General features: G+C 42.1%; 5 protein-coding genes across 6 annotated transcripts; 2 read left to right on the top strand and 3 right to left on the bottom strand.

The window, feature by feature from the left end:
• Positions 1-368: 368 nt before the first annotated feature.
• spring1 (SREBF pathway regulator in golgi 1) lies at positions 369-3,584 on the bottom strand. Its single transcript, XM_079161628.1, has 5 exons — positions 2,936-3,584; positions 2,188-2,344; positions 1,939-2,090; positions 1,550-1,663; positions 369-904 (listed from the first exon to the last, which is right to left on the bottom strand). Exons 1-5 carry the CDS (start codon positions 3,029-3,031, stop codon positions 821-823), a joined length of 603 nt encoding a protein of 200 aa, XP_079017754.1. The 5' UTR covers positions 3,032-3,584; the 3' UTR covers positions 369-820.
• Positions 3,585-3,965: 381 nt separating this feature from the next.
• On the top strand, positions 3,966-18,330 carry rnft2 (ring finger protein, transmembrane 2; the record flags this gene model as incomplete). The annotated part of the gene is made up of 9 exons (XM_079161706.1): positions 3,966-4,012; positions 4,329-4,843; positions 4,936-5,012; positions 6,399-6,499; positions 6,851-7,004; positions 10,509-10,658; positions 17,481-17,546; positions 17,683-17,784; positions 18,139-18,330. 9 exons carry the CDS (start codon positions 3,966-3,968, stop codon positions 18,271-18,273), a joined length of 1,347 nt encoding a protein of 448 aa, XP_079017832.1. The 3' UTR covers positions 18,274-18,330.
• Positions 12,040-14,605, bottom strand: LOC306696908 (kelch-like protein 10; the record flags this gene model as incomplete). Its single annotated transcript, XM_079160634.1, has 5 exons — positions 12,040-12,396; positions 12,554-12,703; positions 12,905-13,522; positions 13,995-14,478; positions 14,601-14,605. The coding sequence occupies 5 exons, from the start codon at positions 14,603-14,605 to the stop codon at positions 12,040-12,042; spliced, it is 1,614 nt and encodes a 537-aa protein (XP_079016760.1).
• Positions 18,331-22,596: 4,266 nt separating the features above from the next.
• On the top strand, positions 22,597-41,932 carry fbxw8 (F-box and WD repeat domain containing 8). Its single transcript, XM_079161729.1, has 11 exons — positions 22,597-23,159; positions 23,249-23,353; positions 23,865-24,029; positions 24,302-24,390; positions 27,705-27,862; positions 28,007-28,203; positions 29,072-29,290; positions 35,752-35,879; positions 39,908-40,081; positions 40,629-40,745; positions 41,758-41,932. The coding sequence occupies exons 1-11, from the start codon at positions 22,671-22,673 to the stop codon at positions 41,921-41,923; spliced, it is 2,007 nt and encodes a 668-aa protein (XP_079017855.1). The 5' UTR covers positions 22,597-22,670; the 3' UTR covers positions 41,924-41,932.
• Positions 41,933-43,091: 1,159 nt separating this feature from the next.
• On the bottom strand, positions 43,092-49,620 carry tesca (tescalcin a). 2 transcript variants are annotated; one of them, XM_079161730.1, is made up of 8 exons: positions 49,480-49,620; positions 47,891-47,960; positions 47,355-47,435; positions 45,932-46,071; positions 44,065-44,126; positions 43,453-43,560; positions 43,320-43,367; positions 43,092-43,220 (listed from the first exon to the last, which is right to left on the bottom strand). In XM_079161730.1, exons 1-8 carry the CDS (start codon positions 49,538-49,540, stop codon positions 43,128-43,130), a joined length of 663 nt encoding a protein of 220 aa, XP_079017856.1. In that variant the 5' UTR covers positions 49,541-49,620; the 3' UTR covers positions 43,092-43,127. The 2 variants fall into 2 exon arrangements, with proteins under 2 accessions (XP_079017856.1, XP_079017857.1); XM_079161731.1 differs by having other exon boundaries at positions 43,113-43,242.
• Positions 49,621-55,033: the final 5,413 nt, after the last annotated feature.

Raw genomic sequence — 55,033 nt, 5'->3', positions numbered from 1 at the left:
TCACTGTATTGAAATTTGTGGACAGATGGACAGAGCACACGGCGAGGCAGATAAGTCTGTCAAAGTCCCATCAAAGCAATGCAAGAGGACAAAAACACTGTAACAAAGATTAATGTGGGCCCTGTCCTCCTCAAATTAAGCGATCAATTAATATTCAAGTAGAAGTTCCAATGTTTCGACAATGTATCAACAAATATAAAAATAAGTAATGTTCAGCATGCTTATATCACCCTTATTTTGTATAAACTACACATATTATCCAGAGTTGAACTGCTCTTTACACCTGTAACAAAACCATTCATAAACATTTCAAAGGTATGATCAAACATTTTAACTCTCACCATTTATAAAATAGAAACCCATTTCATTTCACAGTCACTTTTATTAAATAGTTTCATATGCATGCACTACACACTGAAGTAATGACACATTCTTTGCTGTATTTAATATATAAAAAAACAAACTGAAACAGCTGTTACCTTCTTCTAAAAATGAAGCCTATTTTATGACATGAACCGGTTTGAGGCGAGTCCTGATGGATGAGCTGCCTGCTACGTAGACCTGATGATCATCACGGATGAATGTATGGAGCGTTCTATGCACTTATGAAGTGTAAATAATCACATACAGCTTTTGTCCATTTTCAGGTTGGTCTTGGACGTCTCCATCTCTTTGCCTCTATAACGCAAAATTGTCCGAGACAGCAGTTCCTTTGCAGAGAGTCTCCTCTCCAAGCACCTTGAGGGGTCCGAACGGGGACGCTTGTATTGACCCGCTGCTGTTACAACGCTTCCTAAACCCGAGATGGAAGTCAAAATGCTCACACAGGAAGCAGCTCTGGAGGACTCTCTCCGTAGCAGTACTTTGCTTGAGGGTTTCGGTAGGTGTTCTCATGTTGAACACTCTGCACGAGGAGGAAAAAGAATAAACATGTTAATATATTCAAGTAACTTCTGCTGCTGAATGAACCGATTCAATAGATTAAAATTGAGCGTGAAACTTTTGTCTCCTAAAACAAACAAGCATTTTAATTTGTACCCGTGGTAATAAAATGTAAACATTCACTCAGCTCCAGAAACCATAAAATGCAGATTTTAGGAATTTGTCTGATGCTCTTATTGACGGCAACTAACAACTTAAAAAAGATACATTCTAAAATGTGTAAACATTTAATATTAGGGAGAGCAAAGATCAAAGCCAGGGCAGAATGAATGTGAAGAAATATAATAATATTCATGAAGAGAACAGACAAAATGTGTTGTTGCCATTTTTTTATGTGTAGGAAATTGATGAGACAATAGTATTAAGTCATAGTGAAACATTCATCTTCTGTCTAACTTTGACTGTCCAAAGAATAGACGGATGAATATTAGATGAGGGAAATATTGACTTAATTGTCAAGTCATAGGTCTTGTATTTTTTTTTACCAATCATGCTTAGTTTCAAAATGACACAAGCGTTTCAGACTGACTCTGTAGTATTCATGAAGACAGGATTGTGTTCTGTCAAGAGTTTGAACGTTTTCATTTTCGCTTATCTCGTCACTTACTTGAGAAGAGGTCCGACACTTGGCCAGGCACAGCTCAAAATGATCCTCCACAGCGGTGAAGAGGTTCTGGAAACCTTCCGCTGCACGATTCAGGAAGCGCTCAAGGAGAAGTTGCTGAGGAAGAGTTCACAGATAAGAGAAGAGTGAGCGTCTGTAAAGCACACAAGCACAGATTCCAATCTGCTCAACCTGCTCTTCCTTCCCCTCGCGGTCACTGCTGTGTTTAAAAGGCAAACTCAATATTCAACTTTAAAAGATATAGCATTTGAATTCTTGCATTTCAGGATTGTTCATTAATATAAAATGCATTCATGCAGCATGTAGACACATTACTTTCTGGATGACAGTAGCGCCCCACGGCCCTGAACATCCTTGATGTGACAGATTACCTTATCGGGCTGGAGGCAGCAAGACACGCAATACTCATAGATGCTACAGCAGCCGTTGGCCAGGCAGCTTTTACAAATGTACTGTCTGGAGCTGGGAGCGTTGACGTTACAGCAGCCGTTAACCAGCAAGTCGTTTCTCTCGCAGACGTAACCTGTAAAACATTAACACGGAGGAGAACATGCATTGATTAAGAGGAGCTGCCGTGTTATCGTCACTGTATGGTGGTGAGTGACGGCTGCACCGCTCACCAAGTTCGTCTGTGAGCAGCGTCTTGCCCTGGATGGAGTTCCTGCACTGAGTGATCTGCCGGCTGCTGTTGCCCAGGTTGAAACGCACTTTCCAGGGGATGCGATGGTCTGAATCTCTAACCTCTAAGAGCGTGCGGTCCCGTATGGTCCGCTCCTCCTGCACAATTCACACAGGGGAAGGCCATGAAATGCCGTCAAAGAAAGAAACTCCACAAAGTTCAGAAGAGGGTCAGACAATATGATGAGGTATAGAGATCAGGAATCTAAAAGTGTCGAAATAAAATGATCGGCAATATAATCTATTAATCTTCTAAGTAATCTTTTCAGCAAACATGCAGAGAATTCACTAGTTTAATTGTTTTCAACTTTCTGCAGTTTTTTAGTTATCTGTATGAGTGAACTGAATATATTTGGGTTTTAGATTATTGATCGGACAAAACAAAGTAACTTGTTGTAAATTGTGACAGAATGGTTCAGTAGATAAACCGTCCACGTGTTGAATTGTACTCAAGACACTCAACGCCAAATAGACTGATTTTGCAGTACCATTTATTTGAAGCTATCGCATGCATTAAAGACATCGAGGGCAACATTTTGAGTTAATGAGCAGCACTGCTTTAGGGCAATATTGGGTTTGCAGGAATTGTGCATCAAAAAGAGACATCCCCATTCAGGTTACTTCTTAGATTTTGTATTAATGTACTGCTGCAGAAGACACTACCATTTAGTGCAGTGTGAGTTTGTGTACCTGTTTGAGCGTGCTGGTGAGAAAGTAGATGAGAGACAGTCCGAAGACAACTCCCAGCACCCAGCGCTTCCTCAGTAACCGCCGTAGCACCATCATAGCATGACTTTCCAGTGTCGGTCCAACACATCAAACCTCCAGAGGGGGGTGGGGGGTGGGGGTATCAATTCCCTGACTGACGTTATTTGTCAGGGCTGTGTAACGACGTGATGATGACTCGCACAAAGAAACTGTAAAAAACGGCTGTGCAAACTGACGTTAACTAGCTTTAACTGACAGCAACTGTGATAAATAAACGTTACCGTTAGCATTACCAACAAGACAATAGCTAACCCATGTTGCAGGTTTGAGATGCTGACGGATGACAGATGGCTGTGAATGTGAATAAAGCTCAAAAACAGTTAACTGGTGTGCACGTAAGCTAGTTAACTGTGCTTCATCATAAAAGCCTGCTTTGTTAGCCTGCTAGCTAGCTGTCGTTAGCATTAGCTTTCTCTTTTAGATAAGCCACACAATGATGACAATAAACAATATATTATGACGCAGCCTATTCTTTTAAAGGACACAGCTGTGTATCGTCCGACGTTACGTCTAACGAGCAGCAACTGTGTTTATCCAGCGACGTCTTGTCATCCACCATCTGCAAAACAAATTGTCCAACACGGATGTGGTGTGGTGGGAAGGAGGACGCTGATTGGTCGATACGAGGACGTCGATGACGCCATACAGGAAGCCTTTAGGGCAGCACTGTCGGAGCATCTTCTCTGCTGCAGCATCAACAACCTAGCTAAACCCGACACTAAAGCTAAACCTGACACTAAATATGCCAAGAACTGCGGGACAATTCACAGAACTTACTCAGGTAAAGTCGTCTGCAGTGTTGTTCAGCTCACTGCCTAACGAGTAAAAACGCACACAAAAGGCAGAATAGCTGAGGAAACGTGCTGCTAGCACCGGCCTCTCTCTCTGTCAGTCAGAATCTGTTGATTTGCATTTTTGCAGGGCTGGACCATGTGGTGGTGAGCGGTATGCCATGCAGAGGAGACACAGCAGCAACACGGATGGCATGCCCTCGGAAAGGTGAGAAGAATAGCTCTCAGAAGCATCACAAGCCCTTTGTTTGTGCCATATGTATGTGGATCCCCCCATGTCTACATGCATACAGCTTGTCTTTCATTGTCTAGTGATACCATAGATGTCTACCATCTCCCTGCAGTAATCAATTGTTTGTCTGTGCTTGGGCCAAACCAATGTTTAATTGCAAGATTTCAAAGCCAGATCCATAAAGAACTTGACTCTTCTGCACAACCTCAGAGAGGAATTTTACTAGACAGGATATGTAAAATGAAGCATAGCCATTGTCTAGGCTTAAGATATTTTTTGTATCCCCACTCAGGAGCCGAAGCCAAACTCTGGGATCAGAGAGCAGCCTAGATGAGGGTGGTGTGTTCGACTGCCTGAAGCCCGACTCGCCCGCTTCACCCCAGCAGATCTTCTCCGGCCTGGTGGGCGTCCCCTCCGGCTCTGTCTCCTCTGCCCAATTCCAGGCAGCCGGCTTAGTCCTGGGCTCTCCCCCTGAAGTTTTTATCCAGATGACTGCATCGTCCAGAGAAGAAGGAGGCCCCCACCGCACGGAGGGCGGACCCTTTCTCCCTCGGCCGCCCCCGCACCACCATCACCACCACCACCACTTCCACCACCAGCCCCTGCAGCACAGGACCTCCTCTCTGCTCCAGCAGGCCGCTACGGCGGGCGGCTCAGAGAGGCACAGCTCCAGGGAGGAGGCCCAGGAAGACCCGTCCACCCCGGCCCCAGCCCTGTCTGAGCTGAAGGCAGTAGTCACATGGCTGCAGAGAGGCTTCCCCTTCATCCTCATTCTGCTGGCTAAAGTCTGCTTCCAGCATAAGCTAGGTAGTGCTGCTAACAGTGTCTGATAGTACACTACTTGCATCAAAGAGTCATAAGGTGTGGTTTAGTGATGATGTTGCACTTCTCTCCTGCAGGTATTGCTGTGTGTGTGGGCATGGCCAGCACATTCGCCTATGCCAATTCCACGTTTAGGCACCAAGTGTCATTACGGGTAAAAAAAACAAACTACAGTACTTTAACTGCTACACTGATACAGGTTTCAAAGACAATGACAACATCTCATCTTTTCAAATGTTAGCCTAAATACTGATACATACATAGTCTTAGATCAAAGTCAGGCTAAGCACATACTGTTATTAAAGGATAAGGCTGGTGTTATTACATATGTTTATGCCGCTGCGCCAGCAACAATGTTGTCGGGTTCGCCCGTCTATTCTCGTGATATCTTAAGAACGCAGAAAAGGACTTTCTTCCAATTTGGCACAAAAGTCCACTTCCACTTGTCGTAGAATATTTTTATGTTAATCGGGAGAAGAGAGTGATATTCGCAAATCAAAATAATCCAAGTCTCAATCATTCAAAGTTGTCCTTTTCCATTTATTCTCTTGCAAGAGGGAGAATACTCAACACAGCTCCTCACTCAGGGTGTGCTGGAAGCATTGTTCCACATCAGTTCACATCCTCACACATTATATACACTACAACAGAAACAGTCTCCGCCTTTAGACAGGTCAAAAGGTGTCTTACGCTGGTTGATCAGCTCCCATTTTCCATTGATCTCATTGTCATTCTCATTTACATTAACCCAAACATCCCCAGGACAGAAACAAACCCTCAGTGTGACCCTTTGATCATCTTCCTGTGTCTGTCTCTACAGTCCTCTAAAGTAAACAGTAACTCTCAGTTCCTGATCTGATCATAAATCATGCCGACACAGAGCTATCTGTTCCTACCCCATGTTTGGACAGAGCTCAATGTCTAACTCTGCTTTTCTAATGTTTCTAAACCATTTCATGATACAAATATATTTTTTACCATTACACACTCAAGGGTGAACTGATTAGAATTTGGTGGTCAAAGGTGAAGATCAGTCGTCTGTCTAATTCTCGTGAAAGCGATATCTCAGGAACACCTTGAGGGTTCATTTTTGTCTTTTTTTAAATGGCTCGTAGGTGTAGTTTCCCTTTTAGTAAAGGCAGAATATCCTTCTAAAACATTGCACTTTGTTTTTTTATCAAACATTACTCAAACAGGAGTTTTTGATAGTGCACTTGTTGGGGACTATTTTCAGCCATGGATGAATACAGATTGGGTGCTCTAGTGAGTATTTACAGCAGCGGGATGGTGTACATTGGATTGACTCAGTGCGTAAACTAAGTTACAAAAAATGCAACCAAAAACTGAAAAGTGAAAGGGAAAAATGAAACGCCCCAGAGCGTTCTTAGCAAATACACGAGAGCGCGTACACACAAGCTCACTGTTAGACGGACTGATAACGCACCACAATGTAATAAGAATGTGTGACATTATTGCAAGTGTTGATTTGCAATTTTAGATGTAAAGAAGTGTATTGTGTGTTTCTCTTCTATGTCGCCAGGCGGAACGTTCTGTGTTTGTTGCTCTCTGGATCATGTCGTTCCTTGCAGGGAATATAGTGTATCTCTACTACACGTTTAGCCAAGAGGAGCTGCAGAACAGGTAGTGTACACGCAGGTATTTAACAGTAGCTTTGTGTTTGTTTGTTTTTTACGCCTGCCATCTTATGTTTTAGATTTTTTATTTTTTTTATATGTTTTAGGTTTTCCCATTCTTCTTGTGTTGTGTAAGCCATTTCATTTTGACTTCCATCTCCTTTAGGGAACGTTCCTGTTCTTGTCTGGTCTTGTCCTGTGAGTATTTTGTGTTTATTTCATTTTTTAGTTTCGAGAGCGTTCTCTTGAGTTATGGTAAACATTTGCCTCTCTGTTGCTTGTCATTCCTCCATCCTGTGTGAAACCACCAGACCTCCCATTAACAACTCCTCTACATGTTGTTTTCTTTTTCTTCTAGCCTCATATTTTCCAGGCCCAACCTCAACAGCTTTGACTTCTTCGACCTGATCTGGGCTGTGGGCATCACCGACTTTGTCCTTAAGTACTTCACCATCGGCCTGAAATGCTTTGTCCTCTTCTTGCCCAAGATTCTGCTGGCCTTCAAATCCAGGGTAAGAAATCCACATTGATTCCTCTGACCCTTACAGAGAATGTGACTTATTTTTACCTTCCTTTATTGTATTAAGTGCTGAAGTTACTTTTATGCGTTATTGATTTATAAATCAAATCATCAAGCAAAAAAGTAAAACAAATGATCTGGTTCCAGCCCCTCTAATGTGAGGCTTTGAGATTTATTAACTAATTAAGCTTTTTTTGCCCCAACCACTTTATGGCAAACCTTTTGTACATTTGATCAGTTGACGGCAAACAAAGGCCCAAATGAAGAATTAGGCTTACTTTTAACCTTAAGGTTTTTAATTCTTTGACTTCTTGTAGCTGCTTCACAGTAAAAGCTGTAACACTATAAGAGCATGTAGGAGTGTATTTGTCCTTTTAAAAACACATTACTGAGCGTATAGACTGACCAAGCAAACCTTGTATGACACACTTAAAAGGCATCTAATCTGAGTGTGAATGTATAGACTGCCATATTCACATTTAGTTTATCCATAACACGGTACAAACAATGATTGAGTGATAGGAAGTTCACTGACAAAGTTGAGGAACTTGGTAGACAAAATAAAAAAAAAAAAAAAAAAAGAAATCAGCTAAACTATGATGCAATACTCCGCTGAGTGAAGAAAGTGCTAAAGGGTCACAGTGTGAAACCGCTCTGTATTCATAAGGCCTGTGCAATGTGGCTGTCTGTGTGCGTGGTTAGTCTGGCCTGAGGCAACGGACTATGACTGCACACACACACACACACACACACACAGAGAGACTGTGATTTCCATACAGGTGCAGCTCATATTCCGTGTGTGTGTGTTGGATAGGGGGGAGGAGGGGAGTATTAGGATTACATTTTCCACTGATAAACAGACCTACAGGCCTATCGGAACCACGGCAGCCAGCAACTGAGCTCATTTGCCCTCGAGGGGATTGCACGGGTGAGGTCATCCCTCCCTGGAGCTGGACCATTACCTGTACCCTACACACACACACACACACACACACAGATATACTACACACACACGTACATCATTTTACAGCTTTAAGGGACACATGTTGAGGATCTTAGGGAATCCCAGATTGTATCATCACTAGGGACTGTGACGGCCGAACAGTCCCGTCTGTTCTGACCTCCATAAAGTCACATAATCAGCCCGTCTGCTTCGTTACTGCAGAACCAACACGGATGCACTAATGATCCTACATAATCACCAGCGTCAGCGCAGGTGATGATAGGCACGCAAACAGAAGTTCCATGACGAGCAATTAATTGTGTGTTGCTGTGAGTGTTTTCCTTCCTGTTTACGAGGTGTCTCTGAGTCTCCTGCTTCCTAAATGTGGTGGTCGTAACATCGATCTGTGGTTTATGTTTTGCTCTGTTGGTGCTGCTCCACTTGTCTGCTCTGTTTGCCTCGAGCAAGATTTAATGTTGAAGACTTTCTGCGGCTGTTCAACAGGAGTCACAAGTTAAGTAGGGCGAGTAGCTATTTTTTTTTTTTAAACTGATGAATTATGTTAATATTATTATTGATAATTAATTTAATTCATTGTTCATACAGGTCTTAAAGTAAAATATGACCATTACTCCAAAGGTTCAAGGTGACATCTTAAAGCCCAAATATCTAATTGTTTAAAAACAATATAAAACGCAGAGAACAGAGAAGCAGCAATGTGTGGCATTTTTGCTTGATAACCTACTGAATTGATTCATTTATAATTAAAAGTCAAATTTCATTCTAACATTATCAAATTGTATTGGTTTGTTTGGAATAAATAGAGGAATAACTTCGTGCTGTTGGCTTCTCTGATCAACAGTCGGTGGCTGTTAAGCAGCAACACGCGTAGCAGTGTGAAAGCAAAGACGGCAAAGAAAAAGAAGATTATAACCACGTTTTAAGCCCCACCCACTTACCCGCAGAGTTAATAGATAACAATGTAATAATAACGGCCTCGTAGATTAGAAAGTAAAGTTTTAAGTCTGTTTCTGTGTGTAGTTTTGGAGTGCATAAAGAGATCAGACAATGTAATATAACCAGAAAGGAGGAAACTACTCGAACACGGCCTGCAGTGGAGCTTACTCAAACTCCTTGGCTTCTGTCCAAACTTAAGATTTGACAGTTTTTGCGTGGGCGTGACGGGCACTGTGGGATACGAGGCTGAGGGGACAATAAGGAAGATGAATTAGCCACTAGCCGAGGCCTTCCTCCCCGACCAACCTGGCTGCTTGTGGCTCTTTACCCACAGTCATCAATCTTTGTCAGCGAACATCCAGGAAGTCATTATGCAAGCTGTGATGCCACAGGGGCCATTAGGGAATCAAGTTTGCCTCCATTTTGGTCCCCTCTGTTTTTAACCCTCCCCAATTCACTTAATGCACTTTGTAGCAGTCAGAAGTTCAATTTGTTCTTCGTGATTATTTAGGGAAGGGGTTCCTTTTTTTAAAGGCAGCTAGCAAGCCCCCGTAGGGCTGGGTTTAATGTGGGCATTGGGTAGCAGGTGGAAAGAGCCGCTGCCAGTTTCCCTTGCAGTGTGGGGAAATTGCCTGTACTGCTGTGAAACTGCGGCGCTCTGGACAGCAGCCATGTTTGGGCTGGAGGCATGCTGTTTTTAAGCTTTTAATACCGCACTGCTCTTGACTAGATAGAAGAGTGCCTCCAAGCTGTTCAGCTCTTTTCCGCTTTTTGGACAGTAAAAGAGTGGATCAAAGGAAGAATACATATTGTCTCCATTTTAGTATTTTTTCATTTAGTCAAACTTTGGTTTAAGCCTTAAAAAGGTCGCCTTTGTTTTTGATGTTTTGTCTTCGAAGGCACTGCCAGTTTATTAAAACGAAAAATATTAGGTGGGCACATTCCCAGTCACTGCCATCTACTGGACCATCGTCCGTATATAAGAAGTGGACCTCATCGCCGTGATGTCACCTATTGGTTTGTGGACTACGGGTTTGAAGCCTCGCCATCTTGGTTTTTGGCCGTCGCTATTTTGTTGTTTTGCAACCAGAAGTGACATGAGAGGTTGGAGCAACAATCGAACTCTGAATAAGACAGTTTTAGGTGACCTAAAAAAAAATAACAATTTACCTTTTTTGTGAACTAAAAACACACTGGAAAAGTTTAAAGTTCTAAGACGAAAACACAAACAACTCCCAGACCAGACAACGCCCTGCTTTGTCTATTTACTCTAAATGGGACCATCATTTACTCAATAGACATCATGCTGTATTGATGAATTCTTGAAACTAGCGATTGAGACCATAAACTCATGTTTTCAATGTTTACTGAGGTAATAAATCAAGTGAGAAGTAGACTCATTTTCTCACAGACTTCTATACAACCAGACTTCTATTAGCACGCGTCGGCCCTCCAATGCAAGTTTAATGCACTTCCACATTGGCTTTACTTTTCAGACCCGGAGGTTTCTGCCTGATATGGACACAATGTTGGATAGAAGCACCAAGAGAGGCCTCCTCTACTATTGTACTTTCTAATTTGTGTGTGTTTATCTAGGGTAAATTCTACCTGCTGATAGAGGAGCTGAGCCAGCTGTTTCGGGCCCTGGTGCCCATCCAGCTGTGGTACAAGTACATCATGGGAGAAGACCCGTCCAACAGCTACTTCCTGGGAGCCACACTCATCATCATCTACAGCCTCTGCAAGGTAATCTGTGCCCGGTAGCAAAGCCTCGAGCAAAGATCAATATAGTGTTCCAATTTATATAAATTAAATATAGACAACACAATTCAATTCCTGCATCAGAATTAATTAATTTAGACCAGGGGTCCCCAAACTACGGATCCGGCCCGCGGGCCGGATACGGCCCGCCTCCACATTTGGTCCGGCCCCCTGAACAATACCAGAGACGCATTATGATTTTTTTCAGTCTGCACAATTAATCGAATTTTAATCGCGATCACGATTTTGGCTGCCACGATTAAATGAGCATGATCGTCTGCGATATTGACGTTTAAAATACGTGCTCTGTGTCGTGGAAAATAATCTTTTTAACCTCCCGGTGAGAAATAATCGAGATGAGAAAACTCTTAAAATATAAAAACATATTTATTTAACAGACACTAATGATAATTCAGCTGAATGGATAGAGCTCTTTCCCCACAGATGGTTCGGAGGTCTAACAACAAGGAATAGACAAAAACAGAGTATATGCACGTTATCTCGTCTCCTCCCTTCACCCCCCCTTCACAGATGTCGTCCTCCTGTCTGCCGCTGCACAGACCAAGGCCAGTTCCCAGCCTTTTCGTGGGAAGAGGGTTAGGTGGTGAAATAACACTACAGCAAGTCAGAAATGCTAAAATACCGATGAACTCATTTATCGTTAGGTTTTAAATGAGCCTGGTTGGTTTCATCTACATATATGCAGGTTTAAGCGATACAAGTTATACCTAAAAGAACGATATGATAAATTTCCACAACACTCTGCTACATATCAAATCAAACGCTTCCTGAATCAGCCAACCACCAGGGGGCGAACGAGATGAGAGCTGTCATGCGCGCACCCTGTAGAAGAGTAGAAGAAGTAAAAGAGCAGAGAGACGGGAGCTTGAAGGACGAGTACTTGTGCTTAATTTATTTCCACGCCGGCATGTCATGTCTGTCACTACATGGTCGCGCGTTTTCAAGTCCCCTGCTCTCTGTATCGCGCACGGCGGTGTTCCGCCCCGATCAGCGCGCACAATGCAACAGTCGCTCACCACCCCCCCCCCCCTATAATCGTGCGGCGGCCCTAGGTCAAACGATATGTTCAGTGATGTGGCCCTCACAGGAAAAAGTTTGGGGACCCCTGTATTAAGGCGTTATTGTTGCAGTGGTGCACTCTGGATCAACCCGTGTGTGTGTCTGCAGATGGGACACAGCACCCCCCTCACAGAACATAAAACTTAGAAGTTGCACAAACTGAAAAGTTAAAAGAAAATCTCTGGAGGAACAGCAGTTCAATGCACAAGAAATATTTATTTCCTGATTTTATGTTTTACGTCTTGCCGGGTGGATGATGGCACACGGCACTGTTCAGGAGTCTTCCTCAGTCTTCAGTGTCCACAGATTCGTCGTCCTCCATGAAAATCGACATGATGTGACGGGGGAAAACATACTCGGCTATGTTGCGGACCCCTGACAGCACACAGCAGCTCACGGCATTGCGGCAAATATCCAGGGAACAAGCCTCCGTCCACTCGTCAGTCGTTGCGTCGTAGTACTCGACGTTAGTGCATCTGGTGACGCCGTTGAAGCCGCCAACAACATAGAGCCGGTCATTGAGCACTTCGACACCGAAGCTGCTGCGGGGAGTCAACATATGGGACACTTGTTGCCAGGAGTTGCTCTCAGGGTTGTAGACCTCTGCGCTGGACAGACGGACGGAGCCATCAAAGCCACCAAACTTTTGGGAGGAAAAGTGAAAACGAAGGGTGAGACGTTTGAAATGAGATTCAACCAAATTCTTCGCCAAAAGAGAACGCTCATCTGAGTCTAAAACCAACCGCTGACCAAATCTCTACATACGTCACACAGTTAGCGTGTCAGTGTTTCATACTTACTGCGTAGACATGGTCTGCATATGCAACGATGCCAATTCCACTGCGCTGGCAGGTCATTTGGCTGATCATTGTCCACTGGTTGTTCTCTGGGCTGTAAAATTCAGCCGTTTGCAGGCAGTTGGTCCCATTGAAACCGCCACAAATGTAAACCTGGGGAGAATCGGAGGACCTTTAGTCTGACACTACTCTCTGGCCAGTTACTTCCACACAGCCTCAAACAGAAACACTAATTGTGTAACTTGAACTTGAACTTATAATTTGATTATTTTTACAACATCGCAGTCTCGTTTCAAATTGTTCCCGTCACCATCGTACTGTTACTCTTGAATTGCTCTAGTTCACTTCACCCACCTTGTTGTGGAGCGTCGTGCTGCTGGCTTTGCTCCTTTGCTCGTGCATCGACGCGATGAGGCTCCACTGGTTGGTCTCGGGCCTGTAGCGCTCTGCGGTGCTGAGTCGTGAGTGCCCGTCATAACCTCCCAGGGCATAGATGCACTCGCCCAGCACAGCGACGCTCACGTAGCATCGGCGGTGGTACATGGGTGCCGCCTCGTGCCAGGTACGCGTGCTCACTTTGAACCTGCGCACGCTGTTGAAATGCTCGACCCTGTTGAAGCCGCCGATGCAGTAGATGTTCCCGTTGAGGACGGCGGTGCCGTGGTAGGCGCGAGGTCCCTCGAGTTGGTCTGTCACCTCGATCCAGCGGTCGACGCTGACGTCGTACGACTCGATGCTGTTTGTTGGATTGACGCGGCTCCAGCCCCCAATGGCCAACAGGACGGCGTTAGGCAGGCGAGAGCGTGCAAGAGGGTTGCAGAGATGCAACACAGAGGGTCTGAACCTTGTGTAGATACTTAGGGTTTCGATGGCTATCCCGGTCAAGCGCAGGCACTCCGCGTTGTTTTTCACCAGCTCATTGGACATCACATTGAACCTCATGTAGTCCTTACTCGTCAACACCATTCTTACCTACACAGAGAAAAACAGGACACAATCTTTCAATTGAACTCAATGGACTGTACTCAAGTTTATTTCAGTTTGGGCCGGTGACAAAGCTGTCAATCGAACGCTGATGCGGACTTAACAACTGGTGCGGTTTGAATTTGTTGTGGGAAGCCCGACATTGTCCCTTTAAACAAAAAGGTAAAGAGCAGCATGACTTGCTGTCTGTCTTTGGAATCTCATTTTCCCATGTTGGTCCATGTAGTGTTGATGATACAGGATGTCAGTCGCCCCCCCAAAAAAACTACCTGGCAGTCCATGTGACTTCTGTCTGAACACAAACTTAATGAAAGCACCCTAAACTAGACTTGGTCTTGGTTCTGACTTTAATTCCACGAAGGTGGTTTAATTGATCGTCGCTGCAATTTAGGATAACACCATCAGCCAAATGCTGAAGATGCAAGTCTAAACTAAATCTGGTGACAGAAGGTTAACATACCTTAGACAAGAGCACTGCGATGTGTGCTTCTCGCTCTTCAGGTTCGTGGTCGATCCAGCGAAGGATGGCCTCGAACGCCACGCTCTCTTTGCTCACATTGAGGTCGTCTATACCGAGGATGTCGGTGAGTTGCTGCACAGAGAGCTGCGGGAACTCTTCGGACGAAACCACCTCCTCAAAGTGATCAAGGATGAAGTGGTAGGCCTTGAGCCGCAGCGCGGGGGAGAAGCAGGTGTCGGTGACCTGAAAGATGCCGATGCAGTTGTTTGGGCAGAGCTGCTTGCCCAGGAAGTCGCAGCAAGCTTTTACCACGCCCATGACGTTGAACTGATCGGCTGCCATCAGCAGCTCCTGCACGTTTTCCTCCGTCACGGAGACCAAGCCGGTGTACGCAAACTCAATGATGAGCTGCATCATGTCCGGAGACAGGCCGGGTATGTGGAAGACCTTTTTGTCTGGAGGTGACCAGCGACACCAGAGAGCGCTGCGGGTCAGAATGAACACACAGCAGAGGATTGGAAACAGACTTCAGATTTTCATTCTCATCGTCTCATTGATAACAATGATAACGTTTTTAAGTAAGCATTCACAAAATCAACATATTACACCATTTTGCATTCAAGGGAAATTGTACAATACGTAAACCGCCGGACATCATTCAGAGTGTAACTAGCAGGAACAATGTCACTGTCAAACAAATGTCACAAATATGTAATATTACATTTTGTACGCTATTTTTGTATTCTTTCTGTGATCTCTCTGGAGCTGTTTCACCACCATCTACAATTCATCGAATTAACCATGTCAAGTGTGTGCAATTACTTTTTTTTTGTTGCATTAAATTAATTTAGTCACTTTTCTGAACACACTAACTACTCAATGCTACTAATCAATACGAATCTGCTTAAAAGCACATTACTTTGGACCTGAGACTATTGTAGCTGATACATTATATCTTCTTCTCTATGTTAAACTTGTTTTTATCACTAATGATCCATGAACGTATGTAATTCATCACATATCAGGATTAGTCTCTCAGACTTTAGATCATTAACTATTACTTTCTGCTCATTTGATGGATATACATTCACAAGTCCCCCCCCCCATATATATATATCAGATCGCTAACTCACACGAAGTACAGGCTGCATCTACACAGGATGACCCTATGGATTTCAAATGTTACGTCCTCGACTTTGATGACTGCGTCGCAAAGTTTTCTCTCCAGACGGAGATAATTAAACACTGAGCTTGACATATGTGAAAATTCGTCCCAGTCGCCCATCTTGATTTTCTGAGTATGAGAGTTTTATGGTCGATGACTTGTCTCAAGGTGTCTCAACAGGTCTTTTGAGTCAAGAGAGAGAAAGTGAACACACATCATGATGGGGTGCTAGAATTCTAGGTCCAGGATTCCATTCTAGAATGGAATCCTATGACATCACTGATGAACTGACATCCTCCAATTCAACCTTTAGACCATACGATTGACATACAAGCATAAAGTTATGCAGTATTTATTGCTGTAACTTAGTTTTCTTTTTGCGTTTTACATATAGCCTACATCAATCTGACAGTGGTGTTTCACCAAAATGGCAAAACCATTATAAATGTTGCTATGTTTTGCATATAATCCACACCGTAAACAGTGTTTTTTAGCTTTTGACAGAAGCCATTTTACTGTATGGTGCACATTATGTTTTCTGGTAGTTTTACTACAGATGTCCAACAGTAAAATAAGCAACTCAGTCATTTTACTGTTAGTTTACTCCTTGGTCACTTTGTTAGGTACTATATAATCTTAGACGTTCAAGGGCTGACAACAGATGGAGGACGAACTCCTGCGAAGAAAAGGGCTCAGCATAGAAAAATAGAAGCAAGTGAAGCTGCCTAAAATATGAATATTGCTTCTTAAATACTAAAACCCCTTTAGCGTTTTCTAGAGCTTACATTGTTCTTTACACCTCACAATAGGAAATGATATTATTATTATTATTATTATTATTATTATTATTATAGAGTAACTAAAATCATGATAATATTGTTACTCTTAGAGAATTACTGGAGACTGTGTGATGGTACTGTGTTATAGTGATGGTGGTGGAAGACAAGAGGTCATAAAGGATGCAACAAACGTTACAATTTTATTGATTAATAGGCTGATTCATTTCCAGATAATGTAGATTATTTTCTCGATTAAATTTCCGCGTTTTGTTAAAAAGTTCCCAGTTTCTAAAGTCGAAGGTGATGCCTTTAAATGTCTCTTTTTTTCTTTCTTTAAATCATTTTCCTTTTATATAAAACAGAGAAAAGCAGGAAATCTCAAGCCTGAAAGCAGCCTTTTCTGCCATTTTTGCATGAAAAATTACTTTTTTTTAACTCAGGTCAAAGTCTTGTTTTGGGAGTATGACTATCTTCAGCGAGTTATTCTTCCCCCGGATTGGAGAGATATTTGGGCCTGGATTTTAAAACTGAAACAGAAACCCAAGTTCACAGCAAGGCCAGTCACTGAGCAGTGGCATAAGGGAACTTAAAATGACTTCCGGAGAAAGAGATTTTTAGAGCCATGCGGCAGCTTCCAGTCTGTCACGACATCGCAATGGGAAGCTGAAATAGTGAAACTATTTGTTAGATGAATGAAACGCCAAATGACGGCATGATGAATTGTTTGAGCTTGTCACCGTCATGTGTTCCGTAAAGTGTGTTGACAATTCTAGTCGAGACTTCTTTTAATACACCAGTGACTCAGCGGATGTAGCTGTTGGTGATGTGCTTGCTCGGCTGAACTGGGTGGACAGTTTCCTGGGTGTGTGTGTGTGTGTGTGTGTGTGTGCGTGCTGAGGTGCAGCACTCCGGTGTTTTCCAAGATCAGGCAATGTGAGCAGTGTGAGAGTTTGCCGATGTGCATCAGTGGTTGATTCACCGTCGGCATGCTGTTTGTGTCACACGGGATAACGGTAAGATAAAGTTTAGAGAAAATGTTGAAATGCATAACCAGTAGAAGCAGAGTATCTCTTTATGTTGAATAAAATGATAGAGATTAGAGATGTTACTTTGCTGAGTTGCTCTGGAGAAAGTGCTAACTCGTTGCTGTTAATCAATCGAGCAAACTGTTTTTTTACAGCACCTTTCATACAGGTCAGTGCAGTTCAAAGTGCTTCACAGATGACCGACGAGTTAAAACTGAACAAGTGTGGCTGCCGACACCAACAGAAAAGACGAAAGCAATTCAGCAACTAAACAATTTGAGACGATTGGACCTGAGACAATAAAATGATCAACATGTAGTAAAATAGAATTAAAAGCTATGATAATAGTAAAACGGTGTGAAATAGAAATTAGATCAATAAAACAATAACAATTATTCAACTTCAATACAATGCAATAAGTGAATAATATGATTATAAATATGAGGGCTTCTGGGCAGTTGCAATTGTTGTTTTTTTTATAAAAAACTGATTGTGCTTCTTCTTTATTGTTTTGCAGTCCTTTGACATCTGTGGACGAGTGTCTGCCATCCGCAAGGCCTTGGTCATGCTCTGCAGCTCCCAGGTCAGATTCAAGCTATTTTTTTATTCTTTTCATATATCAGTGAACACACAAGAGACATGCTCAACTTTGTGTTTTTGCATTGAGATTTAAATAAATCCAGGAGAGTTTAAATTTCCCTCTTTTCTGTGTCATCCAGAGTTATGGAGTGAGGGCAGGCGGTCAGCAGTGCAGCGAGGCGGGCGATGTCTGTGCCATTTGTCAGGCGGATTTCAGAGACCCCATCGCCCTTCTCTGTCAGGTAAGGACTCTGTGAAGTAGTCAGAGACTGCTGAACCGCTGACCACAGCCAGCATCACCCATGGGTGTGGTTGGGTGTGGACAGAAGTGTACTAAGTTGCAGCTGGAAAAATTCAGTGTCAGTGGAGAAAGGTGAGAAGTTAATCCACCACAAGTTCATAAAAACAAGTACTTTCAGCTGGTTTTAAGTTGCTCTTTAAAGAAAACGACCATTTTAACAGTGGTTCCCTTTGTAAATAACAACATGCAGGGCTGTAATGAGATGTATTTATTTAGAGACATACGTTAGCTGTGCATGTTCCTCGTCTCTTTTGCGAAAATAAGAAATGTGCGCGTGCATTCTGTTCCTCTGCAGCACGTGTTCTGCGAGGAGTGCCTGTGCTTGTGGTTCGACCGGGAGAGAACGTGTCCGCTGTGTCGCTCCACCGTCATTGAGACCCTGCGATGCTGGAAGGACGGCACCACCTCGGCTCACTTCCAGATCTACTGAGCTCCGACGATGCATCACGTGCCCCCCGGGAAGACGGGATTGTGCTGTATTGCGAGTTAGACAATGGTGTGTCATCTTTCGCTGTTTATCTTCGTGTGGTAACTCTTTAAATCAGGGTAAGCAGAGTAACACGCAATATGTAGGGGAACTTTAATTTTAGAAGCATTTATAAAGACCTGGGGTCTCATTTATAAAACACTGCGCAGGATCCCCACTCCCCACTAAATGTTTGCGTACGTTCAAAGGAGGAAATGCACACTTGTTCCCTCCTGGAGTGATTGTACGAGAGCTGTCACTGGTTTTCCAGACTTTGCTGAAATACCCAATCCTTATGTGAAGGTGAGGTGACTGGAGAAGGCAGAGTGTGTGACTCCAGTGAGCTCTGATACCTGCATCAGATAGCTGTTTTCAGTTTGTCTGTATACAGTATGCTGTATCTGTCCCTATGGAAGAAACCATCAATTAATCACTCAAGTCGTTTTCACTGCAGCGGTTGTAAACACAAAAACGTTATGAAAACTAAGATCGTACTTGGTGATATATGCAGATTATTGAAAACTGTTGACGCTCTGTTTTGCAAAGTAACGTGCGATATGAAGTGAAATCGCTATACGTGTAATGATGCCTCTCATGTTTAATATCTACAGTCCGGCTTCAAATCACCACCTCACCATCTGCGTCTGCAGCTTCCCTGTGTCTCCAAAATGTTTGTGGGTCAGAGTTTCCGTACAGGTGCACACATTCGCCCGTCAAGTTTGTTTTTGTAGATCACAACTTCTGCGTGGGAAGTGAAGTTCACCTCTTTCAGGCCCCTTTTTGTGCGTACGCACCGGTTATAAATGAGACTCCAGAACATAAAGATTTGTTGATCACATTCTTTTCAGTGCAGACAAGTTGAGCACATTGGTGGTAGAGGCCACGTGCACACACCTTAAAATGAACTTAAATCTTGGACTAGTGTCAGTTTTACAACTGTGCCATTGTTGTCACATTTTTGTGTGCATGTAGACTAAGCCAATATTGTCAAAGCATTTTATTTTACACTCGACACACGATAAAAGAATGTCCCTTTGATTTAGTGTGGTGGTAATGTAAATAGTCACACTCTATTTGTGGTACATTTTGCACATTTCTTTTGTATATTTTATGATTTTTATAATTAACATTTTTATTTGGTATTTAGCTTGACATTTTTGCGATATTTATTTTGAAAGACCCTTTGAACACATCAAAATGTCTCAGACCGATCGTAAGAAGAAAATCAGTAGGTCTGTAAGTAAAAGGTTCTTGGTAAGCGGTAAGGTTATTTAGATATTGAGTAATGAACGTCTAGTGGTGTGTGTCAGCAAGGCACCGTAGTCAGCATTTTATATTCTTATTAAGTGTGGTGCAGACGCTGAAGTCAGTGGGATTTCACTTTGCATTTCTTTTTAATCGAGTGGGAGCTCATGTCTGATAAGCTTCCATGTTACAATCTTTTCATTGTTATTCTATATGAATATTGTTGATATGAATCACTTCCATTAGAATAGTCATTCTTGGGTTGCATAATAAACACTATTACTTTAATGCAAGTGTGGTTTTCAGTTTGAAATTAAAGCACTTTGAGCTCATTTTGCATCTCTTGTCTCATTGTAAAGACACCTGCAGAGAATTTATTTCAGAAAGATTTTTATTACTTTACCTAAAATCCATATGAAATATTTAATAAAGTATAAATAGCACAGACTTGTATAAAAGACAGTTTCAGTAATTCTGCTCACATTACACGTAATATATCAGAGAAAAAGCTTATTTCCAGAAATCACAGACAGCATTGACAGCATAACTTCCGATGCGCAGGTCCAGTATCTGACGAAAAGCCGCTTAACACTGCCCCCAACAGATAACGCTAAAGCACAGGAGAATGTGTAAACATCATCTAAACACTGTAAAAAACATCCATCCTCTCAGAATTCACGTGTTTACACTTACAGTATAGCTTATGTAAAAAGGTACAGTGCATTATGAAGCTCACAAACTGGTCTATTTCAGTGCATTTCTTTTTTTTTTCACGACTGCTGCACTAATTGTATGTAGCCTTATACATTTAAAGGTAAAATCAAGTCTAACCCTTCTGCCTTGAATGCACTCACGTGGTGGGAGGTGGAAATTCAAAGGAGTCCTATACGTAAGCTTTTCCCTCCACTCTACCAGGGGAGGATTACATCACCGTTTTTGTAACTGGGATGAGAGACGCAAAGGGGGGAGGACGTGCAGCCGGCTGGCTGCAGGGCTGCTGGTTCAGTGGGTTAGCTCGTTATGAAACTCTCAGTGCATCTGCATCGGGCCTGAGGAAGTCTTCATGACATATAGAGTTTAGTCAGACTCAAAGTTACGACCCTGAAACGCTCATTTAAATCCTCCTCCTCCTCCTCCTCCTCCTCCTCCTCCTCTTCCTCTGTCGGACTCGCTGCACACTTTCCAACCTGGACCGCATCCTCCGACTCAAGTGCATCCCTCGATTTTAGTGCAAATGATGTGAGCCCTCTCCTCGTGCATGGTCCTAAAGGCACCATCTGTGGAACATATATCAACTTAATTAGCATAAACATACATAAAATACACGTTTTTAAGTGTAAGACAGTCGTTGTAGAATCTACCTCACTAAGTCTTTATTTACATCTTTAAAGCCAGGAAGATGCGATACCTTTTACCAACAGAAATCTGGCCAGCCAGTAAAAACATTTACTATTCACCTTCAAACGAATTATTTAAATGCAAATTAAAGCCATTCAGAATTAGTTCGCCTGCGCGTTGTGTGCATAATAAGCCTGCACATTTGGTTGGCGTTACATTTAACATACAATTGAATTACGTGATTATTGTAAAATGTAAACAATCAAAAGTACATGTTTTGTTGTCAAAACATTAGTAAATAACTAAATAAATTGTGGAAATTGTGTTTCACGTTATAGATTAAGTTTGATGATGTTTGTCTTGTTTCCCCCTGATAACTATGCCGTTTACCGTGGAAACATTTCGAAACTAAAACATAAATAAATAAATTTTTGTTCATTGGATCCAATAATCTGAAAGACTGATATACTTAAAGAAGTAGACGTTTTCTCAACCTACAGACGAAGAGAACACTTCTGTCTAAAGCAGCACACCTGTAGTCTGCAATGTACTTTGTATTAAGCAGACAAGTGTTAAAAGACATTTTTAACACAACTCTTGTTGCGTATATTTCGACATACATTCACTTTTTTACAGAAAATATAACGGATTTTTATTCATACCTAAGCTGTTTTTTCCATGAGGTCATAGGTTTGTTTTTATAAATGATACGTACACAATGGACCTTACAATATAGGTTTACCAGTCCAACAACTGTAACGATGTAAGCTCGAGGTTTGTGATCGTAGTTTTCTCAAATCAAACACGCAGGTGACGTGACTCTGTTTACGCACCTGTTGCTGGTGTAGTGGTGCCCTACAGGTGTCGCCTCGCGACGACCAGCACGAGCACGGTCAAGTGTATTGCACTGCACAGGAAGCTCTTCAGGTGGCCTCGCCCGGTCACCACCACCACCGTCCCTCTGCCCCCGCAGCCGAAGCCGCTCTCCGTCTCCCCGGCCGTCCAGCTTTTCTCCAGCTGGTCCCCGATCCTCCGCAGGCGCGACGCGAGCAACTGAGCCACCGAGCACGGAGAGGGTCGGCGGCCACTGCAGGTGGAGTCACCGGGCAGGAGCAATGGCTGGTCAATCGGTAGCCAGCACATCTTTGTCTGAGAGCACAACCAGTCTTTTCTCTTGAAGTCTTGAAGATATATGACACCCCTTCTCTTCTCTCATCAAACCTTAACTGTGTTTGCGTCCCCCCCCCCTTTCTCTCCCTTTCTCTCTCTCCCCCCTCTCTCTACTGTATTATTCATTACAGTGTCACATGGTGTGGGGTTTACATCATCTTTTCCCAAAAGAGAGATGCAAGGGTTAACTCTTAAATCTCCCTTGTCTGGTTTGATCTGAGGAGTCTTTTGTTGTAGGGTGTTCTGGGACATTGTGTTCTCTTTTGTTATATTTTAACTGTAAAAGATGTAGTTTGTATTATTTGACCATCCCACTGGCATGGGATGTGAAATACTTGCATTTATATTCAGAACAATTGACAGTAAAAACACACATCACACTTGAGAATTGCCGCCTGTATAATAAAACTGAGGAATTAAAAACAAGCGGAACTAATGTACAGCAGCGCGTTGTTCCTCTTCGGACTGTTAATGGTGAAGGGCATGTGCCTGTTTATGCTTCTGAACCGAGCTATCCGTCCCTTTCCTGGTCTGTGTAGCTAACAAATGCCTACTACACCGCTTCATAACACTTTAAAGTTATATTTTGTCAAGAATGATTGAGAAACATGGCCGAAGACGAGCTTGCTGCGTTCAGGGAGTGTTGGAAAGAAGAATTAACGAGTAGTAAAGACGAGCAACCACTTGTTTGTGCTCCTACCCCTTCGTTGGATGTTCCTGGTCAGTCGGGCCAGAGAGACTTGAAAAATAAGTATTTTGAAAATCTCAACGAGGCCCGTAGTCCTTCAAATCAAGAAGAGGGTGGCTGCACCGAGGATGGAGCGTGTGTTGGTGTTGGTGTTGGTGGAGGAAGAGGGGGGAAAGCTGCAGCAGAGCCAGAGGATGAGCCTGAATATGTGTCCATTGCACGTAGTTTGCTGGATGGGAGGACCGGTCCACTGCTGGACCGGATTCAGGAGGAGAGAACCAGGAGAAAGAGGCAGTATCAGAACATGACCAACGTGTGCAGGGCATCCCTGCAGCAGCAGCAGCAGCAGCAGCAGAAGAGAAAGATGAAGAAAGACGAGGAGCTGTTGGATCAACTCATTCAAGATCTGGTATGAGGAGGAGGAGGAGGAGGATGATGATGATGGTTGACCAAGTAAATACAGACTGATAACGTCTGTTTTAATTCTTTCTTTTGCAGAATGAAGTCAATGACATTCCCTTCTTTGACATTGAGTTGCCGTACGAGTTAGCCCTGAAGATATTCCAAAACCTCAACTGTACCGAGCTGGGCCGATGTGCACAGGTAAGCTGCCGTGGTTAAATCTTTGGCAAGAACTTTGCATTGCAAACAACAGAGAAGACTGAGCTTTATTCTCCTTATTTAAATGGTATCTTTCTATGTGCTGTCACTCCTTTTTTCATTACAATTCTTCAATTTCTTTCCTCCCATTTTACACATAATAGAGGGTTACCTACACAGAATATCACGAGGTCCTATGTCATAAAGCGTAGACTATAATCTGTCTACCTTTTCACATTTTCATGCAGCTCGCTGATCTCAGTTCTTCACTGTGGAGTCCTTAAATCACAGTTACACTTCCCCCCAACATGCAGAATCACTGAGGGCAGCATTACTCCCTTATGCGACTTTAACCGGTATAGATTAATGAATTACACGTTGTGTGGCTGACCTGAATCCACTTGGCAGTCAGCCGGGCTCGTTAAGCACAAGTAAATTAAGTGATGTGATGCAAGCTCGTAGTGCATGCCGACTCAATCCACCCGTTTCACTGTCCCGATCCCCCCCCCCCCAGGTGAGCAGGGCGTGGAGAGTCCTTGCAGAGGACGGCGTTCTGTGGTTCAGGATGTGCACTGCGGAGGGCTACCTTCAGGATGCCAGCGTGTCTGACTCCCCCTGCTGGAAGAGCACGCTGCGAGACTGCAGGAACTCGGCCAGAGCTGTGCGCTCCAACTGGAAGGTGAAGCAGAATCACCTGCTCCTCCACTGGAGTTTGTCTGGTGAAATCGGTGCACAATTGACCGTACATCACCAGTAGACCGTGGACTGTACGTCTCCAGTTTTAACCGTGATTAGAATTTAGACTGTAATACAATACACACCATTCAAAATTGGATTGTAACATCATGGCAATGATGGCAAAGATCTCTTTTTTCTAGACAGGGCTTTAAATGTCAGTATTTGTTCTGTGGATGTAACCGTGTTTTCAGCAGAGTCGTGTTTTCTGTCCAGAACCGAGTGGGATCCATCAGCCAGCTGCAGTTCGAGCTGGGGAAGGTGCTCTGTGACGTCAGCTGCTGTGACAACTTTGTCCTGGCTGGGTGAGTTTCAAGGACACCCGATATTCACGAACATCAGCTGTAACTTTGAATCCATCTACTTTCTCTGACACTCTTTATCTTCTCATATAATTGTCAGTATAAATCTTCTCATTTATGGTGGTTTGATTCAGAATATGTCACATTTAGACACGAGGCGCTGATTGAATGATGACCAAACGTTTTACGTTGGGTAGGTCGTTCTTGGGAGTGATGCATTTGACATTTTCTAGCAGTAGTTAAAGTGACATTGTTGAAATATAAAAGGAAGAACTGGGTAGTTGATGTGAGCAGCAATAGCAAGCCAGCAACACATGGCTTTACCTGAAGAAAGTCAGAGCACATCAACACAAAATCAAGAGACAAAGTCTCAGAATTGGGCAAACAAGATCTTTGATTTGGTTTACTGACGGAAACACGTTTGTTCCTTTTCAAAACTCACTGCTCTGCAGCCTCCTGTTGTCGGCTGCAGAGCAGTGAGGAGCTTAGAGCGTTCCCTATTGGCTCAGGAGTGTAATGAGTCGGTGAGATCATGGCTTGTTATGATGCATTACAGCGTTTTTAAACAAAGATGGAAAATAAACCAGAGTGTACAAAACTCTTCTTACATTTATTCCTCCTGGGGAGAAAAATATGCAAAAACTCTGTTTGCAAGTTTCAACCTTTTTAAACTGACTTTTTGATGAAGGTTTTTTTTGCAAATAGTCTAAAATAAATAATCTTGTGCATAAGAACAATAACAATCAATGCATGCTTTTACAAGCAGATCTTCATTCACATGAAGTAAAAAGAAGAATAAAGAATGTCGGGTAAGGAATGAACAGTTTTCAACAGTTTAAATCCACAGAAGAAACCATAAAGTGACAGTTCAACCTTCCACCACATCCCCAACAATGACCCACTGGAAGTTATTATTGATTGCATTTAGTTGATCCAGTTTTCAGATCATTGATGCGTGTTGTCACATATTTATATACTCTTCTTACTGGCTCTACTAATGGCAGTAGTTGGTTTCGTGTAAAGCAAACGTGGCCTGAAATCACTGTGCTGAGACAGTGACAGATTGTGTGGCCCAGAGGAGCGTGATGGACTGCCCGCACGGAGATGTGCAGCGTCTCCGGGGAGCGGTGTGATTAGATTCCCCTCAGTCCTCCCGGGTCCCATCGGAGAACACGCTTTTGTTTGCATCTCTCCGGGTTAGCAGATGTAGGACACGGCGTACCAAAACAGTCCCATGAAGTTAAGCTCTTTGCAAAAATGTGGACGTACCCGTAAGTCCTTCGTCTTGTACCTCGGCTATTAACAAATTTACAACATCAATACTTTTCCCATTATTGGTACCTAAAGGATCATTTATCGAAGTGAAAGTACCTAAATTAGTTTAACTAGAAACAAATCAATAGCAGTTAAGAGTAATCACCAGTGATTCAATTGCATCCGCAAAATCTTATTGGGGAAACCTGGTGGGATGAGATTTAGGCACTTAAAAGGCAATATGTCTCGTTAACCCGGCAACTCCTGGAGTCACGCGGCGACACGGAGGCCGAACCCGGGGAGGCTCCTGCATGAAAGACGCGTGCACTAAAGTTTCCGCCGCATTAAAAGTTTTGACGGAGTGCTTGGATGAGATTCAGCATCATCATCCTGTTGCTAGTCGCCGTTGAGGTGATGTACCAATTAAGTCAAAGTGTGTATCCCTATTGTTTGCTTCCTGCCAAACCTCGCGATGCCAGCCGCACACACACACACACACACACACACACACACACACACACACACACACACACACACACACACGTACACCCTCTGCCACACTTGCTGTCACTGTGTCACACGCTCTGGCTGCGAGGCGGATACTTGCTCAGACATGATGGTATCTGTGGAGGTGGTAACGCTGGCAGTTTGTCGTCCCCCACAGTGAGAACTCATTGACTTGAAGAGCGAAGGGAAAGGGGGGGGGGGGGGGGACAAATAGGATACGGGGTTGTGTGACTTTACTTGTGCTTACTTGTAGTATTCAACATTTGTGAATCATTAGCACAAGTTATGAGACATTTGTATAAATGATGCAAACGTAACAATCACAGAGTAGAAACCTCTGTGGACCTCCACACTGCAGACTGTGAGCCTCTGGTTGGATTAGTAAGAATCCTGATGGTTTAGCTTCAGGCACACAAAAGGACTTCTCTGTAGACGGAACTGCTCGTACAAATATAAATAGAGAATGTTTCTGAACTATAGTGCTGCTACTAACCATCATTTTCATCATAGATTTATCTGCGGGTTATTTTCTAAATTCAGAAAATTTCAGAAAATAGCAAAAGAAAAGGATTTCTTCAAATGTCTTTATTTGCCCGACCAACCAGAGAAAAGCAACAAATCCTCCACACTGGAGAACCCGGAACAATAAAAGTTGTAATTTTACCTGAAGTATGAATCAAACAATCAGTTATGATTATCATCAATCAACTACTCGGTTTCTTAATAGTTTCAGCTCTAAAGCACCAACCCGTTGTTTTTTGACCGTCTCATCCATTGCTGAAACAATGAATTAATCAGTTTGTGGATTAACAGAAAATGATTAGACAACTGCCAACAATCAGTCGGTTGTTGTTGGGATTTATCATGCAAAAAGAAAACACACACTTGCTGGTTGCAGCTTCTCTAATATGAGAATTTGACAAATACAAATCTAACCAAATACATCTGACGGTGGGGCGATGCGTTCCCTTTTCATGCTCGCTACGTCTTCATCGACAATGTTTTAGGAGATTATGATGGGCTTTTTAAAATCTATCAAGCAATTAAGCAGCACTAATATAAAAAGCAGCACTGATTAATATATAGATATAAATAGTCAAATTTGTGCTTCAAATCTTTTTGTAAGGGAATGATGAAGGTCATACATTTAAAGTTTTATGACTGCATATAAAAACCTACAGACTTAATTCCAGTGAATGCACCGCTTCACTTCCCGCTGCAGAGCGTCCCCCACAAACAACCCTAATAAGGGTCGAAATGTTCTGCCTCGTTCCGCCCAAACAACACCCCTGTAATCCTGGAAAGGTCATGTAACAAAGACTTTAGAAAACAAACTAACAACAAGTCCGAGTGAGTAAAGGAGGAAGGCGTGAGAGGGGAAATGATTCAGTGGTGAGAGGGTGACGTCAGGTATTCTCGCCGAGACAAACTTGTCAGCCCGTGATGGAGAAATGGCCAATAGTTCTTCCGCTCTGTTCATCAGCCTTTTTGTGCAGAGCTAAATATTTGAATAATGTACGCTCAGCGTGACCCGATGTGCTTGTTTGTGTCTGCAGGTACACGTCTGGTGATGTGAGGCTGTGGGACACGCTGCACTGGGACTCCACGGCCTCTTACCTGAAGATTAACAGCCTGTCGGCTAACACTAACCCGAGGCCTCCTGTAAGCCACGTCCAGGTCAACAGAGCAGTGGCTGCAGCTGCTTATGAAGACGGTGTGTGTGTGTAGTGTTAGCCTATTGGTGATAAGAAGACGTCACATCAGAAATCTATTTATTATATCTTCAGAATAAGTTCTAAATGATCAGACTCAGTTATTAAGGTACTTCGGGACTGTGTTTCGCCGTCTTTGGGTACAGGCTGTGTGGACCTGTGGAGCACAGAGACCGGTGGAGAGCCCGTCCATCACTACCAGAGCCCCGGGGGGATCCAGGCCCTGGCCCTGAGTCCCGACAGTCCCATCCTGGGCTCCGCCGCTGGGCCGGACGTTCGGCTGGTCGGCGCCGACGATCGCGGCTACTGGAGAACGCTCTGCCAGGCTCAGCTACCCAAGACTGTAAGAGAGGCCGTTTGATTCCTCACATGTATGAAAGGCTCCATGTGTTAATGTGTTAATTAACAGGCTGTGCCTCACACATTTCCCCCTTGTTTCCTCCGATTTCATGTGAAGTATGGGCGGAAGCATTTAGAGGGTGATTTTCATATTTTTCAACCTTTTCAACCCCTTATTTTCCATGTTTTTGTGTCTAAGTGGCTAACGGGGACAACACTTTTTTTTAATTAGTCCGGTATTGAAGGAGAGCAGACTTAGACACAAAAACAAAAACATGGGGAAATAGGCTCCAGGTTGAAAATGTTACCGAAGTTACCCTGAAGCAGCGCATTTCAGTTCCTGGCAAGAAATTGTGAAAGTGCTGAAATGATGAGTCAATTAATAGTTGTTTGTTAAGCACAATGCAGAACATTTCGTGGGTTCCAGCTTCTCAAACATGAGGACTTTCTGCTTTTCTCAGATAGGGTTGTACATTGAATGTCTTTGGCTTTTGAACTGAACAAAACATTTAAAGATATCACCTTGGGTTGTGGAGAATAAGGGAGTTTTGTTGAATAAATAAATGGGAAAATAAAATTTCATTTTATAAACTATAAGCAATTAATTGATTATAAAAACATGTTCAGTTCCAAATTGTTGTGTAAATGGTAGAATATATGACTTCATGAGAAGCTGAAAACATGTTTATAGAAATTCTTGGAGGAATAAAAATAAGTTATTTCATAAAAATACAAAGAAAATCCTTTTGAACTAAGTTTCGGAGATAATTCGTTTGGACATCAGGCAAAGCCACAACTGCGTAGGAGAGTGAAACCCTGTACTTCTGTCTGCTGTATGTGTAACGTGCGCCTCCATCTCGTCTGCATGGCAGGTAGAGAGCCTGGTTCTGGTGCCAGGCAGAGGGCAGCAGTGCCCGCTGGCGGCTCTGGCAGCTGGAGACGCCGTGCACCTGTTGGACCCCCGGGAGGAGGAGCCACGGACGCTCCACTCAGTCTACGGTCACCCTGTTACCTGTCTGGATGCCGCTGACTCGCACGTCGCATTTGGAGTGAAGCGCACGGGCTGGGCCATGCACGACGGGGGAAACAAGGTGGGCTCAGTCACTCTGCACCATTATTGTTAAATATTGACCGTTTTTTTAGTTGGTGCAGTGAGTCAGAGTTAAGGATGTATATTCCAATTACATTAATAGATGATGGTACAACATTTTAACCGGAAATATATGTTGCATACAAGAAGAGTCTAAATTGATTGTGTAGAAAGTATTTCACATCTCAGTATTAGTCCTAAAAATACTACCACTACTAATACATTTGATTTTGAAGCCCCTTTCATGTAAACCAAGGACACAACAGTACAGCAATACAAGTAAATACCAACGTAAATAGAAAAAGCTTGACTTAAAAGACGAGTTATAAGTCTGCGTTAATGACCCCGTCTGCTCCCCATGTCGCTTCATTTGCACCTCAAGGTTCATAAACTCTCAATTTAGACATTTTGGTAGAAAGATGGTCGAGTTCTGGCTTCACAAATCCACCAATATGTGAAGTGAAGCAGCTCCTGGATCACAAATGAATGCCTTGGAAGGCGGGACTAGTTCAAACCAAAGTGAGCTACTTTATACTGTGATGATTATCGAGTCCATTGTGAACAGCACTCTGGTGTTTGTGTGTTAATGGCATTGATGGAACTGTATCAAGGTCTCTTTTATGCTTTCTGGAATTAAAAAGTCCCAGGAAGACAAATAACCCTAAACCCAACCTTGAATGAATGGAGCCGTGCAGCTGGATGTTAGCTGTATTATAAAAAAAATAAAAAATGAATTCTACCCAGACCTTGCTAATTGGCATGAAAGGTTTCCACAAGAGTTAACAAGGTCACCTGTGCTCTCAACAGGTGCTTAATGAAAAAAAAAATGGTTAATAGTTTGGTTTGCTCAAATGGAATGATGCATGCTTTCTTTAAAAAAAATATATAATTCATGCAGAGCAGAGAGGGCAGATGTTTTGGCATCAGGCCATCATGAGTTGAATCACTGGCTTATAGATGCATCTTCCCTGCCCTCATGATTTAAACTCCTTTTAGAGAAAATATTCCTCCTGCCTTTTGGATATGGAGCACACTATTTTAGGTACGTTAAGTCTGGTTTACATTTTAGATGCAATGCAAACAAAGATGGTCTTGGTCTCTTGACGGCGTGATCACTATTACTCTGTGTCCCCTCAGACATGAATGCCATGTACCTGTGGGGGATTGCTTTATAATAGACATAGCTTGCGTAAATAGCGACATGCTCTCATTGGTCCCTGCTCCTAATTACTATAACCTTTAAGGGCACTTTGATAAACTTTGGTTCCCCAAGCTGCATCTGTTTGCTTCTAATAATACTGTGTTACTAAGGACCCCGCACTCCTAATTGACTCTTGAGCCTTTACAAAGAAAGCTCAAAGAGCCCTGAGACGAAACGATTCTGTTGGGATGAGGAGGCGAGCTCTGCGGGAGCCGCCGTGCTTTAAAGCTCGCTTCATCAAGATATTTGTTGTCATAACGGATCAAACAAAGGATAAAGAAAGCTGCTGCATCCCAAGATGATGTTTTTCATTAAAAAAAAGGCAGATGTTAGTCTGACGAAGCTTTAGAACAGCAAGTACCAGCCGAGCACTCTCTGCACGTGTGTGTGTGTGTGTGTGTGTGTGTGTGTGTGTGTGTGTGTGTGTGTGTGCGTATGTGTGTGTGTGTGTGTGTGCGTGCAGCAATCTGTTTGTTCGTAGATGGGTTTTTGGCAAAGCTTCTCCACTGACATCACCCCTGTTAGAAGACGATACAGTGATAGGCAGCGCTAAAGCACCACATAGTGGAGCAAGCAGAGAGTAGCAGTGAGGGAGAAGTCAGCCTCATCTCACCATGACGAAAAACAAAGTCTCGCTGCAGAGGCAGAAATCTGCTGTTTATCTTATCGTTCTCCATTTAATGAACTAGAAAGACACTCGTAGTTCAGGTACGCAGAATGAGAAAAATACATTTCTCATTACAAGAAAGATTTCTTTTAGTGAGTACATTTCATTAGTATTTTCTGAAACTATGTGTTTGTACCGCCTATATTGGATTTACTAGATTTAATTTAGCTCTGAAATGAATTTTTGGATTAATCAGTTAAAATGGCAAAAGACAACGACTGGCAACTATTTTCATAATCGATTAATTAAAGTGGAAATTCAAAGCACTCTCTAAGAAGTGGCTGTTTTTCTTTTATATCATTTTAAACAGCTTTCGGATCGATGGTTGAACCTTTTACTGACATTTTATAGACAACATGCATCAATTATTGTAAAAAATAGTTGGCAGGTGGATCAATAATGGGGTCCCTAAATCTGTATTCCAAATTTCCCAATTTCTTTTCTCTTATGAGTTAAGAATTTAGTGGCAGTTTTTCCTCCTTTTGAAACCTCATCTTTAAACTGTTGTTGATGTCGCCCAATAAAACCCAATTAAACCTTTTTACGTTCATTTTCATTTTCATATGCAAATAAATTTGGACCAATCTCATCGAACTGAAATCATCATTTTTATCTCCAGCTTTGAAATTTCCCAAGTTAAGGATAAAACGCAGCAGTTCCTTTCCTTGTACACTTTGCATTTTAGATTTGATTCATTTCATTTACGGTACAGAAGCACGAAAGCAAAGTCTTTCAAACTTTATTGTTTCCTCTGTGATTTTACCCCAAACTTCCATCTAATTTATGCCACTTCATGACTAGCATACGTCTCTTACTAATTAAAATATATCACAAATGTAATTAACCTGTTTGTCACTCTCATCACGCTTCCTAACAGCAATTTCACACCGCGGAGAAGACAAAGCATGAATTGGCTGCGAACCGTCGGCGATGTGGCCTTTCGTAACAAAACATATGCTTCATTAAAATCTGTCAATATGACTTCCTAGAAAGTCATCTCACACCTCTGTGTCTCACAGAAGAGTGAAACATTTTCATTTACAGCATTGTGACTTACATGAACTCAACCATACTGTCGTGTTTTTGTTCTACTTGATTCGGGCTCAGTGGTGATCGCCGAGTTTGTTTTTGTCAAAAATCTGCCAGCTTGAAGTACAAACGCTGCTTTGTGTCGCTGATTCAGAAGATTCTTTATCATATTTTGGCTTGCGTTATCGTTTAGTTTGTGGCTTTGTCTTCTAGCCCTCCCCATCTTTTGTTGGCGTATGTCAGTAGGCGTGTGTGTGTGTGTGTGTGTGTGTGTGTGTGTGTGTGTGTGTGGTCGGAGCCAGTCTCCAGATCCTCATTACTACTCGCCACCTTCTTGCCAGTGGACCGGGGGGCACCCAGGCATCCACCCAGCCCGTGGCTGGGCTGTCGACTCAGGCTGGCATCTCTGCTGGCAAACTATCCGTCCGCTGCAGTGGATGCACCACACGGCACAAGTGCTGTCAGAAAACCTGTCATCCTCCCATTGCCTGAAGTTCACAAGGCCGGTTGGATGAACAGGGAGGCTGAATGAACGGTTTGATGTGGGATGGGGCTCGTAGATAGTATGCGTAGAGATACGAAGGATGGATAGAGGTATTGTCCCAAATCAGGAGCAAGACATCAGACCGTCAGGATCACTTACTCGGTAAAGCACCCAACAGCTTGCTTCCTAGAAAAAAGCACAGCAGAGGTTGGGGGGGGTTGACGATGGTAATATCGAGGTAAGGTGTAGCAGTTGGAAGCAAAGATTAACATCAGCCGTTTTGTGTAATCTGGTACTTGTGGATGCTGCATAGTGGCCCAGTGGATGCTACCGTGTCAGGGACCGGAGACCACAAGGGAATATGCTATCTAGTGAGCACCTTCTATGTGAGGGTGGGGGAACCAACCACTATGCTTGGCAACTGAGAGGTAACAAATGGTTACATTTTGCACCAAATCTATGCAACACATGATATCAACCCCGATAAATGATGAGACACAAGTGAGCAGGGGAATGGCCATCATGTACTTCCATCCTAATGTTCTAAGCCCATTTATCCACATTTGATTAATTCATTTATTAGTTTTACATTTTTAATTCATCATAAGAGCAACTGGACACACAGTGCTGAGCTCAAATGAATCTTCAGGTTCCCAGCTTTCAGATGATGTTCACGACTTCTATGTGGCTAATACTGTTGGACTGATGTGAAGAGGCCTTGTCTCCTCCTAAAGGAAAGTGTCTACACGGGTCTCTGACACATGGATGGTGCTGTTTCAGGATGTTACAATTCCAGTATGTGCTTTCAGTTGTCTTGTGGATGACACTAAGGTGTTTACTTTCTTTTTTGATCCATTTTGCCTTTGTTGAATTAGTTTGGGCAGAAGTCAACAACTTTATAACCTTTCCCACTAGCTCCTTTATGTCCGGGGAGAAATCAAACACGGCGGTACACAAACTTCTCTACAACTTTGGAAATGCACAAAATAATAATGCAACTGTTGTGTACTTTAAGCCAGTTTTAAAATGCTGCTCTGCCTTGTTGGGTGATGCACTCCCAACATTACTTCAAACCACAAACCTGCCATGATCACACATCTGGTCCAATGCGCTAATCTCTGTTTGTCCACATGGTGTCTAAACCCAATGTAGCTCTGAATCCATATTTGTTTCAGACGTGGGTGTTTGTGTGTGACATGGAGGGGGAGTCGTGGGCCACGGAAAGCCAACAGTCTGCGGATTTCAGTCCAATCTTCCACCTCAGCTGGGTGTTCCACTTGTTTGTTTCTCCCACTACTTGATGGAGCATTGGTGAAATCAGCCGGTGGTAAATCTTTGGTTGGCGTGAAAAACGTCCGACGCTTGGCCCTCCGTGGCACATGGCTCTCTATTCCTGCTGTTTGATATTCCACTTGAAAGGTTTTTCTCCAAAGTGAAACAGCGATTGCCGAATGTTTTAATCTTTTTGAAAGCAAAGGGAGTAATTACATTAACGTCCAGTTACAAGCCGCCATTAGAGTTTTCTTTGTCTGCAAGCCTCACTGGTGCTCCAGCAAGTGCATTAACCTAACAGCTCCTCTGTAGTCCTGCTCATGATTAATATTCCTCTAAACAGCCCCCTTTATAATCACAAAGCGGCCCGTTTGCCTCCCTCTGCGACATTTCTTCATTTTAGTGAGCGAGGTGGACAGATATTTAATAAACGATATCGTCCAGAAGCTGTAAAGATTCATCGAGAACAGCAGGCTGAACTTGATTTCTGTGTGTGTGTGTGTGTGTGTGTGTGTGTGTGTGTGTGTGTGTGTGTGTGTGTGTCCCCTCCCCCCCTCTCCTCCGCTGTCCAAATCCTATCAAGCTGTCATTTCAAAGTCCGGTGTGATTTGGGCTTTGCCCCGGGGTGGTGCACAATTAAAGCTCTGCTTGGCTCAAATAAGGGACACACACAAACTGCTGGCACCTCCTCGAGGCTTACATCATGCCTCTTCTTTTTTTTTTTTTACCTTCAGTCAAACTCCTTTATCTTCGTCGCTGTCTCTCCATCTCGCTCTCTTCCTGTCTACCTTCTCCCTCCCTCCCTCCCTCCCTCCCTCCCTCCCTCCCTCGATTTAATTTCTTAATCGTTTTAATTATTCAAAGACATTTTTGCCTGGCGGTTATCCTGTTTGTTCCGTCTCATTTGGATGAGAAAACACCAGCCACTAATTGACCAATTAGGCCAGCTCCAGATGACATCATTGTAGTTTGTATGAAGAAAGTTTGTTGCAGCCATTGAGCCCGAGGCAATGGAGGGCATCTCTGTCAGTAATTGAAGAATGCCCATAGGTTGATTTATTTAAAACTTAAGTGCTGCTTTGCTTTTAATTAACTTGCAAAGCTTCACTTTGGTTAGTCGTGTTTGTCTTTTTTATGATATACGAAATCCAATATTGTCAATCATATTTCAGTGTGTAGTTTTAAATTGTGCAATTTGCAGAGAATTAGTGGAGCAATTTTAAAATCACCAACAGTGAACTTAAATTAGCTTCATGCTAATTGCTTAATTGGGAGTTTTAATGAAAGGTAATAACTTTTATTTGAGTGTGTTAAAGAAGAACACAAATCTCTTTTATGAATTGTAATGAAACGGTGACTATAAGGGTAAAAGAGCAGACTTTAATGTGAGCGGTCCAAGAATTGTCGCCCTTTTTCACACAATCTTGGGGGCAAAATGTCATGAAGTAGTCAAATGAAATCATCGTTTTTAATATTTGGTTGTGCAAATCCTTTTCAATGTCTGTCTGCATGAAGTCTACGGCCCATAGACATCAACACTATATTCTATGGTGATGATGCAGCCATGCTTAGTTCTTTGTTCAACTTAAGTTTAGGGCTTTTTGTTCTGCTGCATTGTCTAATAGTGCTGACTCTGTATAAATAGCGGCCATGAAGTCCTACACGGTTCACCAGATATCGATGTAAACACCCTGAACTCCTACTCATTATGTTGTACTCGCTTAAACATTTGGTGTTTGTGCATTTGGAGGTTGACTGAATTTCAGATTTCAAAATGGTTGATGTTTTTGTGTGTTCTTGCTTGTTCAGATCCACGTCTACAGCCTGGAGACGGGCAAACCTGTGGCGTGCGTCGGCGACTCGCTGGGAGACTTCACTTGCATCAACCTGAGAGACGGCCCTCCTCACCTGCTGGTGTGCGGAAACAAGGACAGGAGGTAGGACACTGAGACAAAAAAAAACAACACACACACACACATTGTCAGACAGATGGAGAATCTCTCAATGCTGACACTCTGCGATTTATTCAAACATCACAAATGGATGAAACTGAGCCAAGAACTTAAGCTGAACGGAGTGTCTGTTAAGTAGTTTTCTCACAGTGGGCTGAGGCTTCAGTCCTTGCAGTGGAGAACAGGTGTTAAGAAAGTGTGTGAGAAGACATGGCTCTTTTCAATTTATGCATTAGTCACGTTTCTCAGTCTCTCTTGACGAACAAAGCGTCGCGGGTGTTGACATACCTAGATGTGAGACGTTTTGTTCTCTGTGTTGAATAGAGATGTCCGTCTCTCTGTCTGTCTCCTCCATTACCTGGGATACTATACGAGAAAAAAAACAAAATCTGGCCTTCTTGATCCCATCCGACGACAACACACACACATCCATGCATGTGTTCACACACACACACACACACTTGCCTCCTCGCTAACCTGGCTCGCCAGATGAGGAAAGACACATAAAAGAGCCATTCATCTATTCTGCACTTGTTAGCGGGCGCTGCGGTGCATGAGCTGGCAGGAAAAGAAAAATCCCTGGCGCGTCTTCGTCCAAAGCTGCCCCTGCTGTTTCTATTCAGAACCAAATCCATCTGGCTGTAAAGTAGTTGGCTTCCAGCGAAAGACAGACCACATCATATTGTTTAGGATCTGTCTTCTTACTAGTTATGACTCCTAGAAAAAACTAAATGCTCCGTTAAAGATGTTTTTGTCAAGTGCCAAAAGGAAATGCTCAGCATTGGGTTTTTTTATTGAGGAATTGAAATAGTTGTTTTCTCGCCAGAGCATTGTTAGAGTCCTCTCCGCTTTTACTTTTGTTCTTTGCTTTCTGATGTGTAGAGATTCACACACGAGTTTGGCTCTTCCACTTTGGCCCCAGCTGATGCGGCGCACAGTCGAAGACAAATGGGGGAGACAGTCGGCGATCTTGGCCGTCTGACAGGGTGGCTGAAGGCCAAAGCCTAATGCAGCCCTTCTTTTTGTCCAAATGAGTTTCATCCCTCTGTTTTTTTTGTGGGATCCGGGAAGCAAATGAGGGGTCTTGATAAGGGCTGTTTGGAAGAAGGCCACATCTGTGCACACAGGGAAAGATGTGGACTAAGAGCAAAATTGGATGCAGTTAGAGGAAGGGAAGAAGTAGTGAGTGTCATACCTGTGGCTATTGGTCACTTATCACCATGCATGACTGCACTTCTTGAGTCAAGCCTTTTGAAGCCTAGGATTTGACTTCAAGTTGTCTCTTTAAATCTATTCAAACTGGTTTTTAGTCCCACTAACAACATGGTTCCAGGGATGGCAGGGTCCGCCACTTTGGTCCAGAATGTATTCTCTCAAAAATGATGGGATGCATATAATTTTGTACAGACTTTCTTGGTTCTCAGAGGCTGAGTCCTCCTCTCTTTGGTGATCAAAGTTTTCCTTATCCAGTGGAAAACTGCAACATATACTAAATGATTTGGCAAAAACTATTGTAGAGACATTCATGTTTTCTAGACAAATAGTCCGAATGACTTTGGTCGATCTTAAGTGGCTTGTAGGATTGATTTAAGAGAACTCGCCGCATCCACCAATTTTCTCGTATTTTGGATTTTCTATAACACAATTAACAACTGGATACCGTTGCAGTCATCCATCGCCTTGCTGTGGCGAGACGTATTTCATATTGAACCATTTTTTCTTTATTTCAGTGATTATTTCCCCCCCATTCCTTGGCTTTAGCAGGCTCTTTAATTCCGCTGCTTCTTGTGACCGCGCCCTCATGTATGAACGGGTGGCATTCATCATGCTCACGCTGGTCACTACCACAGTTACATGACGTTAGAAAGCGTTAGCAAAATCTGACGTGGAACACTCGGACAAGCCCACCGAACCAAAAATCTCTTTGTATGAGGTCCATTGTCTCCACAACTATTGGATGGATCCACATGAAATGTTGTACTAACATTAAAAACACCCTTCTAAATTGATCAATACCTGACAAACGGATGACATTCCCATCAGTCTCTGCTGTTGTTATAATTAGCAAATATTAGCATGCTAACACGCTACGCTAAGAGCGTGGTAAACATTATACCTCCTCAACGGCAACATGTTAACATGGTCTTTAGCTCAAATTTGGTTTACACATGCCTCATTCTTGAAAGGATCTTGAGCTGGTCTTGGAATAGGTTGGTCTTAACCCACAGGTTGTAACTGCAAAGTCTTTAGAGCAGAAAGCAAACCAGACCACTTGGGATCACCAAATCACAGGTTTGCGTCACACACTATCCTCAGCGAATAATGATTAATGTCTCGTCCAGTCTGCAGGAAACTAACCGGAGTTATCCGAACCTTTCCAACACTGAGCTGCTCCTGATTAATGAAGAGGAGTCTGGCCACTGACAGCTCACTGAAGACAGAGCCCTCCTCCAGCATTAGATTTATGGCTCCCTGCGGCCTGCCAGTAACGCTCAGTCCTCATTGTTTAAATGTGTGCTTCCATCACGTAATGCCACTAAACAGGCAAAACCAACTGCAGACAACAAGACTGCTGTGCCAATTTAGCCATTTAACTCTGATTCTTGGGGAAAAAAAAGAAATAGTGGAAGTGGAAATGTAATCTGTTTGAGTCCCTTAAGTGAATTTCATTATGGTAATGAAGTCTTGGAAGAAGGTTGAGCCTGGATGGAGTCATGTCCTGGATGCTTTCAGCTGCAATAAAGCCACAATGACGACAGATGGAGCTGAAGGTCCCCTGAGCTTTTGATGCTCATGAAACCCAGACAGCCAATAATCCCTGCTGTTTCCTTTTTTATATAATAGATACGAACATAAATAATTGTATTATAATAATAATAATAATAGTAATAATTCTAACCGTGATAATCATCATCGTAGTAGTCATAATATCATGACGACCACATAACACTTTTCTGAAAGTAGAATTTATAAAGTGCTTTGTAGAAAGGACTGACAAGCCATTATCTAAATCAGGATATTTATTAAAATACATATATACGTGTGAAGACATTTAACACAGAATAAATAACAAATTAGAAGAAAATAATTCAATCATTGAACAAATGACTAAAACAAAGTCAAAAGCATTACAAGTCTACAAAACTGCATTTAAAACAATGATTTTAAGAGGAAAATCAACACAAAGGTTGTCTGCTTTTGGCCACATTTAACAGTTTTTTTTAAATGTGATCAGCAACATCCTCAAATCAGTTCTTTATTTGTGTTTCACCACACTGCATATATTCTTGCTTGTTGACCTGTATTTTGTACCTGCTGTTATTTTACACACCCTCTATTCATGGTTCTTTTTGTTTATTCATGTTTTGTTCACTATTCTCTAGTGCAGGGGTGTCAAACACCCGGCCCGCCACGTCATTTTATGTGGCCCGCTAATCCGCCAGCAAAAAAAAAAAAAATGTAAAAGTCGGACTTGATACAATTTACAAATATCCTCTGCTCTCTGTATCGCGCACGGCGGAGCTCCTCCCCGATCCGCGCACGCACACCTCCACCAGCGTATGTGGCAGCAGCAGCAGCAGCAGCAGCAGCAGCATCATGCTTGCTTTGGCACATGTGCTTCAGCATCTATTTGTCCTCGGTCTCTTGACTGAATGTTTGAAAGTTCCTTCAAAAGTGAGAATAGTGTCCCTTTGTCTGTAAATGAATGCACTCTTTGACACACTGTGCTCTTTCTCTCTTGTGCAGTCTTGGATTCCTACGCCTCTTTAAGCAGGAAGTGAAATCCCAAATTACCACGCTTCACTGTGTGACTGATGACTGATACTATTGTACTCACTTCACTTCTTATTCTTTCATAGGACTCACAGCGTTAGAGATATTCCTACGTGGTGTTACGTTTATAAAGTATTGACCCATAAACAACAATGTTTCTCATTGACCTATATGGCAAAGAAATGAGCAACACAATTCTCGATAAATAAATAAATGTGTTCGTCTCCGCTGTGATTCAGGGTGAGGGTGTTTGACCTGCGAGCCGGCTCCTCCGTGGCGTCCCTGTACGCCCACCACCTGGGCGTCACCTCGGTGCAGGCGGACGACTGGAAGGTTGTTAGCGGCGGAGGCGAGGGACTGGTGTGTGTGTGGGAGATGAGGACGGGAGCGAAGCTGTGGGAGATGCACAACAGGTGGGATTGTGTTTCTTCTGAGCCACAGAGATCCAAACTCTCAAGCTACACTGATCAAATCCACAGTCTTCAAAGAAGTCACATTTTTTTATGTTACCGAGCTTCTCTGTTTGTTTCTAACGCATCGCGGTTGTGGTGTGTGCCTTTTGAGATTAGAGTTAATTAAGACATTTACAAAACCCATTAACCCAGTGGCTGCACATATTTAGTTTGTTCTCATTGATGTGTCTTATTGATCTCCAAATTATGTTAAGTGCCACAAATAAGATAATTGTCCCAGCAGAATGACATGTCGCAGCACGGACAAATTCTTCATAGCTTGTATTAACAAATGTAAATCGCATGCTTTTATTTTGAAACCAATTTTGTACCACATCCACATGGTCCAAATGAAGGGAACTGTCAATGTATGCAGCTGATTAGGAAACATTCATTTTGTGTCAAATGTGAGGAACACAATCAGAATTTGTACAAAAAGACTTAACATGCACAAGTGAAAAACAGTTTGTATATTTCGTACTGAAGGTGTTTTCTGTCTTGGCTGCAGGCATCCTGTAAGGCACGTCCGCTTCAACACCAGCACCCTGGTAACGGCCAACATCCCCGATGACAAGTCGCCAAGGGGGGCCTGCATCACAGACGACGACCTCACAGCTCACCGCAGGTCACCGATCTCCCTCCCACACTCTTCTTCTTCTTCTTCTGCTTCTTTTAAATCCTGGTTCTCTTCTCGACATCCACCTCCCATTCCCCACGAGCTTACAGTCAGAAATACGCAGTGAATTGACTGCTTTTGTTTTGTGTGTCTTAGCTTTTGTAGAAGCAAATGAGTGTATCTCCCAAAATGTGGCACTATTCCTTTAAATGGCAATATATTACCCTTGTCAAAGTAATTACAGCGCACTTTGTTATTACAAATGGGAATGGCTGGAAGCTTGTTTCATGCTAGTTTGCTTTCTCAAAATTAAATGGTGACCACATCTCCCCGACTACCTGCTGCTCCTCTCAGTTGGAGTTTTTTATTGAAGCAGCTACAAAGCAGCATGCAACGAACTGATTAAAGTCAGGCTTTTAAGTGACACCACCACTAATGATAAAGCTGCATCTTCCACAGATATGTCAGTGGTTTAAAACTAGACTGATCTCCTCTGTGCTTAATACCCTACTCAAGTGAAATGAGTGATATCGCTTGTTACGAAAAATTCACTCGAGCCGTGGTAACAATCATTAAACAGGACATTTATTCTTTACAAAGAAGGAGACAGATCTGATTCACATACAGTATACGTGGATCAAGGCTGCTCGGAGATCTGTCTCCGAGCCTCGTATATTTATACTAAGTAAACAACTGTGTCCCAGGAAATGCGTCACGAAATCATAACACACACGAATTGCCTTCATACAGCATATTCTAAGTATCTGGACACTTTAACAATTCGTTCTAGTACAAAGGTCACTTTTATAATCGGAAGACGCCATGAAGTATTGACAACTTTATATACCATTACAAGCAGTGCTGAGTGTTCTTTTGGATAGACTAAACAGCTGTGGCGCTTAATGTCAGAGGAAGTTCACACAACGAGGATCACATAAGGACACCAGACTTTGTAAGCACACATTATAATTAGTCATTTAGATTTTGACTTGAACATCTCTGTTGTGTGTTTATCCTTCAGACACAGGGGAGTCATCTGCCATTACGACTTCTCTGAGGATGCGTTGTCACAGGATCACATCCTGCCCATCTGCAGGTCCGACTACATCGAGTCCTCCGGCTACAACTACAACATCGGCCTGGCGGTGCCTTACGACAAGCTGCCTGGTTCCTATCCATCCCACTGACACGCAGCTCTACGGACTGACACGCAGCTCTACGGACTGACACGCAGCTCTACGGACTGACACGCAGCTCTACGGACTGACACGCAGCTCTAGGGACTGACACGCAGCTCTATGGACTGACACGCAGCTCTAGAGACTGACACGCAGCTCTAGGGACTGACACGCAGCTCTACGGACTGACACGTAGCTCTAGAGACTGACACGCAGCTCTAGAGACCTGACACGCAGCTCTACGGACTGACACGCAGCTCTACAGACTGACACTTGGCTCTACAGACTGACACTTGGCTCAGTGAGTGACTGAACGGACAATAGAAACTTTTACCTTTAATCAGTTTGATTCTCCAAGCGGGATCCTTTTATTTAATTACCTTCCATGCTTCTTAGGAATTTTATATTTCAATATACTATCTGTTACTGTGTATTTGTGACGGTGTGTCTAGATGTTACACAGGATCACAGTCCTATAAAACCATTGCTTTAATGGTTTTTTTATTGCATAGTTTTCTTGATTTGATTCAGTGCTGCTGTGAAACATTACAGCAATAAAAAATGTCGTATTCTTACCTCATGTTTCTTCTGAGTACATTTTTTATAAATTTCTCTAAAAACAAACGTACACATGCATTTGTGTTATCAAAATCTCTTACATTTATTTTGTTCATTAATACAACTCGGTACAAAGTCTGTAATCATTAATCTCAGGGAAAGGGTTAGATTAACTCAAAGAAAAGCAGTGGATTTTCCCAGCAGCGGTTGGTTCCACAGCATCTCAGCGGAATAGATCAACTGAACCTGTAGCTGTTCTGGAGCTGCAGACGAACGGTGTGTGTCTGAACAGCATGTCTGACTTCATCTAACACGTGAACCTTTAGACTGAACGAGAACGCATCCTTCACATTGCATGCTGGGTACATAAAGGAGTTACGTAGAGATGGAAAACAAATCTTTTTGAAATATGTGATACTTGTAGGATCACAATGATTAAAAAACTGAATTCTTCAGGCTTAAAAGTGAACTATAGGAGATAATGTCCTCTGACTCCAAAATACTTCTACCTTCCTTTTCATTCGTATAAAAATGTATTCATAGTATGGTACTTGGTCTGGAATTATTTCCCGCAATCCAAAAATATATTCGTGCACATCAAGTGTTTGGCTTCATCCCATTTAAGGACTGGAAAGACTCGAGCAACATGAGCATTTCAAGAGGTGGATTTCCCACAACCCATCGTTGTGGTGTCTACGTCTAAAAAGCGAATGTGCATCCTCGTCTCCATTTCAAGTCCTTTCAAAATCTGTGGGCAGATAACAAAAATGCTGTCATAAGTAAGTGACAGCAAGAGAAAAAGGAATCAAATTCTTTTTGATGATTAAAAAATTGTGTAAGTGCAAACCTCTTCAAAATGCTCAAACGTGATTCCTTCATAGAACTCGTCTGGGGCCTGAAATGAGAAATGTGTTACTTGCAGCAGATGTGCGTCTGTGAGAGTTTAGTTGTGAGAGTTTAGTCGTGGAGCGCTCCGTTACCATGTGGGGAACATTTATGCTCGCCACTTCCAACATGGCAGCATCCGCTATCGCCTTGGCAGCTTCCTGCCCGATGGCTTCACCTTTTGACAAAAGTTCTTCCACCACCTGCAACGAGAAGAACGTCGTTCGTCTTTAAAACCTTCAGAGGTGGACACTTTCAAATGACAGTAAGAGGTATTCTGACATGTTTGTGCCATATTACACTATCACTTTTATGACTTACATGTTTTATGACATTCTTTCTGACATGATATAGAATGACTTTTTTGGTCCGGACATTTTCATAGCATATAATATTGCATTTTTATGCTATGTTATTCTATTCTATGACTTTTTCATGATGCTTTTTATTACAATATTTGAGTTATTGACACATTCTATGACATTACATACTATACTTTAACTTTTTTAAGCGTACTATACTTGTTATGCCTCTTTTCGACAGGCTATAGTGTCGTCCAAAGAGTCATTGTATAGCCGCTATACAATGACTCTACTATAATTGAATTTTGAATCACTTCTTTTCACAGACAACATTATGTTCAAGTATAAAAAGGCACATAATCATTCCAGCCTTTCATTGAGATATATGTGATTACGTTATCTTACCTTCCTGTACTCCACCAGAGTGATGGTGCCATCATTGTCTGTGTCATGCATGTTGAATAGGACTGGGATGGAACAGAACAATTTTGAGGTTAGTCTGATTTCTAAGGAACTAGAAATCTAAGAAAATCTAAGAGGAGAGGATCTTACTAATAGACCTGAGGAAGTTGTGATTAGAGGAATGTTCAAGATGTAGAGACACGGCGCAGAATAACAAATCCGGTTACATTCAGGCCACATGAGAATCACCACTGAATGTAAAGAAACACACCGAGGCAACAAATCCCCTTTCAAATGCCACTACTTTCAATAACAGTGACATTTACAAGATTCAGCCCCTTGAAAACCCCCAAAACCTCCATTTATTCTACGAGGAACTTGTGAGAGTACAGCCCAAACGTACTATCTTTTTCCCCCTTTTGTCTTGAGCAGTGCAAAACAACACAGACGGATTAGAAAACAAGGAAATACCAGAGTTGACACATGTTTGGCAGTGGAAGTGGGGGAAGTTTTTGAATCCTTGACTTAATTAAGTAAAAGTACCAATACAACAAAGTAAACTTAATCCACTGCAAGTAAAAGTACTGTGTTCAAGTTTTGATTCAAGTGATGTTACTTATTTGGGCCTTAAATAGTTTTTGGTGACAACTCATAAGCTGAAATGTGACAAAACGCTACTAATTTGAACTCATGTACAGTACGTGAGTAAATGTTTTGAATCATTTTACATAACTGTTTTTGTTGTGTAACACTTGACCTCCATGCCAAATGTCAGCCTCCTAGGCCAAAAACTGTGGCTTCTTTTAAACTCAAAATGTCATTGTTATTTTTGGTCGTAATATTTTTTAACAACAAATAAAAAGAGAAATTTAGCAAGAGAGAATTCTTCCCTCAGAAGACTACAAACCAATGGCGCTACAGATATTTTGCACTGTGAGACAGGGCCATGGCTGCTATTAGTCGGCTAAGTAGATGTTATGCATTGCAAGATTTACCTGCTTGGACGACCCAGGGCACAAATTGGCACTAATCCCCCTAATCTGTCCCTCCTGCCACCTGCATTTAGCACTGTCCACTCTGCACATTTTATATGCATCCTGTGTCCTTAATGCACCCATCAAGTACAGCACAACACTCATCTATTATCATATGAGTTAGGTCAGGTAGTCCCAACCGCATGAATCAGGAATGACTTGAAACAAAGTGAGTCTAACTTGTTTGAATAGCATCTAAAGCGTAAGAGTCGGCTGAGGACATACCCAAATGATATCTTACCTGGAACACCTGACAATGGCCTCATTCTGTCTGTACATTTGTTTTAATTTGAATAAACAAATTTGTTCAGGAATGTGTACAATCTCGGTTTAGCAATCTATGGTTGAGGGGAAGAAGACAAACCTCAAATGTAAATGTCTTCATCCTGGAATGAATCTACATAAACCGAGTATAATCTAATGGCTTGATGATATCTGAGGCTAATTTGGGGTCCTGACTTGGTGACTACAAATGATCCCATTCTACTTGTGACAGGTGGGATTGTGAAGCTGCTGTTCTGGCCCTGTTCCCAACCGAGCCGAGAATACCTACACGCCTCTCCAATGAGATAGCCGACATGCAGTGAGAGATCCGGTGCTCACACATGCATCGCCACACTCTTCGAGGCATATCAGTGGTGATAGGAATAACATCACATCACCGATGTGTTGTCTACACTGGATGGCGCCTTTTTCCTGGTATTTTGTAATTGAGGCACACGACATAAGGGAGACACGGGAGACGAAAGCTTTTGTCGTAGACTAACGGCTGAGAATCTTACCCAACAGGTACATCTGATTGTATCTAATACTGTTATTAAAGTGAAGTGTCTTACAGCGAAGCTTCTCTTTCCTCATAGCTTCCTTCTCCTCCACCGTCGTCTTCAAGGTTGGAGGGCGGAAGTGGGACATGACCATGAGGAACTGCTCGAAGCCAATCTCCTCGCAGGAGCCCACCGCTACCTGATGCTGGTTCCTGGGTCACACATCGAGGTTTAGGAATTATGAAACAAAATTCAAGCAACGTGGCTCCAACAACAATTTTCTCAAGTGGCCTAACTGTAATTAGACCATATGCAGATTGCAAGTGTTCTGTTTTTGAAAGATCTTGACATTTGCCCTGAAAATATGACATTTTGATCATTTGATTATATGGGGTCGATGATGCCCAAAGAATCTCATTTTCTCAAATGATTTAGTCAGGTGTTAGTGCATTTATGTTCCCATTGTGCACATGACTTGTGTTCAATTTTGTGTACAAAAGTCATGTGAACTGACAGTTTGTTTATTGGACAGTTCATATTGTGGTTTGCCGTGTTAGGCTTTCCAAACGTGAAGAAGTGCTGGTTTTACAATGTCAACAACTGTCTCTTTGCAACCATAAATCACGCAGTCAGATGTTGTATCCTTTAATTAATTTGTGGATTACACATTTCTAGAGAAGGGAGACTGAAACCCACATTATCAGCCATCTCAGTACAAGAGGCATTTTGTGCTGCTAATGTTTGAACGGCATTGTTTTCATTTGACTCAACAAACAGATGAAAGCACTAAACTCTCAAGAGGTTGACATCCCTGTGGTTAACGCACCTTAAAACTCACAAATTGAAATGATCCATCCATCAGTTAGCTCACCAACTAGCCTGTAGCTACTATGCTAACTAATGCTACTCAAAACCTTTCATAGTAAAGGTGACCCACTACACTTATTTAATTTCAGAAGACACAGATACCTTATGTCTTTAACAGAATAGAATCCCTCTTGTGTCTGTAAGGTAAATATGAAGCTAACCTAACAAAATGTAAGTAGAGTTATGGTTAGCTAGCTAGCTAGCTGTTTCCCCTCGTTTTCAGTCTTAACGCTAACCTACTTCCTACTCAATGTACAAGCATGAGAGTGGTATCGGCCTTCTCATCTAACTCTCGGCAAGAAAGGTAATGAGAATATGTTCCATAATGTGAAAGTACTCTCTCAAATTAGGTTTTAATTTAGAAACATTAGGAATTATTATTCACCACATAACAAAATCATAAAACAACACAGCATTTACAGATTGTGTTTATGCAGTTGTTGTCAGGAAGAAACTTCCATCAGGCTAATATCTTATATTTAATATTTACCATACAAGTTGGTTGAGAAATGTCATCTTTTACAAGTAATAATAATGAAGACTGGTAGGTCTACTTTTCACAAAATCCCGATAGTGCCAATATCAGTTGGTGGACAGAGAGGGTGTGGTGTAATATGACTGCACTCACCTTTTATCAAAGAAAGCTCCAATAATTTGCTCTCTGATTGGGTTGTTGGCGAGGGCTGGTATGCTCTCCAAGTTTTCTCTACTGCAGTGCGACAATAGAAAATCCATTAACATAAAACGGACAGTACCAGCATGCTGCAATAACCCTGGATGTTATTTATGGGAAGTAAAATGAAAGCAAATTGTAAATAAATACCTGCTATGTACAACACGTGTTACCGCTTTCCTTTTAAAGGGAAGGAACTTGTGATCTGTAACTACCAGCATGCCACTTTGGCTGTTTGTGTGTGTGTGTGAGTGTGTGTGTGTGTGTGTGTGTGTGAGTGTGTGTCAGCTGTGTCCTTTATGCATCGACATGTTGCTCGTTTGTGTCGGTGCCAGTGATGCCAGAAATGCCCACAATTCATAACTCCAGTCACCTTGCAGGGAGTATTTCCTCTTTAGTGGTGATGCAAAATGCTGAATGGTTTCCATTCAAACCACGTGTAGCTTACCAGCAGAGCTTTGTCACATGTTGGATTTATTTTTTTAAACTACCTTATTGTCTCTTCATTTCCACTCAGCTGCTGGAATCTTTTGGAAAGGTTTTTGATCTGTTCCAGTGAAACTGCAAAGAAACAAACACCAACAACATGAGAGTATGCCAATGATACACCCATAATTACTCCACACCCAACAGAAGGCCTCGCAAACTACATCAATTGTTTTTTAGCGACGTCCAACGTAATAATAAACAGAAGATCGCGGTTGTTGTTCAATGTTTTCTTGATTTTCATTTAATTGTAATATACTGGATTATGATTAAACAGTGAGATTTGTTTGTATTAATCTAATCAAGTACTCTCTGAGACTCTCTCTGCTATCGGTTTATTGGAAAAGCAAACAAGCATACAACAATCGTGTTGTACTGCGATTGTCTTTTTATGCCATTTCAAAGGGTTCCTTTAATCATTAGCTCACTAGTGAGCACACACTGAAAGGTTCACACATCATAATCTGGCTCCTCCTGCACATGGGTTTGGCATTTTCAATTGTTTCGGTAAAAACATTGTGTTTATTTTGACCTTTTTTCCAGTAGTTCTAAGAGGGTGTTTTCAGTAGCAACTGCAGCTGCTGAGTGTGGGGTGAAGAATATGCAGAGACAAACAACAGCCTCATGCAGAAACAAGTTTGTATGTCGGAGTGGGCGGCGTCTCTATTACATGTGCAGGATCAACACAAAATTAACGACAATAATACCATGGAGCAATTATTAGAGCGTAAAAGACAACAACAATAGAATAGTTGGTCTGTGCTCTACCACCAGGACGTGTGAGTGCAATGAAACATTTCATCAGAGCGTCAAGAAGAGACATAACCATAAAAAAAGAAAACACTGAGTCCAGAATGAGATGGGGTCCAAGACCCACCTTGAGGAAATGAAGGCAATAAAATAGTTCAAAGTCTCACCCATAGTAGAATCAATAAAGTTGGCCTCAGCTTGGGATAAAAACCTTATCCCTGCTGCTCAAACTCTGCATGCCACTGCATGCAAAAAGCTTCACATCAGAATCCTGTCCTTTCTAAAAATAGATCTACACACTTCTGCTGTTTCTGTCTGCTTGTTGTTTCATTTCTTTCATGGCCTCACATACAGTATGGGAGGAAGTGAGAGAGGTTTATGACAGTAAATACGTTCTGTTGAAAGTGCGTTTATTGCAGTTGGACCAACTCATGGCCCCCACGAATTATTTCAACACAAATGAATGGAGCTACAAAAATAGTAATCTCATATAATGGATTGTCTATTAAATATATAAGCAAGCATATAGCAATTTAATAAAAAACTACTGGTGTTACCAGCTTTAAATCAATGTGAAGCTGAATTACATGTATTTGTTTAACGGGTGGCGTTTACATGATAAGGTGTTACCTCGTTTGCTGATGCCAGCAGCATTTTACTCTGTAAATATCACAGGTTGCAATGGCAAAGGTTTCCATTTGTCCCTTCATCTGTATTATCTTTTATTTCATTGTGTCACTTCCACCAGACTTTTACACCTCAAAACTGAACGATAATACACCAGCTTCGTACACTGAATCAGCACTTCTCAATAGTCTTAATACAGAAGAGTTGTACTACTTACACCCTGTTTTATCCACCAGGTCCTGGTACTTGTGCTCGGGGTGCGCCTGCGAAGCTCCCATCGCGCCTGATCCACCGGTGTGGTGAGTCCGTGCGCAAAATCTGGTTCGACTGGCTCAACTTTTCTGCGCTGCTGCTGCTGTATCACGCTGTAGACTGCTGCTGCTGCTGCTGGCGTCAGGGAAACAACTGGTATCCTCAAGGTCCTAAATCCACGCAGCCAGAGCATAAAGTAGGGGGAAAAAAAACAATTGCCAGTACTTCTCTTATTCTGAATTTCTAAAGCTAAGAGGAGATATAATACCCTGGAACGAATTGCTGTGAATTTATTGTGGATTTTCAACGGTATCTTACAGTATTTCATAACAACTGTCACATCAATGTTCATCCTTCGCATATAAATTAACAGTGAATGCCGTAAATTAACAGTTAATGCCATAAATTAACAATAACAGCAGACTAACAGAAGAGGTGGATACATACTTCTCTATACAAGTTCAGTGAACCTCAATCCATCTACATCGTACTATTGTAGGTTAACGTGTCTGTAATGATGATATATATGTTTTATTATTCAAACTGCTTATTGCCTAAAAGTCACTTTTGAGTGACAAGACATGACCAACTGCTCCTGAATGTGACTTTGGACACAACAGCTTCAGTTCATCCTTCTGAGCAACATAAAGTTAAGCTTATCACCCGAAAGTCTCCATTATTGTTTTGTCTTCATGATTATTGAACTGTTTACATCTCAGATAATGTTTCACTTGGTCTGTTTCGTTACATTAGGTTGCTGATATTTGAGCTAGCTCTGTGAAGTTAGCTAGCTCGAGCTCAAGTAGCCTTAGCAAGGTTAGCTATCCATCAGGTGAACAGCAACGTTGAGCTTTAAACCGAGACTGAAGCACAGATGGGGTTGAAACATTTAGCTCAATTTATTTGCCAGAAAGAAAAAAATAAGAGTTTGTTTTTACTGGGAGATAACTTGTTATTATTAATATGAGAATGGTGTACACTCATAATTTCAAACACATGATAAAAGTGTAAGAAGCGGTGTTTTGAGGAAAAACGACCGACATCCAGTGTTTTGAGTGATGCTAGTTAGCGTAAGGTAGCTAACAGTAAGAGTGACAGTGGTTTCTATAAAGTCTTTGCCGCTGGGCTGAATGATAGCAACGACAATATGAGATTTATTGTAAATGTCAGTTGGTATCTGTAGCATTTTGTCGTCGTGTTCTGTCTGCCTGCCCAGGGACTACACTTATATATACATCTGACAAAACTTCGCCTCGTGTTTATTTTGGTACATGTCCTGACATAAATGGCGCAGTGCACGAGTGCACATTACATTACATCGCCGCGGGTCTGAGTAAACTACCAGCACTGCAAGATGAACACATTCTGTAATATTTGAAGCTAATAGTCGTGATTTCAGATCCATGTATCACTGGGTGAGATGATTCCTACACTTTTCATGTAAGACACAGAGCTCAGGAATTCAGGTTCATGTGAAATATCCACACTGAAACACGTCGCTTTGACTCAAGAGGGAGAGGAACAGGATTTATTTGGGCAGTGGTTCCCAACTTGGGGTCAAAGATCACGAAGCTGCGCCAGTGTTAGTCTGTTCTGAGGTGAATTTGTTTCAATTGAGGGTGTTGTTTGTGAATTTGCTGCTTTTTTGGGTGATGATATCAGAGAATAGGGGGGGGGGGGGGGGGGGGGGGGGTCTCAGCTTTTCTTAGATACAGGTAGGGGTGCTTCAAGGGGAAAACACACTGCATTTGGGATCTGTATTATACTATTACTTCATTTTTTTACAGTGGATGTACACATAATGTATTTTTTTTAATACTTTGGATACTATCAAAAAAGTGCGTTTGGAACCTCAAAAACAACAAAAAATTGCAATTTTATAATCATTTATTTATTATTTTTATATATTTCCCTGAATATATCGTAATCTCTGTTTAAGTTTGTTTATATATATATTTTTGACCTGGTGAACTTTCACCTACTTATTAACTGGTTCTAAGTTCTGGAACTGTGATATAACTGTGAATACTGAATGATGTCATTCTGACACATTCTACACTACTAGAATACACATATTGCTGCGAACATTTGTCATCCCTACACTGACCTTAATTAAAAGGTAATTTTAAAGTTAAAACCTGATTTAAAAGTACTGTCGCCGATTTCAACCAAGAGTTTTTGGACGACAGTCAGAAAGTTAGTACGCTTTTCAATGACAATACACAACACTTGAATACTTCGCCCACGAGTTCCTCAGCTGTGTTCTGGACAACCTGACGTCTCTGTCCCCGACCTGCAGACGACAGCAGTCAACATGAGCTACAGTTACTCCTGCCCGGTCAATGCTCACACCGCCTTCCAGATGTTGAGCACCAGGACCTGCAAAGGGTATGAAATGCACAACCACAGACGGTTTTATGCTTTGGGTGTAGAGATGTACAGGTGTGGCAGGAAACCTAAGTGTGAAACCCTTTAACTTAATATCTCTGTGTCATTCTTTTTTAACACTCACGCAATCAAGTGAGTTGCTAGATTAGGAGCCTGACGTGGCATTTTACCTTTACTCACATCTTTTCTTTTTCAGTTACATTTTAAATATTGTTTTCAGTCTGTAAATAACTACACAAAACAATGATCAAATAATAAGAAAACACAACAACAACAACAACCATATATACTGGACCACACATTAGAATAAACATCTGTGTTTTTCTTTATCATCAGTGTGGAGTTTGAGGAAGAAGCTGCCGTCATGACCTGCTACATGAACGCCACACTTCAAGCCCTCCTGGCGCAGAGACCTTTCGTTGAGGAGATCCACGGGCAGCAGATGATGTGGCGTTCACACCCCTCAGCTGACCTGTTCAGGTACAGCACCTCCGCACACACAGAGATGGGCAGTATTTCTAATACTTGTCTTTGAAATACGTATTTCAATTACTTTTGAGTATTTAGTAATTTGTATTTGATAGGGCCGATTAAAAGTCGAACGTAATTTGTAACAAAATACTTAATTTTGTATTTAAAATACTCAAAATACTTTCTCCACGAATCAAAAAACAGTTCACGAGTTCAGTCTTCAGATCTTCAAGTTCAACGGATTGTCTGCCGAGGTAAATATTGTATCTGAGTGTGACAGATGTCAACTAGCTTGATGTATAATTCATGTCTGGGTCTGGCTACATAGCCTATTGTATATACATGGTGATGGTTATAATATCAAGCTAGCCATCGATGCCAACATGCTAATGACGCTAGCATGCGGTCTAGGCTAGTGCATAGCCAGTGTTTAGCAAGTTAACTTATCAGTCGAGTAGCTAGCTATAGGAAGAGGGAGATTGGGAGCTTGTATGTCATATGTGATGAATATGTTCTTGTTGATACAAAGCCAAAGTTTATGGGCTGTTAAGTCCCATTAATAAAAATATATATATACATAATCAAGTTGTTGTCTTTTAATAGCTTTGCTTAGTTACACTGACATTCTGTGACTGTTCTTCCCGTTTGTGGGGTTCACCAGAGCTTTGTGTACATTATATAAACCTGAATGCTCTGCTATACCACATTGTGAGAAAACGGAAAATCCAGAAAAAAAATATTTCCTATATTTTAAATACAAAATACATGTATTTTGTTACATTTTCTGGCACCAGTATTTTGTTGTAATACATTTATTTGGGGGCATTTTGTATTTTGTATCAAAATACATTTTGATGTATTTTTGCCCATCTCTGCATACTTCCCCTGCAGCGCACACCTGACGGAGCCACGCAGCTGCGATGCGCTGGCAGAAAGTGACGAGTCAGTTACGAGTTACTGGAAAGAAAGTATTTGTTTAGAGATTATATGAGTCAAGATGCTTTTTTAACAGCGGACAAAGACATTTGCTCTTGTTACGAGTCTACAGAGGCTTTCCCCGTGGTGGTGGAGGTAAACCTGTGACCTTAAAACGGAAATCGCCCTTATCCGTCCTCTATTTCTGTCTCCACTGGAGATCAATAAAAGGACGGTCGCGTAAAAGGGGATTTAACGGTTCATGAAATATGAGCTCAGGCTTATTTGCATTTACCCATTAAAAAAGAAGGCTCTAAACGTAACCAGTTCCTCTATTATCGTCGGGACATCGCATGAAGTGTTTTTGGCGTTATTGAGTGTTTTGGCGGCACCCAGCGGTGAAAAGCGGGAACGACCACCGTCATTATAAAATGGAAATAAAGATAAAGGCAAAATGAAAATCATATGTTTACGTTTTTATTTATTAATATTTGAATGTCTGGGGATTACCTTTGAATAACCACCTTTATCCATTTATTCATTGTTCAGTTAGTTATATGCTATCTATCTTTGTTATACCTTAAACCTTTTGTTTACCTTTACAAAGCTCCTTAAAAACGTCCCTTTTCACCAGAAAGTCACATATATACACACAGGGGTGGAATGTAACTAAGTAAACTAACTCAAGTACAGATTTGAGGTACTTGTACTTTGTTTGAGTGTAGATTATACTGTCCAGCAGTATAATAGGCTAACTACATCAATACAACTATACTTACACATCAGTGATGATAATCTAGTAATACAGTATATCATTGTGTACTACTTACAGGGTGCATTTTCCTGCATTGTGTACTTTTATTTGAGATATTGTAAAAACGTTTCCCTAATAACTGTACTGCATGTTTCTTTGTAATTCATATTTATAATTTCCAACTCATGCAGTGCACTTGTTTCTTATTTAAGCTGCACACCACGTATTCTTTGCACAACATGTTTGGCTCCCTCACTCATTGTCCTTCGCTGAAATATCATAAAGTATTTTTACCACACAAAAGCGTAGCTCGAGCGCACATAATTGAACATTTCATGTGACGTGTTTGTTTTGTTCTGAACCGGCTGGAGATTTATGTCAAAACATGTCTGCTTTTCTATCTCACAGAGACCCAGATCCAGTGCTGCTGTTCAATCAACAGGCTCGTGATTGACGTATTCTGCGTTATCTTTTTATATATAGAGAGAGAGGGATGGAGGGAAGAGTGGAGGAGGGTGTGGTTTCACCCCGGCACATGGTGCTCCTCTTGTTTCTTGCCCAGCTCCCCCTTCAGAATAGGGAAAAATTCCCAACACAGGTTACAAGGTGATGCCTTAAATTGTCTGAAGAGGTCTTTGAGTCCAAGGAGGAGTGCACGCACTGTGGCTGATTCTCCCTCAGAGTGCTACGTTCTCTTAAAAGCCAGAAATGACATTAAAAAAAGTAAAGAGGAAGAGGTCGTGTATTGACCACTGAGCCTCTGACTGGAGGCCAACAGCTATTAAACAGATCTTTTTTACATTTTGTTGTTTGGTTTATTGTCAGCATATTGTTGGTTTAAGTGAGACCAATGTACTAATACTGACAAGAAGACAATATCAAGAAGAGTGCTGCTGCGTCTTTAACAGCCGACTAGACAAACTAAGCGTAGAACTAAGAGGTCCAAATGTGAGGATTTTATGCTTTTGTTTATCAGATATGATTGAAAATG

Source organism: Pholis gunnellus, assembly GCF_910591455.1.
Source record: "Pholis gunnellus genome assembly, chromosome: 6".
In the NCBI taxonomy this organism is placed as follows: Eukaryota; Metazoa; Chordata; class Actinopteri; order Perciformes; family Pholidae; genus Pholis; species Pholis gunnellus.
Note: the sequence above shows the minus strand (reverse complement) of the source record. Positions and strands in the feature narration are given on the sequence as shown.

What these genes read in the sequence shown, in the direction of transcription:
- spring1 (XM_079161628.1), bottom strand. Translation starts at nt 3,031, where the DNA reads ATGATGGTGCTACGGCGGTTACTGAGGAAGCGCTGGGTGCTGGGAGTT. An exon ending in GCTGCTCACAGACGAACTTG is followed by an intron (nt 2,091 to 2,187) that starts GTGAGCGGTGCA and finishes AATGTTTTACAG; the next exon opens with GTTACGTCTGCGAGAGAAAC. An exon ending in GCTGCCTCCAGCCCGATAAG is followed by an intron (nt 1,664 to 1,938) that starts GTAATCTGTCAC and finishes ACTCTTCCTCAG; the next exon opens with CAACTTCTCCTTGAGCGCTT.
- fbxw8 (XM_079161729.1), top strand. Translation starts at nt 22,671, where the DNA reads ATGGCCGAAGACGAGCTTGCTGCGTTCAGGGAGTGTTGGAAAGAAGAA. An exon ending in ATCAACTCATTCAAGATCTG is followed by an intron (nt 23,160 to 23,248) that starts GTATGAGGAGGA and finishes TTTCTTTTGCAG; the next exon opens with AATGAAGTCAATGACATTCC. An exon ending in TGCACGACGGGGGAAACAAG is followed by an intron (nt 29,291 to 35,751) that starts GTGGGCTCAGTC and finishes TTGCTTGTTCAG; the next exon opens with ATCCACGTCTACAGCCTGGA.
- tesca (XM_079161730.1), bottom strand. Translation starts at nt 49,540, where the DNA reads ATGGGAGCTTCGCAGGCGCACCCCGAGCACAAGTACCAGGACCTGGTG. An exon ending in CTCTGGTGGAGTACAGGAAG is followed by an intron (nt 43,561 to 44,064) that starts GTAAGATAACGT and finishes TTCTCGTTGCAG; the next exon opens with GTGGTGGAAGAACTTTTGTC. An exon ending in CGTTTGAGCATTTTGAAGAG is followed by an intron (nt 43,221 to 43,319) that starts GTTTGCACTTAC and finishes ATCTGCCCACAG; the next exon opens with ATTTTGAAAGGACTTGAAAT.